This window comes from Amphibalanus amphitrite, unplaced genomic scaffold (genome assembly GCF_019059575.1).
Source record: "Amphibalanus amphitrite isolate SeventyFive unplaced genomic scaffold, NRLGWU_Aamphi_draft 001244F_arrow, whole genome shotgun sequence".
NCBI lineage: Eukaryota > Metazoa > Arthropoda > Thecostraca > Balanomorpha > Balanidae > Amphibalanus > Amphibalanus amphitrite.
In genome coordinates this window covers 2,329-74,417 of record NW_024882737.1, presented here as the reverse complement: position 1 = coordinate 74,417, position 72,089 = coordinate 2,329, and the positions used below count along the sequence as shown (strand labels likewise).

Sequence of the window (72,089 nt, the reverse complement as noted above, 5' to 3'; positions counted from 1 at the left end):
CACTGACTGTGGATGTGAATGTGACCTGACTGTGGATGTGAATGTGACTGATTGTGAAAATCCATGAATGTGACCACTAGAGACAAGATTTAATAGGAATATGCATTTTGTGTACGTTATCAAATGCATCAAAATATAAAAGCTATGTGACTAGTTATTTCCACTTTTAAACGGCTTATCCTATAGCAAACGGCCCAGCTGGTTTCATATCGTTTGCAAACGGCCGGGGTGAAATAGCCTGCAGCATATATGCCACTCCTACACAACAGGAGCCACACGAAGTCAACGAATATCCTGGACTGAGTTGTCAACAGAGACGCCCAGACTCCCTCAAAAGTTATCAAAGCAAAACACAGTGGAAAGTTTTAAGTGTGTCAGCTGTTTTTGAAACGCTGGTAGCGAGGCTGTTGTGAAGATCCTCACCAGTTTGTCACATTTATGTAGGCAAAGGCGAGGGCAACAGTCGCGCACTGGAACTGCGCACTGGAAACGGAGTCCCTGGCCCACCCGTCAGTAAGCGTTACTCTGTATTTATCGTTATTTGGCCGGTATTTATGGTGTAGCACATTACGATTCATAGTAAATTCATTGTCAGTATGGAACTGGAGTGAATCAACAGATAACATTTATCCTTACACTACCTAATTGTAGGAGCTACGCAGTACGCTACTGAAAAGCTCAGGTAATCTGGAAACCCGAACGTACTCAATCCATATATTGTAATCAGAAACCATATACCTACTTATATGCCGAGATGATCAATAAAAATTAATTTAGTTACGCTACTGTCAAGTGATCAACACATTCTCGGTATCGTAGATGACATTACTGTCTATAGCTGGAGTTCACGCATAGCTATGCAGCGTACAATTGCTTTATTTCATTGGAAAATAGGAGTTGTAAGGCACTGCCGAAGTGGCCGCTCCATTAACTTTTGCAGCCCTATTTTAAGCTACGAGCTCGCATGACGTGAACTGAATTGACGATTGTTTTCAAGTCAGCGAAAACGATTTTATAGTGAGTTTGTTCTGGGTCATTTATCAAACCTCGATGACTCCGTAGAAACTGCACGACGGAAAATGATCAATGGCATTTCTACAAAAGAACCATCTGAACCTTCTTCTTGCACGGGATGGCCTTTTAAGATTGAGGTGACAATGGGTATCGGGGTACCTCAGTCAGTCAGCCATAATGTTTTATTGAGACTATAAGGGCCAAATGATGCCGCCATACGAGTATCCAGTAATTGACTTCGGAAACACGTTTTCAACCATGAGGCTCTATTGCAACAGATGCATAACGTGAAAATCACCAATAAATATTCCTGCAAAACTTAGCAGCACTTAGCAGGCACTTGTATCGCTAATAAAATACCTACTGAATTATTTTTCAAGTGTTGATTTTCTAGTAAAAGTGTCACCTTTCACGAACAACCACTATGTAAAAGCCTTTCTCTCTGCTGCACTCTGAAGGCATGTCTTACGTCACGCTGAGATGTGTGACACGATAAAAGAGTCACTATAGACTTCTAATCGATGTTTAAACCTGTACACGTTACCCCGCGCCGGGCCGGTGTTCGGCGCCAACCGCGCTGGGCCGAGGGCTGCTTGAACATCCCCCCCCCCCCACGTCTAGCTCGGCTCCTCGACCACGTAGCGACACGCGGCAAGCAACGTTCCAACGAGCGTCAAAAGTAATGAAGATAGTGTTTCAGTCATTTTTTAGGTTAGATCAAAGGTCATGCACTAGAGGTCATCAAGGTCAAATTTTGCCTATTTCAACACTTCTTGACAAATAGGTGTAGGTACTAGGTATAACTCGGGGACCAGTAGAGCTACATCGCCGCAGGAAAGCGCTTTCTAGATGGCTTTTTTAAAGGTCTTTCTGAAATCACCCTCAGATTTGACCTGCAGACCAGCCTACCGACTGTATAGAACCAACGGCTTAGCCTCCAGAGAGTAAAAACTCTTTAAGGGCCGTTTTTACGAAAGAAGTTTTCAGTATTAACTTTTGACTCAAGAGAGGTACAAAATTAATTTCATTTGTATTTCTTTTCCAGCTACATTTCTATCGGTAGCAATCACACCATTTCACTATGCATTAACGACCTATTGAAGCCCTCAATCCCCGAATCAGTTTCGTGTCAATTTAATAGGCATCCGCGCTTCGAAACAGTCACAAGGTCAGACAAAACTAGTCGCATTGATCCGTTGAAAACAACTGAGACCACTCACAATAACGCTGCTATTTTCCAAGCGTAAGGACATTATAGTCCATTTTTTTTTCAATTTTTTTTTCATTTTTTTTTCAAAAGGCTCACGGCCCGAAAATCGATTTTAGAATTGTCACGTGCAAAGTGATGGTTTTTACAGAAATCAACGAACACCGGCTTGGCACATTTCGAAATCACTGGCCGGCTCGGTCGGCTGGTCTCTGACTTGCGATAGTTTGGAAAAAAAAGTATAGACATTGATTCGACTAATAATGAGGAACTGTGAATCGAAAATGCTTCCACACGGGGTCTAGCCATAGGCACTAAACAAATGATTAAACTGATGACGTGGATGACCTGTTTGCAGACCTACAAAAGTAACACACGGATTGACATTTTGTTTTAGATTTATTTCTGTTGAGTACAAAAAGAAACATGAGCCAGCATATCTGCCGATCTATTACAATGCTGATCGATCGATTTCTGCACTGGGAAGAAGTCGGGTATGCGCAAACTAAATCTGGAAAGACTTATAAAAAGACGACTGAAGTTTGTAGGTAGCATGCGAGAACACAATGTAAGACAACAATACGAAACGTCACCAGCTTCAGCAAATAATGACATGTTTTCCATGAGCTTGCCGCTCAGAATTCCGGCCCCCGACAGATTGTGTCTTGAATGTTTAAAGGGACCCTCCCACCTTCAAAAAAGTTAATAAATTGGCATGAAAGTGATGTCGCTCGGTTCAGAAAGAGCGAAAACGAATATCTACCAAATTTCCTCGAAAAATATTCACCGGTTTTCAAGATATTAGACTTTTACTTTTGTTTACTTTTTGGGATCTCCGCTGTTCCCAGGGACTTTATTTGAAAGTGCGGCATTTGTTGCGCGCAAAGCAGCATATACCACCGCGTGCTACCAATCGTTTAAGTCAAACATTTAAAAATCGTTAGATATCTGCGCTGACGTCACACATTCAGAGGGGTATTCCTATGCATTAGCCCCTCTGAATCAAAATGCTGCAATTTTGAAATTCAATATTTCCGATTTAAGGCATTTCTCGATGTTGTGAGTGCCGAAACCGGTAATTGTGAGCCAGGGACCCCATTTTGGCTATCTCAACTCAAATCTAATGTTAAGGTGGGAGGGTCCCTTTAAATAGTTGCCGCTTGCTATTTCTCAAGTGATGGGCTGGCTGTGGAATCAAGGTTAATACAGGAGTGACGTTAAATTTGCATGCAAAATCAACAGAATGGCTCAAATCTATGAATTTACTCACATTCTGCAACGTGACACGATTTAAAAGCTAAATTGAACAACTTGCTCCTTTGCACTGTGCTTATCTTTCAAAAATGGCCGAGAAATTCATCTCAGCTTGCGTTATTTTCTAGCGTCTCGCACGTGCCAACTCCAAAATAATACTTCGGGCCATGAGCCTTTTGAAAAAAAATGGACTATAGTTGTGTCATTTAATGAGAATATTCCGAAATATTGCCTTGTTTGCCGGTGCAACCAGACCAATTCCGACAGCAATTCAAGTGAATTGTTTTGAGGTGCAAATTTACTGATATCCTCCAGAGATATATGCGAGAGCAAGCTTATCTTCATTTCATTAGAAAATTGCACCAACTTCCTTTTTGACTCGAGAGATAAGCGATGAAAGCTAATAGAGCAGCAGTTTGAGCAAAATAATAAATAGAAGGAGGCTTGAAATGATCTCACGCATGTCAAAATGTTTTTTATTTTAGGTAAAGTAAATATATAAAACAGTAAAACAAGCTTTCGGCATTACGCCATCATCAACTTGATGATGGCGTAATGCCGAAAACTTGTTTTACTGTTTTATATATTTATTTTGCCTAAAATAAAAACACTTTGACATGCGTGAGATCATTTCAAGCCTCCTTATATTAATCATAATCATGTGATCCATCCTCGCCCACATAAAAAGAATAAATAACCATTTATGCGGTAGCCACGTCCATGTCTACACTCTGCCTAGATATATATTGCTGAGCTAAGTACATGACGGCATCTGCAGCTACTTAAAAAGATGAAGCAATCATTACACTGAAGTGACATAACTGATTGATGTATTGAAGGTAGTTTTTATAAGCGATTTTTCAAGATGCCCTATGACTGCTCGAAGAAAAACTAATATTATTCATTGGAATAAAAAAAACATTGAAAATAAACATACATGCGTGTTGCCTTATGTGTGCTGAATGAATACATGCAAGTACACTTACAAAGTGTACTTACATGTATTACTTACAAAGTGTCCATCATTTTACAAACATAAGTGACCCCGGTTTATCAGCAGGGATAGATGGTTATCGGATCAAGTTTCCACTGCTTGAGAAGGCACCTAAAAATATATGATCAATTTGGGGATAAGTTACATTTGAAAGGCAAACATGTAATAACTCCTAAAAATGACCTAAATGGACAGAGTATATAAACCAGTATAACGCCTTTTGGGGCGACTAACGAAGCGAGCGAGAGGGTGGGCCTTGCACGTGCGGAATTTCGACGGGGTAGGTACCTCCAACTGACTCGTGCACGGCACCTTACTAACCGGTCTCTAGCGATGTGCCAAATTTGAGCACAATCGGCCCAGCCGTTTTCGAGATCTGGAAGCGGCACCCTGCACGTGCGCACGTGCAAAATGGGTCCCAACTGACTTGTGCACGGCACCCTATTAACTGGTCCCTAGCCGTGTACCAAATTTGAGCGCCATCGGTCTGCAGCCGTTCTCGAGATCTGGAAACGACCTCTGCACGTGCGCAGTGCAGCAGCACCCCAACTCTGGCACATGGATATTGGATGTGCAGTGCCTAGTGGGTGCCTACTCTATAAGCCTCTCGAAAGTGTTACAAGCTGGGTCGGGCCAGGCCGCTCATACTGAGATTTTTTCGTTATATTGGTTAGACTCGTTTCGCGCTTCGTACTCCCTCGCAATCAGAGAAGTGAGAACACAAAGCCTAGTCTTACACTGCTCAACTGCTGCAGTCTTCTTCTATTGTATATCTTCTTTCTTCAGTCTTCAGTCTTCTTTAATTAATCTTTTATTGCATGTCTTCTTTCTTCATTCTTTTAGAGTCTTTCTTCCCCAGCGCTTTTCTTTTTCTAAATGTTTTGTAAGAATCGCTGACGTTAACAAGGGCGCACCTCTGCTAATGGCTATTTTCTCCGCGGCAGCCGTGCAGTGGCTACAACGGCAGAGGAAAGTTGTCGAGCATACTGAAATTCATACTAGGGCTTATGTCTAATAAACACAAATGCTGTGTCAGATTGTGTCTATTGTCACCAAAAATGCCTAATGCACAATAATTTCTGCATATTATATAGTCAGATTGATTCGTTTTGGAGTGAAATCAGATCCAAAATGATCATGTACCTATATAATTGAATATTGATCCTATCGTATTTAGCTTCATGTAAACTAGTTACTTCAGAGTGGTGATGAAGTATTCACTTTATTGAGCGCTTATTGAGCAATAATTGCTATATATCCGAGATGACGCACCTCACGTTTGTTGGTGCTTCCCGCGCTTAGGCAGGGTGCAGCGACGTAGAAAGGCGTAGTTCCAGAGCATTGTCGTCCTGACGGCTGCCTGGGAAATGAAGCGCTAAAACACCGCTCCATTTACAGTTGAGTTATTTTTAGCGAGCTGCAGTCCTGGCCAAACTACTCTGAGGCCTCCGCGGCAATGAGCTCTGGCACGCACCGTCGCGTCGCCTCGGCTTCCGCTGCGCCGCCACAGCCGCCTGCGGTGAGCCGGTTATGCTGTGCCGCAGTACACGTGCGTCGGCGGCTCAGTCTACCTCCGCAGGACGAGCAAAAATAGACACGCTGCCAGTGCAATGGCGCAGTATCCATAAGTAAATAAACAATGCATTGGCCTGAGCTAAGCACACAAGGCACTTAGCTGATGACCAAAGGTCCCTGGGAGCTTTCAACCATGCTTATTTTTGCATGAATTTTGTTCCACATGTCCACCCCTGACTGTCAGAAGTATCCATCTACATACGTATTCTTAGCGCAGTTCGTGCAGCTAGCAGAAGTCGAGCAACAAATCATGAACACATGATCAGGATCACATGTTACCTGTCATCTTTTCTCGGCAGTTAGCGGGGATAGTGCCCAGTTCGACTTCAAACATCTGAGACTCAGTGAGTTCAAGGCCCTTCGTCACTTACCAATCGATGCCCAAGTGTCCAAAGTGGTCTAGAAATTGCTTCTCTCGACGACTCACTCAACTCTTACGTTTCTATCTAACCGTCACCCTCCCTGAGTTTTCAGGAAAAAAAAACTGGACATCGTGTAATTGATGGTACGCTCAATACCGCTGGTTGGATAATCTATATTGATAACATAACTGGACATCACGCAATTGATGTTAAGCTCAATACCTGCTGGTTGGTGATAATATCAGCTGTGGCAGGGGTCAGATATCAAAGTGAACGGTGCCCAGCTGATAGATGTGACGGCTTTGTCCTTACTGTCGCTGGTCGCTGTATATAGTATATCGAGCGATGGTGATGAATTTCAGTAGACCCTGAAATTATACATTTAAACTCTGGGATATGACCGTGAGCCATACCGTGAGCGGTGACAGAGTGTGAGTTGCGCAACGGATTGATGTGTATGTTTTTGTAGATCTTTTGACGCTGGTGAAATAGAAATACGTTTCTTACATATGTTGGCATACCATTGTGACTGCGATAGCCATTGCAGCAGAAGCAACAGTGCACATGCGTGTGAACAAGATAATCTATTGACGTTGATTGGTTGTTCAATTGAATATTGCTAACATAAGCTATTAATCATCAATAATGTGCAAGTAATAATTACAACGTGTGAGGAATGCCATTATGTTTATATGTGATCATAATTGTTTGGACACGGGACAAGATTGCTTCCGGCATAATCATTGCCTGCCTTAAACATTCCACCACAGAACACCATTTTCATTTGCCTTCGTCGCCTGTCACCGCTGTCTTAGCGTCTGGCCATTGTCATCGCCGCCGTCGCATCAATGCCATCAATTACGATGTTTTTGCCTGTCAGGCGCAGCATTTTCAGGAGCAACGCCCCTTCATTTTTTGCCCAGCAGCTCAGCGTTTTGTCGAAACCGGGGAGGGCTAGACTGAAAGGAAATTCATCAGCTTAATCTCTATTGATTCATAGCGTGAGAGCTAAATAGAAAGCTTTTGCCGGCTTAGTTTCTCACCACCCTTCAATTGCTACAGTAAAATCAAGATGGAAGACTCATCGGACCGCAAAATATCACACACGCCAAATGTTAATTCTCGTTGAAAGGCACATGGCTTACCAATGCTGCGCTATTCGGGACTGTGATCGAGAATGTATGCCTATCAGATGTTTCCATACAATGGCGTAGCAAAGCAACTATCAACCAGGGCCCGTATTCACGTCGGAATTTTTCGTAAAATTTATCTTACGATCGCTCTTTGTCGTACGATAATTTGGTATTCACGTTGGCATCGCAGACAGTTAAGATTTATCTTACGATCAAAATTTTGGTCGCAGACATTTGTCGTACGATCGATCGTAAGTGCGATTCACGTCGGGACATCTTAAGTCGAATCTTAAGATGATCGTAAGACCTTAATGATGAAGGTATTGGGAAGATACGACTACTCACTGAGCTGTCGTAAGACGTCACCTAAGCCTATGAATTGTATATTTAGGTATTGAAATTGTTATTTATGTTTTTTTTTTCTTGCGAGCGAGCGCGAAAGAGTTTTCAATGTAACGGGATAATATCAGCATGAGCGGTACAGCTCGGACCGGCCCGCCCTATAACGCTTTTGAGAAGCTTTTATCTCGGCCACCACTGGGTCGATTGAACCGCGATCTTTTTTGTTGGGTAGCCCCATTCCTCCTACCTCGTAATTGACTACTCTTGATGCACCTGGCCCTGGGTGATCGCCGGGTCATGTGGCTCTTGCGAACTCAAGGGTGTCGTGTCAGAACCCAAAGTAGTTCTTGCTGAATTTACGTTTTTGAGAGGATTATGTCTGAGTAGGCACAGGATCGATTCACTAGGAAATATGCTTGTAGGGTATATTCATCCATTCTGCCGAGGACAGGATTTTTCTCGATGCATGTGGGTGACCATGGCTGCACGTGCCACGTGCATAATAAAGAGATGTCATGTTTGTAGCAATTACACTAACTCTGTAATTATCGTGCCCATTGCGCTGAAACTTGGCATGTGGGTAGGCACTCACCGGGCAATGCATTTCCATGTGTCATGTTTGGGGTACTACTGCACGTGCGCACATGCAGTGGTCGCTCCTAGATCTCGAGAACGGCTGGACCAATTGCGCTAAAAATTGGCACACCGGTAGGGACCGCTTAGTAGCGTGCCGGGCAAAAGTCGTTTGGGACCCGTTTGCACGTGCGCACGTGCAGGAGGCCGCTTCCATACACAGAGAACGGCGAGGCCGATTGCGCCCAAATTTGGTACACCTTAAGGAACCGCTGAGGAGAGTGCCGAGCAAATGTCATTTGTGACCCTGGTTGCACGTGCGCGCGCGCAGCAGGCCGCTTCCAGATCTCGAGGACGGCTAGGCCGATTGCGCTTAAATTTGGTACGCCTTTAGGAATCGCTCAGGAGGTTGTCGAGCAAAAGTCAATTGTGACCCTGTTTGCACATGCGCACGCGCAGGAGGCCGCTTCCGGATCTCGAGAACGGCTGGGCTGATTGCACTCAAATTTGGTACACCTTTAGGAATCGCTTAGGAGGGTGCCGAGCAGAAGTCAATGGTGACCCTGTTTGCACGTGCGCACGCGCAGGAGGCCGCTTCCGGATCTCGAGAACGGCTAGGCCGATTGCGCTTAAATTTGGTACACCTTTAGGAATCGCTTAGGAGGGTGCCGAACAAAAGTCAATTGTGACCCAATTGGCACGTGGGCACGCGCAAAATTGCACACGCGCCCAAATTTGGTGCACCGTTGGGGACCGATAGGGTGGTTCGTGCTTAAAAGGACCCTCCCACCTTTAAAAAAGTTAATGAATTGGCATAGAAGTAGTGTTGCATTGTACATAGAGTGAGAAAAAAGGAATATCTACCGAATTTCATCGAAAAATATTAACCGGTTTTTGATATATTAACCTGCACTGGCGGTCGCAGCCGCTAGCAAAAGGGGGGGGCCAAAGTCACACTCGCGGGACATAACATTTATCCGTCACCGGGAGGGGGGGGGGGGGGTGATCGGCTAATTTTTTACGTCCACGAGGTGCCGCGCAGTTGGCATTACTTATGCTTCATCCATCTGATTCTTGCGTGAAATTTTTAAGCTCAATTTAAGGCAAAATCACCAGTTCCATTTCCCGTCCCACGGTGCTTCCACCGGTCGGCCCACTGCACCATGACGACGGATCGGTGTAGCATAGGTATACTGGAAGGTCAGGCACGCGGATTCATGACCTTACCACTATAAAACAATTCGGAAAAGTACAGATACCTCTTGCTTTGAACAAGCATGTGAAACACAGAGAGCATTTTCAGACTATGACATTTACTCATATAGGTAACATACCTAGTTGTGTGGCGGCGGGAGAGAGTAGGTACACCGACCGACCTCTGGAGACCCCCCACAGGTTCCGAGCTTTCAAAATTGGCATCTGAGGGCCGCGCGTGACTCCTGCGGGGCTTCGCAGCGGCTCTATTGGGGCTCACTCAACCTGCCTAGTCTTACTGCTAAAAAGACTGGCCCTGAGCCCTAAGGACTTCATCAGTCTCTGCCAGCCCCAGGACCCACACCGGCTCATGGGGTCCCGACGTCGAAATATGAGGGAATCAGCGCGGGACCATCAGGACGTAAAGCAATCTCGATCAGGACCAACGTAAGGCTGTGCCGGAGACTGCGTGAGCCCTCTGATCTTCAGAAACCCACCCATATATGTTTTCACGTAGAGGTCAGTTTAGGGCCCTCAGAGACCAGTACAGGGCCTGCAAACTACAAAGGCCAGTAGTTTGAGACAATCAGTGACCGAGTTGGGCTCTCAGAGGCTAATGTGGGTTATTACAGGCCAACATGGGCCCTCAGAGGTCAGCGTGGGGCACTAAAAGACCGGCATGAGCCGTCGTTGGACCCCAGAGGCCAGCAGAGGGCCCTCAAAGACCAAGATGGGCCCTCCTCAAATGCCAATGCAGGCCCTTAGAGGCCGGCATCGGGTCTTCAGCAGCCAGTGCGGGGCCCTCATTGGCATCTTAAGGTTCGTCTTGGGACACCACAGACAGAAATAAGGCCACCAGAGACCGGTGTGAGACCCTCAGACGCCGGTTGGGACCCCTGAGGCCTGTTAGGGGCCCTCATAGGCCAGATGTGGGGTCTCAGAGGTTGATGTAGGCTCTTAGCGGTCAACGTGGGCACTTGACCGCCACTGAAGTTCCCTCAGAGGTCAGTGTAGGACGCTCAAAGACCGGTGTGGGAGCTATATTAATAGCTGGGCGTGGGTTTTTTTGAGCTTCGTGACGATCGGATAATTGCCAGGGCCCCATACACCTATATGGGGGCCCATTGGTTGTTTGAGGGGGGGGGGGGCAAATGATATGATGGCCCCCTTTATTGACCTTGGGGGGGGGCATGGCCCTGATGCCCCCCCCCCCGCGACCGCCACTGTGTACACATTACACACATGCCTCTGAGATTACATACTAGCTCATGCAAACTCTATGCAGGCCCCGGAGTTCCCACGCTAATCCTTAACCCTCGCCCGTATTGGTGTTTTTCCAGCCGCGAACGTATAAGGGGGGGGTCCGTTGGACCCCCCCCCCTTGCCGTTTCGCCCCTGATCGAGCTAGAGCTTCGCGGAAAAAACGAGCGTGTTGCCCGTGACGAGAGGAAGCCGATGATACCCAATTTTAAGGTCCTAGGTCATTGGTTGACCTTGCAGGTCAGGTCAATGACCCCAAAGGCGGGAAAATCGGGACCTGTTAGAACGTCGTAAAGTGTAGCTGCCATGGGGTTTTCGGGGTGTTGATCACGAATATCATGTTAGTTTTGATCACAGATGATGTCTTCATGTATTTAGGCCAGGTCGGGTCAGGTCAGGTCAGGTCAACCAGTAAGGGTATTCGTAGTAGGTGGCAACCGCCTCTGACAGCTTCGTAACATGTTACGAAGGCACCAAAACTACTTCGTAAATGTTCATATGGTTGCTAAATTCGAATTCAGCTAAAAAAACTGGCCTAGAAACATGTAAAACTCGAAAAAGTGAACCGAGGTCATCAAAGGTCAATGACCTGACCTGACCTTCAGGTGACCTTGAAATCCACCCTAATGCATGGGGGCAACATCATATCACATGTTTGAACGCTTGAAACCACGAAAAGACTGCAAACGCGCGGCTAATGCGAGCCGACATACGCCGAATCGCGATTCCAGTCAAACATGGTCTCGAAAAGTAGGTCACAGGTCAAAGGTCATTTGGGTCAGGGTCATGAAATTTTCAGGGTAGGTGTGAAATCGATGAACGCGAGGGTACTGAAAGTTTCGTCGCGATCGGCCGCTTTTTACGCGAGTTATTCGCGAAAAACCATGGGGGGGTCCGTTCGACCCCCCCCCCCCCTATACGGGCGAGGGTTAAGAAACCAAGCCGGCATACGGCGTCACCACCGGGCTTCTGAGGTGCACAGCACCAACCCATGAGGTGTTACTTTAGTGTCTTAGAGCCAATCTCCTTTAGCAGGGCCCACCCACCACTGCCGAAGAGGGTCTCATGCCAGCCATTGCTGGGCCTACGAGAGCCTCAAGTAAACCCACGCTGATATTCCATATAAGATCCGGCCATACTCGTAAACCGGTGCCAGCGACGCTGACCACCAAATTGACAGAATGCGAAACTGAGCCCTCATGAGTGAAATTTACGTCCTTTGATGGCGCAAGAAAGAAAATGAAACATACGAAAAAGCTTTTCTAGGACTTTTGTTCGATCTGAAAGGTGGGGCCAAAAGATAGTATGGCCCCACCTTTCAGCACCAAAGGGGGGGCCATGGCCCCCGTGGCCCCCCCTGGGACCGCCAGTGTTAACCTGCGCACCGACGGGTGTCTGCGCCAACTTACAACCGACGGGGGAGGGGGGGGGGCGGATGACCGCCCCCCTGCAATCTCGAGAACGAAGCAAGATAGCGACAAGCGGTAAACGGCATGGGATACGCACGGACAAGGTCTACAATTTTTACTTTGGTAATTTTCATGTCAGGTCAAAGATGACGTCACAGGGGTCAAAAAATTCAATATACTAATTGTATACTAGAGATATACTAATTGTAGCTACCAATGACCTTATAACATCCTGCTACTTTCAAAGGCCTCCGTCATGTACTGTAGCTCTAACATGATGACAAAGTTGCAAAAAAGTGACTTGAGGTTGGGTCATTCGAAGTGACCTGGTGACCTGACCTTAAAAGTTAGGAGGTGGATACTTGTACACCATGTGTAAAATTGATGAGAGAATAGTCATACCAAATTTCGCGGCGCGTAGCGCTGCGGTTTTCCCGCTTTTCACGAAAAACCTAGGTGGGGGGGGGGGGAGCGGCTAACCGCCCCCCCCCCGGCGGTGCGCGGGCTAAACAATTACTATTGTTTATTTTTCGGTGCCTTTGCTGTTCCTATGATGTCATTTGGAAGCAGTAATTTAGTATGTTTTTTTTTTAGCACATCAAAAGGCCTGCTTGATGTACTGAGAATGAACCTTTTCTTCAGAAAGCCTGTTTGATGTGTAATCGGTATCTTTAAAGTGCGGCAGATGTTACGAGCAAACAGCATATACCACCACTGCTTCACAAAGATGTTAGGATAAGAATTTAAAATCGCTTGATCTGTGCTGACGCCTAAACTTCAGAGGGGGCTTTCAAATGCATAAGCCCCTCTGAATTCAAAGTGCTGCAACTTTGAAATTAAATATCTCTGAATTAAAACTTTTCTCGATGTTGTGAGTGCCCAAAACCGGTAAGTGCATTTTGCACCCCATTTTGGCTATCTCAACTGAAAACTAATGTTAAAGGTAGTGTGCCACCTTTGAAAGATTTCCCATTTTATTTTTCCTAGGATAAGAAGCTTCTGTTTTTACCTAATATCGCAAAAAAAAATCAAAAATGGGCCTGGAATAGTGCCTTTTTCGCCTAAAAGTTTTTCGGTTTTTAGATATGTATAACAACTGTAGTGGGCTCACCTGCAAACAGGCGTCGGGCAACAATCGCGAATGCGGCGCACTTGTGACAATAAGCAAAGGTCATTATAGTGTTACGACCATACGACGTACGGGAATGAGTTATCAGCTGTCTAATCGTAGACAACACAATGTCGAGCCTTAAACTGTAAGCCCGTATTGGTATTGTTTCTTTTATTTGGCTGTCGAACATTATTTATGGTTTGAAATATGATTTTATGTAAAATAATTGATATGAAAAAGCCGTCTTATAAGTTATGACCCCATTTCACCACACGCAAGTGGCAGAAATGACAATGATCAGCTGACGCATTTTTCTTGGCCGAAGTCAGAGCGCGCGGCCCGACGCACCACGCGTATTTGGAAATTCCGACCTCGACGAGCATCAGAAGCCACCTAACAGGCGTGTTCGAAACCGCAGGAGATGATGATGAACGGGTTTATCGAAACTTGATTGGATGAGCATATCGGTAATAGCGATTTCAGTGTGTGCATTTATTGTTCATAGTGGTGTGAAATGTGGTTGGGGTACGACCGACAACCCGTCGGGGCGAATTTCGCACTGGGGTACTCAAAATTTGAAGAATTTAAGACGTTTGTTACAGTTTACGTCTGTTACTGTCCGGAGGAAGGAGCCCGCTGGGATACTGCGCGGGATTTGTATGGGAAATGTATTTAGGTCAATGGATGGCTGTGAATGAGGGTTGAAGTGGGGGATGGGGGTGAGATTGCTGTGATGATAATACGGTGATTCACTACATAAATGGCTGAATGAACTTTAAGTTGATTTACTCCGCGAATTACGTCGAAATACGATTCAATGTAAAGTAACGCGACCGTTCTTGCTACATATTTGGTGACCGTGACAGGACACTGGGCAAACCGAAATGGATAAATACGTAGAATTAGCGACAAGACAAGGCTTATCCGGACTGGAAGCTCTAGAATTCGCATCGAAGCAATATGAGAAGGATCAGGAGCGGGAAGAAAGAAAGCTAACAAGGGAAAGGGAGCGTGAAGAAAAGGAACTAGAGCGTGAGGAAAGAGAGAAGGAAAGACAGTTTGAAATAGAAAAGCTGCGACTTTTGGATGGTTCGATGGCCAGCAATGGTACAAGAACGAGTAAGAAGCTTCCAAAGCTCCCTCCATTTGAAGAAAATGGTGACATGGACATATACCTGACAAGATTTGAAAGAATCGCCCAGTCTAACAACTGGAACAGAGAGGATTGGGCGGTATCATTGAGCGCTCTGCTCACTGGAAAGGCTCTGGAAGTCTATCATCGTTTGAGTGCAGACGAGGCTGATGACTATGAGATCCTCAAGGAAGCACTGCTAAAGCGGTATGGTCTTACTGCTGACGGTTTTCGCAGACGTCTGCGGGAATCGCCTCCGGAAGAAGACGAGACACCGGAGCAGTACATAACACGTTTGTCGACATACTTGGATAAATGGATGTCCCTGAGTGAGTTTCCGACATCTTTCGATGGTCTCAAACAGTTGACCCTAATTGAACAGTTTCTATCGAGCTGCCCAAAGGAACTCGAGCTGTTCTTGAAACGAAACGGCCATAAAACACTAGAAGAAATATCCAGCGCTGCCGAACAATATCTAACGGCCAGTGGACAAACCCTGCACGGACTGCGCGCAACGGAAAAGGAGGCTATCCAGAAGCGCAGCTGGAAAACTTCGACACAGCCAACGACGACCATGCTGCCTTCGGCAGCGGCCCTTCAGGTATCGGCAAGAGCGCAAAAATGCGCGTTCTGCACGCTCGGGCATGAGACGGCACAATGCAGAAAGGCAGAAGCACTCTCGGTGGACGAGCGGCGCCGTCGGCTTCTCGCTGTCGGAGCTTGCTTCATCTGCTTAGGTCCTCATCACATTGCACGAACATGTAACAACGTGAAATGCTGCGAAAGGTGCGGAAAGCGACATCACCGCCTGCTGTGCACCGAAGAGGAAGCTGCACCCATCGTGACTGCTCAGTCCCAGGTTGAAGAGAAGGAACAAGTTCTTTTCCAAACAGCTAGAGCGGTGGCAGTCGGACCCGCTGGCAAAAGGAACGTAAGAATTATCCTTGATACTGGTTCAAACCAGTCATTTATATCAACATCTCTCTCTCGGGATTTGAAATGTCAGCGGCTTGGAACCCAGCGCAGAACGATCTCAACATTCGGTGGTGATCGCATAACCCACAAAACGATGAACTCTGTTTCCATCAAACTGATGAACTGCAGTGACCCGACCAAGTCTGTGACTCTGACAGCAGCGGAAACTGAGCAAATATGTGGCCCCGTCAACGTCAAGTCAGTGGACTTGAACGACTATCCACATCTGAAGCACCTGACCCTAGCTGACTGTCCGTCTAGGTGGCAATCAGGAGATATCGACATACTGATCGGTATGGATCACTATCAAGATGTCGTGAATGGGCAGGTGAAGACCGGAGAGCGTGGCCCGATGGCGTGGGAAACCATATTTGGATGGGTTCTAGGAGGACGTGCTGCTGCCGATGGAACAGCTGCGAATGGGCAGGTCTTGTTTCTTCACACTGGAACTCTCCGAGAGGACATCGAGCAGTTGTGGGCGCTGGAAACCATCGGCATAGAACCACCGACATTCCCATCGAAAGTGAGTGAGACGCAAGCCGACAAAAACAAGGCCGTCGAACATTTCGAACGAACATGCACACGGGACGCAGATGGACGATACCAAGTTCGCTGGCCCGCTAAAACGGATTTCGATGAGCTCCCTACAAACAAAGACGTCGCACACCGACGACTGGAACGATGTGAGACATCTCTCGACCGCTCTGGCAAGCGGCAGGAGTATGATCAAGCCATTCGACAGTACATAGAGATGGGTTTTGCTGAACCCGCCCCGGTGGTTCCCGACGGACCGGTGCACTATCTCTCGCACCATGCTGTATACAAAGGTGACAAGATCCGCATCGTTTTCGATGCATCAGCAGGAAGTCCTAGGTCTTTAAACGACATGCTTTTGCCGGGACCCAACATGATAGCAGACCTCACCGGCATCCTCATTCGCTTCAGACTGAACATGGTGGCGGTGTCAGCAGATATTGAGAAGGCGTTCCTTCAGCTGGCACTCCATCATCAAGATCGTGATCTCACCAGATTTCTCTGGCGAACGCCGGACGGGGAAGTGACCACCTATAGGATGACGCGGGTGGTGTTCGGTGTAGCATCATCTCCATTCCTCCTACAGGCTGTCATAAGACGACATCTTGAAGGACAGCCCGATGAACTGAGGGACACGGCTGATCGACTAAAACGTGACGTCTACTGCGATGACCTGCTGACCAGCATGGCAACCGAATCAGAAGCAAAGGTCTTCGCCCAAGAAGCAAAGGAAGTATTTTCGACGGCAAAGATGAACCTAACAAAATGGAGGTCAAACCGAAGCATCGATGTGGCAGGAAGCTCGGACACGGCAAAACGAGCAAGTGAGCCAGGTATCCTTCTAACGACCAGTGACGGAGAGCCGACAAAAGTGTTGGGAGTGAGATGGGTACCGCACGAGGATCAGCTCATCTTTCAGAGCAAAGATCTATATGATTTGGGGATGCAGCTACGGCCTACAAAACGGAACGTGTTGAGATTATCAGCTCGTGTCTACGACCCTCTGGGTCTTATTTCAGCGTTCACCATGCGTTGCAAGATGCTGCTGAAGGAGCTGTGGACCCTCGGTACAGCCTGGGATGAAGATCTGCCGCTCTCGTCAAGGCGGAGTTGGCTCGAGTGGCTGAATGGTCTTCGGTCTCTCGAGGCACTTCGCATTCCCAGACCGTACGTTTCGAACAACGTGGAAAAGTTCACCATCCACACGTTCTGCGACGCTAGCAAGACTGCTTATGCTGCAGCAGTATATCTCCGGACATGCGGTAAGACCAGCCCTGAAACGCGCTTGATCATGAGCAAAAGTCGGCTTTCGCCAAGTAAGCCCATGGCTATCCCACGCCTGGAGCTCATGGCCGCCGTTCTTGGATCGAGACTAACGGCTTACGTGATTGAATCACTGCCCTCCAAACCTCAGGACGTCCTTCTATGGACTGATTCTGCTGTGGCGCTGGCCTGGATCCGAAGTGATCCTGGCCGCTGGGGGGCGTTTGTCAGCAACCGGGTAACTGAGGTCCAGCAAATGTTTCCACCAGCAAAGTGGAGGCATTGCCCAGGCGAGTGTAACCCAGCCGATCTGCCGTCCAGAGGAGCATCCGCAGACAAGCTTGGCGAGCCTTTCTGGCAAGAGGGACCCAGCTGGCTCCGAGAAGAAAGGGAAGAATGGCCTCCTCAGCGTGCCTACGAACCCAGCGAGTGCAGAGCGGAGGAGCGGAAAAGTGGGCCCGTGATCACCATGTGTTCCTCCGCGAGCCAGGAACCAGGTGTCGGATCACTTATGTCTGCAGAGAACTACAGTTCGCGTAAACGGCTGCACCGGGTGACAGCTTGGATGCTGCGATTCCTGGCCAATACCCGGAAGACGGAGCCGTCGACAACGGGCGATCTGACTGCAGAAGAGCTCAACCGAGCAGAAGAACTGTGGATACTGGAAACACAGAAAACAGCATACGGACCAGAACGGGAAGTATTGATAGCAGATCAGGCCGTACCTCGGACATCACACATCTACGAGCTAAACCCATATCTGGAGAACGGAATCCTCCGGGCGAGGGGACGACTACAAGAATCGAAGTTGAACGAAGACGAAAAACATCCGATCCTGCTGCCGAATGATGATCACTACGTTCGGCTGCTGATCCAAGAGCGACACGTGGAACTATGTCATGCGGGAGTGCAGCAAACGATGTACTCCATCCGTGACAGGTTTTGGATACCAAAAGGCCGACAAACGATTCGCAAGGTTATACGAGCATGCCCAAGGTGCCGTATTTTCCATGCAGAGCCGTTCACGCAAGAAACAGCTCCCCTTCCAAGAGAGAGAGCGTCTAGCGGAACCCCCTTCTCACAGCTCGGAGTGGACCTCGGAGGACCTATCTTCGCCAAAGACGGCGGCAACATCGTCAAGACATACTTTGTCATTTTTACGTGTGCGGTAGTGAGAGCCGTTCACATAGAGCTGGTTAAAGGCCTCTCTACAAGGGACTTCTTACAAGCTTTCGATCGATTCGCCGCACGAAGAGGAATGCCGAAAACGGTGACAAGTGACAACGCAACAAACTTCAAGGGCGCAGCAGCACACCTCGCTCATTCCGGAGTAACCTGGAAATTCAACGCACCCCGAGCTCCATGGTGGGGAGGTTTTTATGAGCGACTCGTGCGCACAACGAAAGAGGCTCTGCGCAGAACGCTTCATAAGAGTATGCTCTCATTTGAAGATCTGCAAACTCTGCTGTGCCGCATAGAAGGTGCAATAAATGCAAGACCGCTATCGGCGTTGAGTGAGGACATTGATGACCTTCGGTCACTGTCTCCAAGGGACTTTCTACAAGTCCCTGCACTGGACGAGCCCGATGTCCCGGGTTTGATTGAGCCTGAGAGCCAGAGCCGAGTGCTCAGGAAGCGCTGGATACATTGTCGTGAGGTTCTCGCTCATTTATGGAAAAGGTGGCACACAGAATATTTGCGAGAGCTGCGGATTCCTCCCCGAGAAGAAAGAAGCAATCCAGCTATCGGAGATCTGGTAATCATCAGAGAAAATCCGTATCAGTCCCGATCACTCTGGCCAATGGGAAGGATAGTTGAGCTTCATCCAGGCAGAGATGGACTGACACGAGTCGCGACCCTGCGAAGGGCAGACGGCACTACATCAACGCGGCCTGTACAGAGGCTGCATCGTTTGGAGTGCGGCTAGGCCTCAGGATTGAGGAGACTCCTACAAGGATGCCGGTCAGCACATGCCACTGTGTTCTATCGGAACGGATTGAGTGAAATTGTCATTTCACCGGGGGGAGAATGTTACAGTTTACGTCTGTTACTGTCCGGAGGAAGGAGCCCGCTGGGATACTGCGCGGGATTTGTATGGGAAATGTATTTAGGTCAATGGATGGCTGTGAATGAGGGTTGAAGTGGGGGATGGGGGTGAGATTGCTGTGATGATAATACGGTGATTCACTACATAAATGGCTGAATGAACTTTAAGTTGATTTACTCCGCGAATTACGTCGAAATACGATTCAATGTAAAGTAACGCGACCGTTCTTGCTACAACGTTTCCATGAGTTTTGAAGGTATGGATAAGTTCTAAAAATCCGGTTCTCCTTATCTGGGCCATTAACTCCATACGGTCCAAGAAAGCTGGCACACTACCTTTAACCCTCGCCCGTATTAGTGTTTTGCCAGCCGCGAACGTATAAGAGGGGTCCGTTGGACCACCCCCTTTGCCGTTTCGCCCCTGATCGAGTTAGAGCTTTGCGGGAAATACGAGCGTGTTACCCGTGAAGAGAGGAAGCCGATAATACCCAATTTTAAGGTCCTAGGTCATCGGTTGACCTTCCAGGTCAGGTCAATGACCCAAAAGTCGGGAAAATCGGGACCCATGTTAGAACGTCGTAAAGTGTGGCTGCTATGAGGGTCTTCAGGGGGCTGATCACGAATATCATGTTAGTTTTCATCACAGACGATGTCTTCATGCACTTAGGCCAGGTCGGGCCAGGTCAGGTCAGGTCAATCAGTAGGGGTCCTGCCGGGTATTCGTAACGTGTCAACCGCTTCGGACAGTTTCGTAACATGTTCCGAAGGCACCAAAACTACTTCGTTAATGTTCAAATGGTTGCTAAATTCGAATTCTGCTCTACCTAGAAACATACAAAACTCTAAAAAGTGAACCGAGGTCATCAAAGGTCAATGACCTGGCCCGACCTTCAGGTGACCTTGACACCCACCCTTACGCATGAGACCCACATCATATCACATGTTTTAACGCTTGAAACCACGAAAAGACTGCAAAACGCGCGGCTAATGCGGGCCGACATACGCTGAATCGCGTTTTGGGTGAAACATGGTCTGGAAAAATAAGTCACAGGTCAAAAGTCATTTGGGTCAGGGTCATGAAATTTCAAGGGTAGGTGTAAAATTTATTAACTCAAGGGTACTGAATGTTTCGTCGCGATCGGCCGCTTTTTACGCGTTTTCGAAAAAAAAAAATAGGGCTTGCATCAACTTAGAGGTTGCATCAACAAATCTGTGCCGGCGAGGGTCAATCGATCTAGCCTGTCTATCGAAAGTCATTGCTAAAAAAAAACTGTTGGGGAACTTTCACGACCTGAGACGACCTCAGGGACATGAGGATGGGTCAGGGCGCAATTTTTCGATTCAGGGTGTCGAGTATAGCTGTTTCCCGATATTTGACGTTCGTCCAAAACATGCGCCTTTTAATTTTCTCCTCCTGGCTTGAAATAGAGAGGGCGCAAAAATGACCTGACCTTAGGTCACATGTATGGAATTTCCGAGATAAATATCTTATAGATACTGTTATTCTCTCACAGACCTATTTGAAAAAATATGTCAAGAACTATGTCAATATTTCTTTTTCCTCTTCAAAAGAAAAGAGCCGGAGTCGCCCCTTTTTTTTGACGGCTCCGGCTCCGAGCTATGTTGTTTCACGGCTCCGGCTCCGGCTCCGGGCAAAATATGCCGGCTCCGGCGGCTCCGGCTCCAGCTCCGGCTCCGGCTCTGCACCCCTGGTTTCAAGGCGATCGTGCAGTCTGTGTCGCTATGACGATTGAAAAGCACTCTAACTTTTGAGGTGAGGCCACTTGACGTGACTTGGTGACCTGACCTTAAGTGACCTTAGTCTAAAATTTTCACAACACGTGCAGAAAAAAGTTTTTGAGATACTTGCGAAAAACCACAGAGTGGTGTCTAAACATCCCCCGGCCCGTCGTGGATTAAGTAGCACGGAAAGGAAGCCCACCTTAAAATGCATGTTTTATCGATTTAGTCTTCATATGATCATTTGTAATATAATAATATAGTTTCCATAATAATAGTAAAATAATTTCCATAATAACTTTGAAGCATACTAAATCTGTGGTACTTTTATAATGTTAGGAATACCTAGCTCACTAATAACCGTTTGAATATATTTCGTTTGCTGTATCATTTGACGGAGGATCCATTTTCTATGTCGTCCCGGAATATGCTGCTAAAAATCAAATCTTCGGAACTGCTACGACATCTTAAGTTGGGTCGTAGGATGAATCCTAGGACTTTTGACATGAATATCAAATTATCTTAAGATTGTCGACGTGAATTAGAAGTATCCTAAATATCCCGACTGATCGTACGATAAAAAGTTAAGATGGTCAACATGAATACCAAATCGATCGTACGATGAAAACTGATCGTAAGATGTCGACGTGAATACGGGCCCAGATCAATAACTTGCTATTTTGAACCACACAAACAAATCTATTTGCTGTAAGTTGAAGCTATAAAACTTAATGCTTTTTCTATTTCTATCAAAAGTAATCTTGATAGTGTTGCGCTGTTTTCTTCTTATACTTTACCTTTTCTTCTTATTCTTTACCAGGGCGATTGGAAGGGCCACATCAAACAACGAAGAGGCAAAGCAGCATTCAGACCATAAAACATGAAAAACAGATACAAATTAGCACACACCACTACTTACTTGGGCTAATGAGAGTCTGTCGAAAAGCGGTCCAACTCTGCAGCGTAGTTGCACAATTGAGAGGAACCACAATGAAAGCTCACCTCTAACTGCCTCTAACTGCTATTTTCTCACGGTACTTGCACTGTCCCTGCTAGAGCCTTTGCACTCGTAAGAACTGGAGACAGAATTCACGGAAGTTCGTGGGTTTCACTGGCTGTCAACTCCCTGGCCTATAAAGGGCTCGACTTCATGGCTTCACTTTTTTCATAGATTGGACGCTAACTGCTCATGGTTGTAACCATGCTCACTTTTCTCAGCCGAATAAGTGGCTGCATTAGTGCTCATGCATCATCATTGAAAATATATTTAGGGAATTGTAACTGCTTGTTAGGTAGTTAGTTGTAGTTTAGTAATACTTTATTAAGACATTGAGACATTATAAAGACTACATAAAGACTCATTCTTGCGCTCCCTCTTTTGACACCCCATCTCCCCTCTCCCGAAGTTTTTTTTACTGCTTTCAATACCTTCAACTTTGTCATCGACTCGTGTAGACCTTGCATTTACCCACAGCTCCCAGTGGGCCGTTATTGCCGCAAACTCGGCGTGTTTGTCGCCTCCGGTCCGATTCATGTGGGCCTCGCGTGCCGGTCGACCGCCGCTCACTCACGCGTCACGGGCCGACCGTAATTCGCCACCTCGCCGCCACCAACAATGCCGCACGGACAAATTTAATCGACCGCCCGGGGTGGCTGCAGGGGTGTGTGCAGAAAGGGGGACGCCAGGTAGGGGTGGGGGTGAGGTTAAATAAATTTTCGAATGGTGACCTTTCGAGTCCTTGGAGATCAGGGAAGTCTGAGCGGTGTCCAATCACCTCGGTTTGATTTAGATGGCCGTGCAGTAAATAAGTCGAGGCATAGATGAGAGATGATGATATTTCATCTATGATCCATGCTCAAGCTAAGTCGCTGGCCCACCCGGCTATCTCTGGGTACGGCCCCGATTGCAGTCTGAACACTGTTGCAGCTTCATAACTTCAAAGCTTCAGTGAAAGTCAGTCCAGTCAAAGCCCATCCGTATTGTAGGTTGACGCCCACAGGAGCACCGCGCCCTTATACCTACGGTTCTTACTTCTTGCCTTTTGCTACATAAAAATACGCATACTGTCTTCCCCAGAGAATGTTAACACATTGGCTCGTGCACACTGCACAGGCAATGCTGTATCATATTCCGTTTTTTCACCCAATCTTTCTGAAAATTTGCTGTTTTTCGTAACCTTCATAAGACGAATGTTTATAATTTCCTGAGGAATTTACATAAAAGGAATTTACTGTTAATTGGTTCTTGCAAATTGCATGCACGGAGCTGTTGAACCAACGTAAGGACCCAATAGCAGTGCTCGCTTCAATACGTGAAGCAGTACTTCATTAACTCAACAATGATCTTAATAATTTCTATTTGGATTATTTCTGCTGTAAAATATGCACCTCTATTGTTCGGGTTATTGAGATCAGAGGCTGTGACGGCTGCGCGGTTTTGATTAGAAATAGAGTAATCAAATATAATTGGTATTGGGCATGTTCAATCCACATTCCTCATCCTGCTGGCGTACTCAAGAACAATGTGGTCCAGAGCAAAATGCTTCTGAAAATCTGCCTTTGAAATTTGATCGCTATTCAGGTCCTTTCAGGTCAGTTATCGAAAATATTTCTTATACTATTTGGTAATATTCTGCTCAACGCTAGGTCGACAACATATCTGGAAATATCAGCATATTTTGTGATCCTATATTCCCTTTACTTTTTTCAACTTCTGCCCATAAATCACGCCAAGTTCATTTGACGTTAATTCCTGGATCATTGACACTCCTACCTGAGCAACGTGTGTAATTTGAGTCTCAAATTATGCGCCAAGTTTAATGACGGTACCTAAGTTGGTTTCGTGGTTAGTTGAGGAAGTACGAGTAACAATTGTGCTTGGAAGTGGAACGTCCCATGTTTGAAGGCTCTGATATTCTCTGTTTCATCGCTTCCTTATTTTTGAAGAATGAATCATGTGCTGCGTGTCATTTTTTTTTAGGTCTGCCAATGGCTATGAATAGTTATATAAGCTCTTGGTCTTTACGAATGAAGAGGAGTCAAAGATCGCGCCTTTTCTCTAGAAGGGCTCCGGTAAATTGCATTCGAGCATCCTTTCCCAACAAGCCGTCCCGAGCTTTCATTAACCCGCGCCCGGCTGGGGGTCCTGGATTTCCACGCCCTGCTGGGGGGGGGGGTGTTTGAACACCCCCCTTGTAACTCGGCTCCTGGGCCACGTAGCGATACGCGGAAGGCGGCGTTCGAAAGAGCGTCAAAAATAATGACGAAATCACTTTGGTCAACTTTTTGGTCAGGTCAAAGGTCAGGTCACCAGAGGTCATTGAAGGCAAAATTTCGCCGATTTCCAGGTCGAATGTCGAAAATTTCCAAGAAGCCAACGCATAACTCGAGAACCAATAGAGCTACAGCGCCGCGGAAAAGCGCATTCGATAGCCCTATTAAAGCCCTTTCTGAGTAATTCCCTCAGATTTGACCTAACGTCAACGGTTTTGCCTGCAGGATGCAAAAACTGCAAAAATAGCCGATTTTTTTGGAAACAGTTTTTCTGCAATAACTTTTGACTCAAGCATTGTACGAGCTTACTTTTACCGGCATCGTGTTCCTCTCGTCAAGACGCATCGAATGAACTATAACTTGACCTTGAAAGGTCAACTTGAAAATTTGACCTCAGGTCAAGGTCATGACCTGACCGGAAAGGGTCATGTTGCATATCAGTCGATCCGTATCGTCGAGCTGAACACATCTAAGGCGTTTTCATCGCTCTAGCATGCCTCTATCAAAAGTTATTTGCGAAAAACTGTTAGATACCATTCGTGACCTAAGATGACCTCAGGGCATAAACAAGGGTCACGGACACCATTTTCATGTTCAGTGTGTCTAAACCACTTGTAATTCGATGTTTGGGAGTGTTTATAATGTCTTTTGTCTAAAAGAGGCGCATTTCAATTTTCTCCCATTGACTGATAATGGGGAGGTCGCAAAATTGACCTGACCTTAGGTCATCGATATCAAAATTCTGAGATATACATTTTGTACATGCTATTGCCCTTAGCAATCGCTGAAAGTTTCAAAGCGATCGGTCACTCGGTGTAGCTATGGCAGACATTGAAACTTTTTATGAGGTGAGGTCACTTCAAGTGACCTGTTGACCTGACCTTGAATGACCTTGGTATGAAATTTTCACAACATGTGTAGAATTGATGTATGATAAGGTGTACCAAAAACGCGAAAAACCACAAGGGGGGTGTTCAAACACCCCCCCCCCCAGCAGGGCGCGGGTTAAAGAAGGTATCTTGCGTAACGGTGCAACCTGCAAGCCTCGTTCTTCTACCGCAGTCTTGGAGATGTAATATATTTCCTAGATGTGAGATCGTGACCAAAAATGTGTTAACAGATGGCTGCCGCGGCATTCATTAAAACATTTAATCCTCGTCAAGGAAATTAAGTGCAGGAGTCAGACAGGCCGCTGTTGCCACGCTAAAGCAAATGGTCGAGATGCATTCCTACATACGGAAGCATGTGCAAGTGCATTAGGTACTTCCAGCGTAGGCCAACCACACTGAACCACAGGGGAATTACGTCATTTCTTTCCCATTATCTCTTTTACGTTCCGTTCAAACACAACTGCGTCCACGCCGCAGCCAGCTCCTGCCAGGCAATTCTGCAGTGTCTGCGCTGTCCAAAATAATGATCGGGCAAGCGGAGCCAGAGCACGTAACTGGCCGAGCGGAGGCGAAGGAACGTCTCGTGACCTGGTGACATTGACACACAGATACCGGCACCGTGACCGGGCGGCCAGCGTGCCCGGAAAGAGAGATAAGACGACAGGCTTTCTGCAGCACGGTCGAGAAAATCGCGAGAGCGCGGAGCGAGGGTAGTGGGATACGATTGAGCCCAGGTGCTCGGCGTGGTTGTTGGAACTGTCAGAATCGTCAATGAGGTTTTGAATTGGTGATTATATGTGCGCTTTGTATATCAGGGTATGCTTTTAAGCATACAAAACGATAAGAGGAAAGAGAAGGAGAGGAGGAACTCCTAACAATGTGTGTCTCTTAGAAAACATCCTGTAAGTGACATGCTCAAATGTTTCTTATGCTTCGACAAACATGCCTATAGACGTGACCAAAAATAAATTATATGAGGCCTATGCAGCAGCAGTCTTGTTAGTCTTGTCAGCATTGCTTTCGTAGTATTGAGAGCATCAAGGAATGGTCTCGATTGCTGTGATTCAATTCCATTTCCAGCATGCGATACAGAGCCACAGCCGATGCTGTGGCTCTGCTTACAATGTCAATAGCGCATAAGCAGAGCAGTTTGATGGTTCTCGTGAGTAGGTAATTAGACAAAAGACGAGCGAAGGCTTTTCCCGTGATACTGACCCAATGTTTCCGTGCGATACAGGGGATGTGAGTGCGATGATGCATGGGGAGCCCAATAGACATACACATTACACGCATCTCTACAATGATGTGTTCACAGATTGTGTGCATCGGCGCCATTCGAATACAACGATCGATCCCAGCCTGTTCTCTGATAAACCTCAGAGAGACCGGCTTCGAGGTGCTCCTAGTCATTGCCGCTAATGATACGTCTTTGATAAAATATTAAATATATCATCAGGATTTGGATGAAAATATAAGGATGGCAAAGTACTGCATTTTGCATGAATTTAAAGCAGCTGCTCTGGAAAGACACACAGCTATGCAAAATCGCTTTTCTGAAGCTGAAGACCCAATCGCGCGGCTAATATACATATTTAGGGTCATTGTGTTTCTTCATATTTGTTCTTTCTTTTAGCTTACCAGTACTCTTTGTCTTATTGACGGAAGTACACGATTGAAGAGATAAATCCCTTGCTAAGAGCCCTTGCTAATGAAAGATATATTCTACTTTGTAATCAGGTATTACCGTCGAATAGATGACATAGGCATTCCACTCATTTGTGAGCCACACTTCAAAGCAAACTTAGAAGCGATATGTATTTCGCTTTTCTTCCGCACGCTTTGCTTGTACTGTCTGTTTGAATGCGCAGAGCTGTTGTCGACTTAAACGATATGCAGTTATATTTAATGACTTAATTATCCTGCGACCCAACACTTATGGGACAAGTTCTAATAACGAGCACTTGTGCGCCTGCAGCTTCTCTGGAAATGTTAGAGAAGAAAGTTAGTTACAACTACCGGTAAAACGATCAACAAAAACGATATCCCATAGCCATGCAGTTTGTAAGTATGGTTCGTAGTTGGTGTAAATAAGCCTTCCCTTCGCAGATAATGTTGGCAAGCGCTTTTTTGAGGCTCATTGTAAATAAAATGATGATAAGAAACCGTAGCCTCATAATAAGGTTCAATATATTGCCGAATATAATTATAACAAAGTGAGACGACAGTTTCGGGCGTAGCCCATTATCAAGTCTGACATATTTTTTGAAATTTCAAAATGTCTAGCACACTCGCAAACACAAACATTCATTGAAGCGCATCTTCCTTTTTCTGTTATAATTATATTCGGCAATATATTGAACCTTATTATGAGGCTACGGTTTCTTATCATCATTTTATTCCCTTCGCAGAATATGAATTTAATTTACAAGATATGAGTTCTTGTCTCTCCGATAGCCACAGACCCTAAGCTTAACCACTTTTTATCAGCTGTCCCTCTCTCAAACCCCTCTCCTCAGTAAACTACATAACTGCTTGGAAGAGAGTCGTTATATTAAAAGCCTGACTCTCTGGAATACTTTGCTAGTGGTCGTCAACTAAATGGTCATAAAATGGTGACCAAAGAGGTGGGCCATGCCTCTAGATATCGAGATCGGTATGCACTAGGTCTATGGGTGACATCAAATAGTTCTAACTGAGAAAAACAACTTCGAAATGTGCTTGCCGCTTTGCTGCTATACAAGCTCTGTTTATGACATTCTCACGTGTCTTTTGACATTGGCTCGAAGTTAGATATGACTGAAAAACTCAACAGAGAGTCAATATTTTTTTCCAGTGATTTTCTCTCATCCTCCCTGCGTTTTATTCATCGCGGCGGCGTTTAATATCACTGACGTCGCCATCTGCACTGCCGGGCGCCGGCCGTTGAATTCCTCCAAAGTCTGACAGAAGCGTCGTGCCGCCAGCGGACTGCCTGCTCTCGACGCGTGCCTGCAGATATCTTTACATCTCAAGAATGAAATCATTTTCCACGCAGCTAGCCAGAGCTCTCCGTTTCTCTCGGTAGATAAATGCGGACGCGGCCGGGGAACTGGAGTGCGCGCAACCGAGCTGAAGTGGAGGCCAGTCGGAAGTTGGCACTCGGTACCGGCCTGCTCCCGTGGCCCATCGCTCGCCTCATTGGCCAGTCGAACGAGCCAGCCTCAACGGGGCAATGCGACGCTTACGACCACCGTGGGGTGTGCTCCGTGCAGTGGAGGGGCTCCCGTGCCGTCAGGAGCCTGAGAAATCGCCAGCACTGCAACTTTTCCGCACAGTCGGAGGTGCTCCGTGATGCTATCGTGCAGAACACGGGGTCACGACAGCAGGCCGGATGGCAGGCATTGGGCGTTCGTTGCAATGCTGTGAGCTGTGATTGAAGCATGATAGAAAGGTTTATATGCTCGTACTTCTTCATTCGTATTCTGCAAATTATTTTGAGAGAGAGAGAGAGAGAGAGAGAGAGAGAGAGAGAGAGAGAGAGAGAGAGAGAGAGAGAGAGAGAGAGAGAGAGAGAAAGAGATAAAGAGATAAAGAGAGAGAGAGAGGAGAGAGAATGAGAGAGAGAGAGAGAGAGAGAGAGAGAGAGAGAGAGAGAGAGAGAGAGAGAGAGAGAGAGAGAGAGAGAGAGAGAGAGAGAGAGAGAGAGAGAGAGAGAGAGAGAGAGAGAGAGAGAGAGAGAGAGAGAGAGAGAGAGAGAGAGAGAGAGAGAGAGAGAGAGAGAGAGAGAGAGAGAGAGAGAGAGAGAGAGAATCACAGACCGGAAAAGAATAGGATAAATATAAATTTTAGTGACCGCTCAGAACATTACACCACTGTAATTATACTTGTTATAATTAAACTATCTCAGGCTGTGAGCGAAAACAGGCATGTGTATGCATAAATAGTTATGTCGTCCCATCCACCCAGAGCTCTGCGCGTGTGCACTCAGATGCAGTCTACATCTCAGTCTTCACTAGTCAAAAGTGGTCATGTGTTGCCGGAATTAGCGAGACAATGCACTATGCAGGTGACCGTGGCGGACGGGCACCCACCGACCGGAGCTAACGATCTACGTCGGCCCCAATCCCGCGATGCCGAATTCAGGCCTGCTTAGCTGTTATCGCCGTAAGCTGCAACACGTGGAGACGTTCATTTGGTACGACAGATCCATTTATCATCGACTCGCACCGAGACCAGCTCAGAAGGGGTCACCAAGTCTAATACAGATCAATTTCGCAATTGCTCTGGTTTAACCTTTATCTCTAAGCATCTCCTGGGTATAAGTACATGGATTTTTTGTCAAGAATACATCCATGTTTTTATATACTTGTTCCTCCTGTTCTTTCTATGACGTCACAAAATACTGGAGGTATTAACTCGGTGTTGTGCTAAAGAGTTGTGATGTGAAATGCACTGGTGGATCCAGAAAGACGGTCTTGGACGCTTCGGGGATATCTCCCTCCAGAAAGTTTCTCCAAATTCCATAAAAGCTGTTTAGCTTTTTATACTTGTTCTGTCGCCAGGAAGAGGTCGGATCTGTCGGCTGGTCGTGTGTTTGGACATCGATTTGGTCTTATTTAAATACCTATGACATGCTGTTGCTCTCAGGTCAGCAGGGCTTCGTTCGTTTGTGATATCCAGCATTTATTAGTCCACAGAATTTCCTTTCGGTCGACCTCATCCACGGAGAGCAAAACCTCGGTCTCAAACCGTGAGCAAAACCGGAATTTGTCAAAGAAGATTTGATACCAACACTAAAGTACACCATCCTGTCCTTCACTCACCATTGTACAACAAGACAGAACAGTCAAGTGAACGCTAACATGAGCACACATAACATGGTAGCCTGCCTTCAGCAGGCGTTATCCTTCAACTCACATCAACATTCAAATATGAACATGAACCTGGATATAAGATATTTAATCTGACATCTGACGCTCCAACAATCACATACGAGAGTCTACAACGTCCAGTGGTGACACCATCATGCGGGCATTATAGGTCCATATGTAGCCACTGGGTAAACAAACACATCTGTTATCCTTTGTGCAGTTCTGTCTGCTGTCGAACTGCCAGCCATCGAAATCACACAACTCTCCCTTCAAATTAGGCCGGTGATTTATTTTGACATGCTCTATCCTTGTAAGGCATTAGTAATTTAGTGGCGTCGAACAAAGCACCGTCGGACTTTTTGGCGACAGAGACAGATGCAGCCATTCACGAGCCCATCTCGGTGTCTGGCTCAGGGTCGCAGGCCCATCCGCAACTCGGTTACACAGTTCTCCTCAGGGGATCGAGCGACCGCGTCTGGAACCGTCCTTCTCAGACTCACGACTCGTCCCCCGCAGACTCGCGGCACGATAGACTCACGAGTCACGACTCGTCCCCCGCAGACTCGCGGCACGATTGACTCACGACTCGTCCCCCGCAGACTCGCGGCACGATTGACTCACGACTCGTCCCCCGTGGACTCGCGGCACGGTGCCCACGACTCGTCCTGCGCCGACACACATTCTCCATCACGGAAGTCTTCACCAAGATAGACACGTGAGATCGGCGGCGAAATTCACTCATTTCGCTATTCAGCATTTGTCGAACGTGAGCGACGTTCGATCGAGAGTCCGCTCCACGTCCGCCTGAAACAAAGAAAATGGGCAATGCTGTCAGCAACTTGAACAATCCCATAATCCGGTAAGTGTGTGTCGTAGGCTGAGTATGGCTGTTGGCTATGTACCAAAGTATCAAGCACAAAATCTAAAAATAAAACAACAGCAGGGTATGGTCTTCACGGCGTCACCGGCAGCGTGTGTATTTGGCATACAGTGAGCAAACTGTTTGCCTGTATGTCGTCATCGCAGGCAAACGTCAACCATTGATTGTCTGGTTTCATGTCACACCGATCCCCGTAGTCCTTCAGTCATTCGGCACCGAGAGAGATCTTTGTTCCGCTACATGAGCTAGCGAAAGGAGGAGTTGGCTTCATTTACGTGCCGTAATAAACAAGGTGTCCGTTTCGTAACTCGGTGGCGGCAAGTTCGCAGCTGGAGAACAGCATGTACTTTGACCCGCGTTCCTATAGATGGCAACTGCCGAGAGAGGGCCAAGCTAGACCCATTGCGCCGTATCTTACTGCGGTACCAACGGCGTCTGAAATAATTACCGGTGAACTGGTTATGGGCAGTGTCGAGTGGTCGGTCCGTAACGTCATTCGCCAAGTACCCACTGAGCCATTCGGACAAAACTTCTTAAAAAATATTTACATCTATCGCATTTATGTCATGCTTTTGCATTAATTCTAGGGAAATTGTTTTGTTAAGTTATAGTATGCTTCAATCCATGGTATTTTTAGTTCTATGATTGCAATCGCACACTTGCAGATTGGGACAAATGAGCCCACTGCTCCCGCAGCAGCTGAAATCGACAAAATTTGCGTTTTTTTTTTTTAACAAAATGAAACCCAAACAACTTTTAATAGGAAAAATGTTTTAAACTGCACAGCAGTGCGTAAAACTTCGATCTCCGATGAGTTTTTTTTTTTTTGAATTCGGAGAAACTTTTTGGGGGTGTGCGACGTGAGTTCTTCCTCCCTTTAACGGCCAAGAACGCCTTTCTGAATCCGCCAATGCAATCGTTTGCTATTTTCACAAGTATGCAAACATCTTAAGACCAAACAACTGCCAGCGTGAACAATAGCGAGTGCAAGTAGCTCGTTTCAGCGGCAGTGTTTTTTACATGTTTGCTCACGCAATCCTGTTTATTACATCGTGAAAGTAAGTCATTACTCCTTACGCTGAGGCTGATAGAAAAAAACGAGCTTGGGCTTTTAGCTAAATGAATTGTAGTTGACCTCCGGTACTTTTGACCGCGCCCTTCGGCCTCGATTTCTGTCCCGGCAGGGTGAGTTTGTTTGAGTGGACTAGGGGTCAGGCGTTGACTTAGCCCAACTTTTTACTGTTGAAGTTGAGAACTGAGATGACCTGCCGACTTCTTCTAAGTCTCTGGCAGAAGCTAGAGTTAGCGCGCAAATTGGAAAACACCGCAATGGGTTTCACAAGATGACCTTATCAGGCGAAAAAGCGATGAGAACAGAAATGGACTTTTGATAGGGTGCTAAGGAAGTTCTCGCATGATTAATTGCTTAAGGAATTCCATCGTAAGAACAAGACATGTCAGGAAATAATTCAATGGCAAAGACATGAGTTAAGGCCTTCAAACACTCCGTAGATTGAAATAAAATCATTGACATTTTGAAGCGGCAAAACGCTTTGCATTCGAGCTATTCTGACACAGTACACTGAGAAAACAGTGTCCCGATTTTCGGGCTCAGAGACCAGTTTTCGGGCTAATGTACCATATTCAAAACAGACAGCACATTTCGAGAATACTTTCTGAGCTAGCGCCACATGGGCTCATACGATCCCTTAAATCGGTATCATTGATCGCAGAAACAGAGCTCAGTCAGTACCCATTATCGGTGTCAAGCTCTAAAACTAGTCTCACTATGATACCAGTTTTCAGCCTGATCCCCATTTTCGAGCTCACCTGATTCCAGTTTGAGGGCTCAAATTGTGTGGTGAAGCCAATATTAGGGCTCACGTCATCGCTTTTCGGGGCTTTGGTAAAAGCTGGATTGCGTCAGCTGGCTGGCCAGCTGGCGACGCACGAAAGGTATTTAATTTTAGATATACCTAAGCGCGGTAGTAGGATGGACATAAATATTTCAAATGGCTTTAAATGAAAAATTGATTGGTAAATATTCATTCTTTTATATCTAGCATTGATATGTAAGAAGCTCTGCTAGCGCCACCATACGGCGCCAGCTGGCAAAAAATCCAGTTAATACCAGAGCCCGCTTTTCGTCCGATGCAGCCCCTCCTCCCCCCTCCCCCGTGTCCAGCAGCTGCGAATAAGACGAAGCCGCGGACAAACTTTTTTTTTTTGCTCGGCCAGCCTAGCGCCAGTCTCGAGCGGTGGGACAGTTAACCGGCAATTTTGGCCGGGATGCAAAAGTTACGTTAAACCGGTTTATGTTAACCCGGGAGCAAATAACAACGTGGGAGCCTATCTTAGGTGTGGCAAAGCTAACGGATTACTTACTTGTTGCCGAGGTGCCCAAAGAAGGTACTGGAACCGAAAACACAACATTGGTTCATGTATTTATTAACATTCATACACACAGTCATACTTGTGCAAGGTGTCAGTGTTCGGTTGTGGGGTGTAATAGCCAGGGAAAAAGTTCTATGAACTGAAAAACCCGGCGCCTATTACTTCGCAACATGGTTGTGTATTCAACATGAACTGCAAGGAGTGCAGACGACATTGCCTGTGCTAACTTAACGTCTCACGGGCAGCGCCGCGCTCTGACACCTTGGTCCCAGAAGCGGCGGCGTTTCTGACCGCAAATCGCCGGAGAGCCGGTCGACGCCGTTGAGGGGACTGAGCAGGCCGCTGCCAGCTCCACCTTCACGTCCGCGCGGCGCAGCTCGGTGTGCGGCGGCGGCTCATCGCGCGGGCCGCACCCGTCCGTCCGCTGCACGAGCCGCTTTTCGATCCGACAGCGCAACACCGGCACGCCATTGTGCTGGCTGAGCGGCGGCAGCGGCACGTAGGCAACAAAACAGTAGAAATCGATGGGCCTGGATCGGCGTTGCCAGCAACGCCGGCAGCGGCGCGGCGGGAGGCGCCAGTGCCGCCGTCGGGGACGTGTGCCCTTCGCTGCGCTCATTCGAGTTGGCCGGCCGGCCGCGCGGCGTAGTCCTTTTGACACGGTGCGAGAAGAGCCGGATGAAGGTGGACTTTTTATTGGCGTTGCTGGTGCTCACGCCGCCGGCGTCCAGTTTGGGCGGCAAGTCCGAGTACCAGGAGTCGGACAAGTCCCGCGCGAACGCCGCCAGCCGGTCGTCGTCACTGCTGGCGGCGGCCCGCCGACGGCGCTGCCTCAGAATCGGACGAGTCGGTGGTACTGAGCACCTCGCGGGACGGGTAGCTGGGAGTGGGCCGGCCGCGGCCCCTGCCAGGCCGCGCCACCTTCACCGGCGCAGCCGCCTTCAAACTGCCCTTGCTGGGCGGCGGGTTGGTCGGCGGAGGCGGCAGCGGTGCCTCGACGTCAGTCCGAGTCGCTGTCACTGGGCGGCCGCCGCGGAGACGGCTTCTGTTTGACCCGCAGCCGGCCTGGGCCGGCTCGGCGCCCTCGGCCGGCGGCGCGCGCCGTTTCGAGCGTTTCACCTTTTCACTGTTACTCTCGCCTGGTCCTCAGCGTCGAGCGGCTCGGCGCTGTTCGGTTTCATGTGGCCCATGCTGCTGGGAAACTCGGGTGGGGACAGCTTTCTGACTGGAGTGCCGTCGAAGATGGAGGAGACGGGGGTGCTCGCAGAGTCCTTGCCCAATGCCCATGATAGAGCCGAGGCTCCACTGGACGCCCAGCTTAATCGGGCTATCGCCGCCCTCCTTCTATGGTGGATTCTTCGGCCCCCTACAGCCACTAGGGCCATCATATACTCCCAGATGGCGGCACCTAGGGGATGAGGGGGGGGGGTGTGGGCCACTTGTCCACCTCGTGGCGTCGCCAGCGACGCCTGCGAGTCGGAGCAAATGATTATGGGGTCTTCCTCGAAGGACGGGTGCTTCAGGAGATGTTGCTTTGCCGTTTTGGGCGCCACCATCTCAGATCGGTAAATGGAGCAAATCCTCCCCGCCGCCTCCCGCAGTACCAATGTTGTACTGTCTGGGTGCTCGGTGAGGACCCCAGCGCCGCCTTCCTATTACTCCCCCGGTCGCAGACCCGTCGACCCAGGCCCACGTCGCACGCTGGGGGAGCGCTCCCAGTCACGCCTCCGCAGCACTCCTCCTCGCTGTCGCGGACGCCCCGATCGGCAGCAGGTCCAGGTGGACCGTGACGCCGTCTGTTGGCGTCTACGGGGGCAGTCTCGTGGATAAGCGCGCCTCGGCGGGCAGCGCCACTCCAGTGGTCCCACACCGCTCCCCCGCGCTCTCTCCAGCCGGTCACTGACTTCAGTCACGGTTGGGGGGGGGGGGCTTCCGCCACGACGCGGCGGGTCCTCCGACGGGAGGGAGAGCGCCTTCGCCAGTAGGCGCGATGCCAGCGCATCCCTCCTCATCTCTCCATCGGCACGACGCCCGCCTCGGCCCTCACGGCGAGTCTTGGAGCATGGAAATCGGGCAGCCAGTGATGACTCATGCCACCATCAGCATCTCCGCCTCCAGGACGCCAAGATGTGTGGCCGCAGCCGCAGGCAGCCACGCCGACCCCGCTGCCCGCATGCCCAAGTAGTCTCGAATCGCTGACACCTCTCCTGAAACAAGAGTGGTGTCGTAAACTTAAACCCCTTGCTGGAGCCCGCCAGCCGCGACAACACCGCCACACCAATTTTTGTGACCCCGGAACTTCCGTCCCGAGCCTTATTTCACGGCACGATGCTACAGTGCGCTACACGTATTGTAGTATTCAGCTTCCATGGAAACATCAACTAATTTGGACGCTCAAACATGGGAGTCAGGAGTGGTTAAGGCCCAGAGCGTTCTGTCTGGTTTATAAAACCTTGGCCAGCAGATGTAAACGTGCTTTTTGTATAAGTGGCTTAATTTTGACGCAAAAGGGCACTAACCTTCGGCGCAAATAATGCAGAAATTTCAGCGCAAATTGCAAAATAGCTTGCGCCGAACTTCGGCGCATGACGGCTTCACGGGCGTCCGGCGTACCATATGGATGTTTTCCAGTTTGGGCTGCAGGTTTTAGCTCTAGGTTTTAGACTGTAGGTTTTGGGCTGGGCTGGGCTGGGCTGGGCTGGGCTGGGCTGGGCTGGGCTGGGTTGGGTTGGGCTGGGCTGGGCTGGTTGGGGTGGTTGGGTTGGGTTGGATTAGGTTAAGTAAGTTTAGGTTAGTTTAGTTTAGGATAGATATGAATACCTATTTTTTGTAAGTTGAATTATTTTTTTCATTTTGTAGCATCATATGCCTTCCATCTTTGAACTGCCATATTCAAGCACCAGAATAAGTATGGACTTGAACCTTTTCCAGTCTGGATGCCTGTATGGAAGTTGTGCAAAATCATGCAGTTGAAGGTATTGTAACCACAAATAAGAGCTCATGACTCAAGTCTCAACTTATCCATAATTGGTTATCTTGATGTATACTTGTAGACCCTTCCTCTTACTTGGCACACAGGCATGGTGTCACAGTGTTCTAAAATTGGATTTCAATTGGGTGTCCCAATAAAAAAAATCTGAAGACAAAATGAGATAGATTTAGTCTTTCCGCAAAACTGCATAATGCCATTTTTACCTCAAATTTTGTCAGAACCTTCACAGGATCTGAAATGAAATGATGTAGAGTAGATGCATCAACTGTCAAGTCATGCGTAACCTGGCAGCTGGCTGTTGAATCAAACTTTTGACATATTTTTTTAGCAAAGATGAAATAAAGCCACTTGTCATATTTTTAGGATGAAAACATTTTCCCCGTCATGTGTGGTTATTCACCTAAAATTCTGAAACATGGAACACTGTCATACCAGCATTCCATCATGTCAACCAGCATTTCGCAGCATGTTAGCAGAAGCAGCAGCATGTTATAAGTATATGAAAGATCCAAATAGGTTGTAGGTTGGTAGGTATTGGTACTACACTGAAAAAAACTTACACCTAGAGAGTTATTTTTGGAGTTTTTCCACTCCAGTTTGGCGAATAATCACGCACCAATGGCATATAATGATTAGGTTTTGTAGCGTATTCTTACTCTCTGCATTGCATTAAGGGCGTTTTTGAAAGTTATTCTTAAACCTGGTACTATAATCATCTCTTTTGTGTTTTAGCAAGTGGTAATTTTATCTTCTAATTTTATCACGTGTCCTTTTTATTCTTTCGGGTTATAAATTTATATCAGTCTCAAAGAGGCATGGGGTAATTTTAGCTTATTTCACAGTGATAAACAAGGTCATTGGAATATATTTGTGCTGAACTCCCATTAGATGGTAATAAAATTGACAGCTAGAGTACTTTTATCAAAACTGCATAAAAATAAACCGCTGTGGAGTAATTAGGGTAATTTTTATACTCCATTACGGCTGATAAATTGACGCGACAGAATAGAACTATTCTCATGTAGGTGTAAAAATACTTCCTTCGTGATAAAACTATCATGTCCGGACAATAATTTTATAACCATGGAGTAATATTATGTGGTAGCATTACTAACATTATTCTTCGGGAGTATTCGGGAGCGTATTTCAAGCAATACTGTATCACTTTCTTGATAATCCTATTCCGTTGTGACATAACTAATCTAAAAGTGATTAATCTATTCGTCCAGCACAGTATTATTCCAAGAATAATATTTTCGGAACGTCTCTTCAGTTCGCGACCTTCGCGACCGCCATTGTGCTCAAGTCGTCAGAACCAAGGCCTTCTGTCAGAGAACCGAGCAAGCGTCCCAGTCCTCGAAGGTAAGCTGAAATTACTGTATACTTTGTGTTTTGTTAGTATGACTTTACAGTAATCCGTAGTATGACCATACAATCCAAGAAATGCGTTGACGTAGGTTTGCGGACGAAGATTTCCGCGATGATGAAATTCTGGAAGACAAATTGTCAAAACAAATTGACAAATTGTTGTTACAAACAAACAAAACAAATTGTTAAAACGGTCATATCCGGACATCTACTTTTTGTTGTTTGTATCCTCCCAATATCACGATAGAAGAAAACACGTTTAATGAACGTATTTATATCTTGTTCAGTGTTCACTGCCTGATAAAGCTGTCCATGAAATTTAAAAAAAAACGGTACTTTTCTTTCTCAAAGGTGACTCTGCGGAAGAACAGCTTCCGACAGAAACTTCGGAACAGATTCAAGAACTGTCGAAAGCCACTGAGCATTGAGCAACGCCGTCATCGACACGGAAAGACGAGCCAGGGGCATCGTTGTTAAAAAGCGTGCGGCAGCTGAAGAGGGGATGCCGGGGATGTTTCCCAAAACGAAGAAGTCGAAGCTAGACATCTGCACCGAAACCGCCAAGTTCAGTGCCAAGCTAAAGCACGCCGATGTCACTCACAAGACATCTGTTCTCAAAGATTCCTTCGAGGTTCGGCGGATATGCCTCACGAGCAACCGAAACCGGAAGACTGGCGAGGAGATGAAGGAGATATTCCCGGATATGTACAGCGAAGCTGCCGTAAGTGTTGCTTTATTCGGTATTTAAAAGTCTTGTCTAATGTTACCTATGTGTGATTGAACTCGAGATTCCTTTACTAACAGGGTAGTTCAGTAGGAAAATTTGACCGCCACGGTGACGTCACAGTGGCTATGCGTAAGCGTGGTGTAGTTAAAGGGACTATCCCTTTTTAAGCCACCTTTTTAAGCCACCTTTTTTTACACAAAACGGTTTTCACTAGACCTAACCCACCTATGACCTACCCTAAAGTCTGTTTCCCGAAATTCGGCCTAGTTTTCAAGGTATCCGCAATTGGACTTCAGATTAAAGCCATCACAAATGTGTGGAATATGGGAATGTAACATTACCATGTTAAAATCCCATCTCCCACACTTTTTGTGATGGCATCAATGTGAAGTTCGAATGCGGATATCTCGAAAACTAGGACGAATTTCGGGAAACGGACTTCAGGGTAGGTCATAGGTGGGCCAGGTCTACTGAAAACCGTTTTAAACCGAAAAACGTAAAAGGGGGCACTTTAACGACGGGCGGGACAACATGTTGTACCTCACCTTTGGACAGCCAATCGTCGTTGGTTTTGCTATTAGTCAAAAAGTGTTGTTTAACTCTAGTGATATTGAAAAGTCATGGTTGTCTCCATTCATGGTTGTCTTCATTGTCTCCAAATATACCACAGTTACATGCAGTTTGATACCTACTTGCACTCCATACTTAACCATGACAGCGGAACATCGGGTACTAATTTCTTATTTCACTGAAATATTTTAACGACGTATAATTATTTTGTAATCATGCACCACGTTTAGTTGTAAGAGTGTATCGTACTACGCAAACGTACTACGCATCGTACTACGATTTTGAGAGTGAAAAGAAATCAGGAAGAAGCGAAGAATCGTCTCCAGATATACTGTAGATGGCATAGCCAGCTACTGTACGAGCGCGGTTCCTTGTTTCTCTCCTAGGTTTCCTTTACGTTTATTTGTACGATATGCATTGATGCCAACTGACTGCAATATTATTTTTCACGGCAGACGACGAGCTGCTAGCTCTACTTGCCTATGGTTGTGGAACAACCATTGGCACCTTGGCGGATCCGAGAAACGGGGTTCGTCAGGCAGGTGAGGAACTATCGGTGGACGGTGTGGTGGTCTGCCAACTGCCGGCCACCAGGTTGGAGACCGTGGCCCTAATGACGGCCGCCCACGCTGTCTTCTACATAAAGTTCACGGGGCCCTGCAGGGCCCTGTTCGAGATTCTTTACCGGAGTGTGGGATTCGATGTAAACCTATCTGGCTTATCACAGAAGGTGTGGGAGGTTACCCAGGTAGTGTAGAACCAGCATCGGAGATGCCCACTTCGAATGACTGGCGACCTGTGGCTCACCTGTGGTTCAAGTGACTCGTGACTTGTGGCTCACCTGTGGCTCAAGTGACTCGCAACGTGTGGCTCACACTACTGGAGCCTTTGTATTATGACTAATTCAGCTGCGGCGGTCTCAGTACGCCAATGAGTCTCAGTATGTACGTCTTTCATAGCCCAGATCACGCTCGTTTTATATGCCATCCGTGGCGGGTTCTGTGCGCAGATGTTATTCGTTAGCCTCAGTGTTAACCATACACGCTCGTTTTATCTGCCATCCGTGGCGGTGGTTCTGTGCGCAGATGTTATTCGTTAGCCTCAGTGTTCACCATATGAGTTGTGACCTTGAACGTCCTTCCAGTGATTTCGCATTGCGGCCGGCAGAGACGAAGTTTTGCCTCCCAGTTGAGACGCCGCTTCTCAACTAGGAAGCAAAATTACGTCCCTGTCGGCCGCAATGCGCCATCACTGGAAGTGCGTCCAAATTAAGATGTACCTGCTGATGCTCAGGTACCATTCGTTAATCAATTGTTGGTGTTTCAATACATTGTTTAAATGCATTCCTTATTTTACACTTGGTCATAATATTATCACATCACCCCGCATTATCAGGGGTGGTACTTTTACACCGGGGCTTGATTTTACCGGGGAGTTACTCCGGGGTAAAATTATCGAAAAAAGGAGTGCTTTTTGGCATGGCAATATTATTCCCCGAATGGGAGTAATTTTAGTATTAAGTTAATAAAATTATCATCTGGTGTAATTTTATCCAAAGATAGCATACTTTTATCCTCCGTCATAAAATTACTCCCTAGCGCGAATAATATAAGCGTTCGGATACTAAATATATTCTATATGCTAGTTTTACTCCCCAAAACTCCCCATTTTAGGCGCTTATGCCAGGTCATAAAATTATTCGATTGCAGGAGTGCTTTTTGGCATTCTAAAATTAGAAAATGGGGAGTAAGTTTTTTTTCAGTGTAAGTTTAACTTAATAGGTTAGTAGGCAAGGTTAGGATTAATTTTAGTTGAGCATCAAGATAACCATTACGAACAAGTAACAAAATCCTTACCTACCCTTGAAAGCATTGCTTCAATCACATCATCACGAAGAACCAGACAAAATTTTTGCACATTCTTACACTATTTGACATCCTGAATCCAGATATGATGCTTTCATGTGGCGCAAATACAAGAAAAACGAATAATCAAACCCGTGCGTATTCGTATCAACGGCGCCACAATTGTAGATCAGACCTTTTCTGAACAAATGCCACCACAATTTTAATTGATAAGGGATTAAAATGGCATGAGCATCAACATCTTGATTTTTTCTAAAAGATAGCGATAACTGATAACTAATAACTTACCATTCATTTTGAAATCACGGCGGTAGGTACACCAACACATGGCACTGAAAACAGCAAAAGACGGAATGGCGGAATGTCGTATGGAGCCCTAAAACGCAGCTCGAATTGAGCCCGAAAAGGAAGACGAACTGATGCCGCTTTCGGGGCTAATGTACTTTGAGCCCGAAAAGGGCGCCTAACTGATCCCGATTTTAAAATCATACAGATTTGAGCCCTGTTTTAGCACTCATATGAGCCCTTATTCAAAAATGTTCTCAAAGTGTTTTCTGAGTGTAGGCCATAGCCCATACTGAATGCTTAGCGCCCCCGTCGGCAACACTCGTATTTCACCGTGGCTCCCAAATATCTGAATATTGCTGTTTTTCACAAACACGGCTGTTTCTTTGACACTCTCGATGCGTGCCTCTGTCACATACAGATCTCCTCATTCCAGTGCAGCGCTCCGTACCCGGAATCGCACCCTTCTGGCACGGATCAGCGACCGATCCCGGCGCGGCCTGCGCCACTGAGTCAGCGTCGCTTCTCCGCCGCGGCCAGCAAACGACCGAGCCAGATCGGCGCCTGCCGATATTGCCGATCGCAGCTATGGATCGGCCATGGCCGGCTGGCCCTAATGAGACGGCCACAGACAGCCGGTTAAAATATAGGCGGCTTACCGACCGCCGCCCATGCCATTGCCGACGGAGGATAGTGATGCACAAAGGTAGCGCAGCCCTTTGTGCATCTGAATTAGATGTTAATGTGTGCTCTGTACTCACGCGAGAACCAAACCCCTGTTTTGAACCATAAGTGTTTCGTGCCTCCTAAAACAGCTCCACACGGCGTCACAATTGACCCTTGCGTCATGATTGGCTGTCTGGCACGGAGTGACGTTCAGGCAGGTCCGGTGGGGCGAGTCGGACCCGACGCTCAAAGTGAGGGTGGTGTGGGTGGGGCTCTTTGATTGGTCGGGGGCGGTGCGGACAGTCCGATTCATCGACTTCCGATAGGTCAGTCGAACGGCTGGCTTCCGAAGCCCATTCGGCGGGGAAGGCACTTTGGCTGAGAAGGCGCTGAAAGATTGAAGCATCGTTCATGGTCAAGCATTTCTCAGAAATTCGAGATTTCGTTGCTAACTTCGGGTGCGATGAGGCTTATTCGTAACAAAATTGGAAATGTCAAATGACTCTAAATTGCATGACAATGAAATAGCATGATAATGGTTATGAATCCTGGGTGTCAACCAGATACTAAACTCAAGCCAAGCAACCATTTTTATCCCCTATTTTCACCTCTTCTCGGCATCTACGTAAAGTTCAACTGTGCTGTGGTTGTGGAGTTTCTTGTCTCCTTTCTGTGCGCGGTCGATGGCGGCACAGTCGGATGTCTCGCGTCGGTAATTGTATGTCCTGGTTTCTGCCACCGAGCCAGGGTATTAATGGAGACTTACGACTTCCTCCGCAAATCCAACACAGCCCGTCGTAAACGGCCGGAAAATAAGCCCACGGCAGTGACGAATGGTCCAGTTACCACAGCTAATTTGAAGTAGATGAAGTGCGCACAATTTTTATTTGAGGAATTTATCTTGTGTGGTATTTCTCCGAGGTTGTTTTCGTGGCGGAGAACTATCATGTTCGATGAAGTCGGACAGGGAAAGCTGAAAGGTTGAACTTCGACCTACCTAGCAAAATAACGAGCAGTTAGGAACGTCATGTTACTTACTATACGGAACGATAAGCACTTAAAACTTTTGGATAAAAAGCGTATGTTTTAGTTACTTAAATTACTGTAGAAGCTGCTGGTTCCCTAAATTGATTTCTTTGTTTGATGCTGAGTTACGTAAGAACATTCATCGATCGCATTGGTTTGTATTGTGCCATCCAAATGCAGCATATGCAATTGCATTTTTGTCTTGCTTGTGAAAGGCTGGCATGATGTTTAAAATAACTTTAACCTCAAAAGTTAAGAAGTATGTAGCCGAAAGCAAAACAAAACTTACATAGTTAAGTCCATAACAAATATTCCCCTCCCCTGACATTTGTTTTCCCTTTGCTTGTTTCGACATTTGTTTTCCATTTGTTTTGTTTGACCCAAGCTTCTAGAGCAAGCCATTCTCGTATTTGTCACCCAGTCAACTTCCACTCCACAACCACTAGTCACTACTCAAGTAGCATCCCATCACCTTCCCCCCTCTGCCACCTACACAACCACCCCCTAGCCATCGCGTCGCCCCCGTCGCCACCACCGCGCCCGTCGCCGCCGATTCACCACCGCAGCGCTCCGCTCCATCGCCGCTCCTCGTGGCGAAGTTAGAGAGAGGAAGAGAGTCGGAGAGAGCACGGCGCCGCGGTGCCTGGCACGGCGGCCGTAGCCATCAACTCACGAGAGCCACTCAGACCGCCAGCTCGACCACGGCACGCTGCTGCCGCCACACCCGAGCTCGGACCGGCGGCACCGCGGGCGAAACACGACGACAGACGGAGAGTCGCGAGCGAAGGCAGCGGCGGCGGTCGACGACGGTCGGTCGGCGTCAATGGAGCGCAAAAATCGCCGGCTGCCGAGAGCACTGCGAGATCGCAGCTGCGATTGATGTCACCGGCAACTGGGGTGTTGCCTGAAGCGGCGCCGGCTTCTCAAAGGAGGAAACAATACAGGATGAGGGATGCTGTCGTGCATCGCAAGGCTGCCGCGGAAGCTAATTGTGTTGTTATGTAAATAGGTTTCTTGTGAAATGGTCTGTAAGTTAGATGAGAGAATCAAATACGGAAATTTCGGAGATTCGGACTGCTTAGCGATACAGAATAACCGATATAGAGACACAAAATAATACAGGGGATATTTGTTAACCATTCATACAATCATTTGAACCAAAGACGACTTTATCTGAAGCAAGGTCACGAATGCCAGCCGATTCAGCTGAAAAATGGCGTCTGGCCGGCGGAGCAGTCAATTCAGCGCGGTGTTAAATGGATCACGGCGCCCGTGACACCCCTCAGAGTGTAACCGTGTACTCGAGCGTGCCGGTCACGTTCAGTCAGTGCGATAACGGCAGCCGCGATGGGCCGGGTGATCCGGTGACGAGCTGAGGTTGGAGCTACACACCAAGCCTTCGAGAGGTCGACCCGATGTAGGCAAAATCCGTCTTCCTACGAGTGAGGTATGCGGTATGTAGGTTTTTCTGTCTAATATAAGCACCAATCACGCCGAGCGCAAATAATCCGGCTTATCCTTCTACCAATGGTTAAATATGCGGTCTTGTCGAGCCCTCTTTGCTAGTGATCCATCTTCAGCCCTCCGTAGTCTCCAATTTCCCAGTCCTACCCTGTGCCAGTGTCCATTGCTCGCCCTGCCCGGCTGGGTGACGGGTTTGCAGTGGCACGGCCAGCACGACCGGAACCCGGGCGCTTAATTAGGCCACGCTAAACGGTCCTCACGCCACATTAATTATCTGTCACCGGGGCTCGTTCGTGGCCAGACCGAAGAGAACGGGGATAATTGGCCGTTGGCAAAGACATCCCCGAGCATATTGCAGACGATGAGCCCGCGAGCTTGCGAGCCAGACAGGGGTTCTAGTTTTAATAATTAAACGCTGTGCTTATCGAAAATGAGATGGTGGTTAGGAAAACGACAGGAGCTACAAGGACCGACTGCATTAGTTTATGGTATGTAGGTTTTAAAGCCAGTAACGGTTGTGAAATGGACCGACGCTCAGTCAACAGTCAACCTGGTTGGGGAGCAAGAAATTTGCGCAGTCATAAAAAGAAGGATTACTTGAAGCGTGAGAGAAAGAGAGAGGGGGAGAGCGAGATCAGCATAGAGCTAGAGAGAGAGAAAGGGAGAGAGAGAGAGTGAGTGAGTGAGTGAATGAGTGAGTGAGTGAGTGAGTGAGTGAGTGAGTGAGTGAGTGAGAGAGAGTGAGGAGTGAGGAGTAAGAGTGAGTGAGTGAGTGAGTGAGTGAGTGAGTGAGTGAGTGAGTGCGTGAGTGAGTGAGAGTGAGAGTGAGAGTGAGAGTGAGAGTGAGAGTGAGAGAGAGTGAGGGAGAGAGAGAGGGAGAGAGAGAGAGAGAGAGAGAGAGAGAGAGAGAGTGAGAGAGAGTGAGAGAGAGAGAGAGGGGGGGGTACTCGGAGCACATCAGCTTTCATGAGCGCTGTGGAGCAGCACCTTGACAGAGCTCCGCCTCTGGAGTTTCAGTCATGAGATGAGCAGGCCCAAATGGGCTGCCATGTGAAGAGTCTTTCATCACGTCCTCCGGCAGTGAGGCCCTCAGTGGCCGGGCTCTGACAGAGCCGGTGGCGCAGATACCGTCCAATGACCCTTCCCGAGCAGAGCCCTCAGCTAGACGGCCCGTCCAAACGACTGGACACTGGACAGCGCTCGCGGGACTGCATGTCGATACTGCGGCGGCACACCAACCATGAGGTGGCACCCACGCGTCCCCATCCAGCTGCATAAAGTTTGCACATCATATTTGTTGTCTGCATTGTCAAGAATATTGCCAGGACAGCTGCATCACGACAGAATTATGTGTCAGTATTCTGGTACTGAATGTGCTGCTACAGACGTGGGCCTTTATACAGCCCAGTAAATTCAGTCTACATTGAAGGCTCAGGGGGTATTATCGGTCATATACTGCGACACAGAATGAGAACTGAGCCAGTCGGACAAATCTGCAGAGCTGTTTGATCGATTTTAGAGGTCTAAGGTTACAGTAACATTTCCTAAACGGTTGGGTGGTCCGGTTCGTTTATTCCAATAACAAATAATAAAAGTCAACGTTAATAGAAAAAAATGTGATAAAACGTAAGCTATATCTCTACTTTAAACTTGGAATTAGAATAGAGATTGAAGCGGAAAATACCTCTTCAACGTTTATTTCAAAGCATTCTCACCATAAATATACCGCTTAGTATCACCCACCACAGCACTATATTATACCTAGCTCATTTATTTTTCCAAGCATGCAACGGGACGCTAGGCACTGGTAACTTGTGACGAACTGTCATTGATTGCAGCATACAACGTACTTTCTGGTGTCGGAATCCAAAGTGTGTCTCTTCAATTGCGTGGAAGTAGCAGCAAACACATTTCACAAATCCTAGATTTCAGTACAGTTCAGCCCCCAAGCCTGTTTTCTGGGTACCTATTTATCAAGTTGACCAATCGGATTTGGGCTTGACTCATGCAGATACCTCAGCTCGAAGCTCAGACGGCGCAAATTCTTAAACCATTTCTCGTTCCAGACAACTGATCAACGTGCTTTTTAAAAGGCTTTTGTTCCAGAACATCTTAGCTGCACAAAGAACTTTTGATAGTTTGCTATCACTTACATCCCCTCACTGTGATGTGAGTGACTGTACTCAGTTATTTTTCTTGAACTGTTAAGACTACTTCACCGACGGAAAAGTCTGTCAAAGTAATAAAGTGGTGTTTTGGCTTCAAAGCATGCAAGTTATTTGTCCGTGGGCCTAGTTTACATCAATGGTTGCATTATTTTTGTGAGTTGTTTGAACGTCGTCAACTGCCGTCAGTTAGAAAACGCTTTGTTTAATGTCATAACAATACAGGTATTCATACACTAAAAAAATCCAAACTTAAAAAGGAGGTGTTTTGGAAGTGTTTTGAAGGGAAGTCTGGAAAACTGCGCTATCACGTTAGATTTAAATACATCTATTATAATTCTTGATCAAAGTTGCACAGTCACACCGACTACCATAGGTAAGCATCTCACCTGAACGCCATCGAGTTCCGTCTTCAGGAAAGTCACCATTCCGGTGCGGGAGGACTCCATAGCAGTCATCAGATGGCCTCCGCTGCCGCTGACTCAGTCGCAGGAGGCGCCGGTCAGTTGACCACTGCAGAAGTCGCCGAGTCTCCCACAACCAAAGGTCGCTCAGGTGCGTGCAGACACGCGAGTCGGCGGATATTTCCGTCGTAGTCGTAAATGTTTTTGCCCTGTTACGACGGCTAACGACATCCGTTGTTTAGTGTCACAGTGTCCCCCAAACAGATAGAACGCTCACCGCACAGCGAATACATCCAGTGAATCTGCGGCGCCGTCGGCCATTCGCCAATGTTTGCTAATGTGACGCCGTGGTGACGATCGCACCGCGTCACGTCTTTCCGCCATCGCCACCGTCACATCTCCGTTACGCCATCACGATCGTCAAAACGCGCTCGCTCGACATCGATGAAGTCTCGCCAAACCGCGGACAACACATGTCCTTCGTCCCAGTCATGCCTATAGGTCACTCTGGTCCTCCCTAGCGTCCACTTTCTTAGAGATTGCCTTCTCAGGATCGGCCTGGATGGTAACACCACCCCAGCAACAGGCTACCTCCATCGCCGACACAAAACACCAACTATCCATCAGTTTCTTGCAGCACCAGGCGGGCACTCGCAGAGTCCAATCGCTCCTGTTCTCTTTTCGAAAACATTTCCTTACGGTAGCGGACGCTGTCGGATGTGGCGCTGTGCGGTATCTCTGGTAGTGGCGTCATTTGCGGAGGCGGTTGCGGTGGCGATGGTCGCGATGGGGTAGACGGTCGGCTACGCCAGCCAGCTCCAGGCTATCAGCTGCAGGAGGGTGACGAGCAGGGCACCCAGTCGACCCGGCTGGCTGGGGCAGCTGCTCGTCTGCATGGCGGCGGGCTTCTCACCTGCGGGTCAGGGGGTTCAGGTCAGACAGCGGGTCTTTTTTATCGTGTATTCATTCAATCAGACGAGTCCCACACAGGGAACACACAGCTGACACATCAGCGAACAGTTCCCTGTCCTCACGACGCACAATGGAGGATAGAGGCGGGCAAAAAAAACTGTCCCGGTGACACTTGAACGCTTGAACGCAGTCCCAGTTTTCATGACACGTGGAGTAAACACGAAAAACAAGAACAGAAAAGCAAAATCTTTTTGCCGTTCAGACAGCGGGTCAGACGAGGTGGACAGGTCAAACGGTGGGTCACGGAAGGGACAGGTCAGAGGGGCTGCCACCTGCGGCCAGGGGCGCGTAAAGGTCGTGAATAAGATACTGGACCCATGCTCGGTGCAGGATAGCGTGGGCTTTGATGAGATTTAGAATGGCACGTGCATCATCTTTAAAATATCATAAGAAAATGAGCTGAGCAATAAAAGTGAGCAAGCATTGAGCAAGCATTGAGTTCCAACTTCCAAGAGCCTAAATATTACCAAGGACACAAATGGCAGCTGCCCATGCATGCATACACGTATAGCGACGTAGGTATACGTATTCCAGCGTTCTCATGACACAGATAATGCACGAGGAGCCGGCCGTATGTCATCTTGGCGAGACACTGTGACGCAATATTACTGAGTGCCAGGCGTCTGGCCACTCAGACAAAACGCACTCGTAACCTTGGTTATGTAAGGCATGACCGTATAAATTATGCAACTGTCCCAGCAAAAAACTGGCACTGTGTTACACACCACATTTACATTGCATTGCCCCGCGTATGAGGCGAAAAGGCTCTCTCCATCAGTAATGCACTCACATAAGAGGTCCCACTGACCACAGACCCACGCCGCTGATCACTATTTATTCGGCAGTGAAAAAAAAACTGATGATTTTGGCTTCTTTTTCTGTGGTGTATGAGCAATGTCATATTCAAAAGTCGGGGATATTAATTCACAGGAAGAATAGTTTCAATAAAAACGCATCATAATAAGAATAATTATATTTTCAGATAGGTGTGCTCAAATATTGTGCAGTGTATAGACGTCTATACGTGCAGGGTACACAGACACGTCTATATTTTTTGTACCGGAAGCTTAGAACCTTGCTTTTCAAGCTCAGATGACATGGATGTGAGGCACCATTCCTCCTCAGGATTCATAAATCCTTCTGCGTAGCATCCTGCAGAGTAGGGCTTAGCCATGCATCGCCACACTAACTCTTACAACGTCAGAAAGGGATCAGCAGGTTGTGGCGACGCCAGCTCGATGATAATTATGCGTCTGGTGTTTGACATGCCCCTGAGTGTATGGTCACTTATACCACTCAAACGTCTAGCACATCAGCACGAGGTTCGTTATGACAGCACACGTCATCGCCGGTTCTGGACACCATCCAACAGTGCAGCTGCATTTAATGTGGTAAATCGCTCGCTGGTGTTCTATTGAAAATGTGATTTCTTTATAAAATATAATGTTGGTCGAAGCCCAAAACCCAATGCACTTATCTACTCCGCTAGTAGGGGTACACTTTTATAACAAAACAAAACAAAATATATAAAGCAACAGGCATTGGTGCCCTATCTTTAGCAAATTGTGCAAAAACAGTGTTTGGTTTAGTGTTATTTCGATCTACAATGACGCTGGACAGTGGACAGTATGTACATACACACGTCGGTGCGATGTCGCACCAAATGATGTTTGCTCACACAGGAATAGGTACAAGTTTGCGCACAATGCGGTGTGGCTGAAAATACTTCTTCGCATACAAGTCATTGAGACAGTGATCGAAAATGTAATTAACATCGACGGAGAACTGTCAACTTCATATAGCGTGGGTAATTTTCCAGCCAAAGTGTTTTGAATAGTAGCAAAGGGAAGCAGTAAAAATGAGTCTCACAACAAGTTTTATTGCCGATAAGTTTTAGCCTCAACACAACTTCGAGCGGAACTCGATGGCGAAGTAAAGTGAAATAACATCCAGTTGGCCACAACTCCAACGGGCTGCTTCATCGCCGAGCCGGCACGCCCGCTGGGACGGGAATTAGATCCGGCCAAACTAGGCGGCGATACGATGGTCCAAAATAGCACGCACTGCGGTAGGGACCAAAGTCACTACCACATGAACACAGCTTCGGGCACCGATAGCACGCCAACAACACGACATTTGTGATCTCGGCCAGAGCCAGTGCTGGGGTTGTTACAGTGTTCCCGAGATGGCCTACAATATCACATGGATTACACTGGGGTCGAAACGGCGCCGCTCAGGCGAGTGATAATGGTTATACTCTAGCCTGGCTCATAAGTCGGCCTGATGAACAGCGGTGCGGCTCCTTGGCACCAGCCGCCGGGGCAGTGGGGTCACAGTCCGGCAGGACGCTGTTCGTGGGACCATCTGCGGACCAATGGTCAGTGAATGGTTCCATCTGCGGACCAACGGTCAGTGAATGGTCCCGCCACGGCTGATGCCGCAGCAGAGGGTCGACAGAGCACGGAGGCGGGGCAGAGGCCGACGAATTGGCGCAGAGAGCCGAGAAGAGTAGAGGGAACAACGGAACAGGGCGCCGGAATGCATGTTTAGCCTGCCCACGGCCATCGGTCATCGGGCACAATCGCTCGTCAATCTTGGCTGCCTGTTTTTGTCGAGCATGAGCGTCAGAGTGCGGCGACAAAGCGGCGCTATTGACCACACTCGGACCTCACGATGCGATACAATTAGCCTCCGGGCACGCTCACGTCAGAGGTCCCGCATAAAGGAGACGGAAAGTGATGACCGCTCCCTTATAGACGCTGCACAGAAGTGTAGTTTTGCTTTTATTGTTTGACGATAAGTTATACATATAATGGCTGAATTTGTAACATGCCTGTGAACCGACCTAATCCTAGACGGAGGCCAATTCATATCAGATTATCCTGCAATATCATGACTTTGTTATTCCCACATACCACATGCTGAATATTGGCTTTATCGCATGCTTCTGAGATATTGATAGATTAGCCGGGATAATTCGGCTAACGAAATGCCATTATTGAATTTCATCCCTGTGGTCGCCGCCTCCAAAAATTCTATCTCAGCATCAGAAGACGACTTAAAAATGCCTTATTTCACTCCGCGCTGTTTTCTGGGATGTTTTTCTTTACATCCTATTCCTGTTATCTTGCTATTTCCCTAATGGCCTTCTTTCCTTCAACTGTTTTTATTGAAGCCGTTCAAGTTGACCATTATCGCAGGATCGAAGGAAGCCTTACTCCCTCACTTTGACCTGCCAATGTTACAATTATATGCGAGTATTCAATATTAGGCATTTATCTATAAGTCAGAAGATCTAGCTAGAATCCCGATTTATTCTGCTAGAATTTGAGACATGAGTTATAGAGGCTAAATTCAGGACGTATATGGTATTGTGCCCAAAATTAGATGATTGGGAGAACCCTGTCATCAGATCATTGTTCTAATATTAGAAACCAAATGCTTACATTCGAAGATCACATTGCTTTGTAGTTTGTACTATCATTTTTGTGCCTTTCGCAGATAGGTACTGAACTGCAATTAAGACAAAGCCAATCCTAATTTACATCTCGAAATCTCTCAAGCCGTCTTTCGAATACATCTGCCTTCAAACCTAAGCGAATTATGCAAACTAGCATGTGCTGGCACTCCACTGGCCTTCGTAATTCCACATTCGGCTAATTCTCTTTCCTACTCTGGCCGCTTCTCTTTGTGGAAAAGCAGTCGTTACTTTGGAAAGCTCTGGCGTCTCGCTTTATATTCTGCTATTTCGTTGTCATGAGAAGTCAGTGAATGCTCATTACCAGGGTGGTGTTTTAGGGTCATTTTGAGTCTGTTTATCAGGGCTGGATGGACTAGGAGACGTCACTGCACTCTACGAGCGCTATCTGGTGAAGGCACGACGACGGCGACGGCAACGACGACGGCGACGGCGGCGGGCGGCGCCGTCCTGACAGCGGCGGGCGGCGCCGTCCTGACAGCGGCGTGACAAATGCGTCCGCCGATCAACTCGACCCCCGATCAATGCCTGGCTTTGTGTCCGTCGGCACAGATCTGATTGCTCTTCCCTGCCGCCGCGCCGATGCCGTCGTCGCCGTCATTCTCGTCGCTGGCCCCACACCGTCGCCGGTCGTGGCGCCGCGGCCGTAATCGTGGCGCGGACGAGACAAATGACACGCAGTTTGGCGCAGCGGCGACGAGGCGGCTCTGCGGACGGCCGGAATGCGCCACATCAGTCGCCGGACTTGATATGGACACTGCTGGGTATGATGGGACATTCCGCTCAAGCGATGGACGTCCATTGAGACTGAGACAAATGGCAAGAGTTTGGCTCTATTTAACTCTGAGTGCATGCGCCAGATTTTCATTGCTTCTCAGAACTCAGCGATGTCACGCATGGCTTATCAATAAAAAGCAAATATATGACCAGTGGCGGATGGACCGTGAACGGAAATCCAATGTCTCAGGTCACCGTGCGACGGTGGGTGGGCCACTGCGGATGTAAGGTCATCCCCCACTGGTCCGCAGTATCCGGCTGAGGGCTGACAGCGCTGGTGACCGGCCAACGGACATATAAAGAACGAGCGAGGTCCGGCCAAACGACAGCGCGTCTCTCCATAACGTCTGCGGACTGCCACCGTACCCCCCCCCCCTAACTTTAGGGGGCGGTCTCCAGCGAGACGAAACGGCCCCTCCAGCTGCCACCGGCCGCCCAATGGGCCGGCAAAGTGTTGCGCGTCACACGGTCGAAAGCCACTCATGACTGGCTGATGTCGAGCCATTCGGCGCTGAGCGCTGTTCGTTCAGCGCCGCGCGAGAGCGGTGAGCGAAAGTCGCCGGCTTCATGGTCCAACGAGGGTGTAGTTACCCCGTCAGAAACCTGGTTATAGTACGGCTTATTCGAGTCGAGTGCCTTTGAGGCATCATAAGGTGGCGTTCAAAAGATGTTCCATAACTTCTTGGAACGTAGTACGATGCAGATATTACAGCGCAGCTGTAGGAAAATATCCTCTCCGAAAAAGGAGCGAAGGTTACGAGCACGCATAAAAGTAAAACCCGTCATCGTGGTTGAAAAGCGGTGTAATCGGGATCCTGAACTTATAGGCAGGGTTGTATACCAATCAAGTCGATTGAATTGATTGATTTGTTTCAACGCGTATTTTGAGTTGATTGGATTGAGTCGATTGACTTTTCGAGATGACTGGTTGACTGACTCGTTTGACTTTAGCGACTGGTTGACTGATTTGATTCCCGAAAATTAGAATGACTCGTATGATTGAGTCGATTGAATGGAAAGTTCAAATAAGTTTTAGTTGACGAAAAATAATGACACCAATTGATGACATCAAAGATCACAAAACTACACTGAAAACTGCTTGTCATCACAACTGCAATACATATGGGGTAGATGGCCAAATAAAGAACAGGGCCTAAACATGAACAGCCTACTTTGACTTTCAACTGCAATAACTCATAACTGCTCCAATCCTGGTGATAGAACCTGGCGATGCACCTACCTACCTTTCTGCACTCAGCAGGAAACTTTTTTTTTAAATCAGATGATAAAGTGCAAGACCCTATATACTAAAAGTGTGATTAATTAATAATTCACATCTCCACATCTCCTCAGAAACAACCCACTGAACTCTATAAATATCTGAACTGAAACCCCTACAAAAATAACTGAAACAAAAGCGCCGTTTTCGTCTCGCTAATTACGTTTACTTACCTAATTTGCTGCATTGTTTAATTTGCAGCAGAACGTTTGTTGATCCTTTTCTCCTGAGAGCCTAAACATAACATATTTAATATATTTCATTTTCCTTAAAATATTTTACCGAATATTATTAAGTGTTTTATTTCAAAGGAAATAATAATTAAAACGAAATTGGCGTTGTACAACCGATTTATTTTATGATGATCTACCATACTACATGATAATCAATGACGTCATCTTACCAAAAAACCAAAAGACGTAGGTAGAATAAGGATTTATAAAAGCTTAGCATACTTAATGGCAAAACGTTTTCTTTGTTTCGCAGAGTCGCAACGTGCCGTTTTCGCGTTTTAATTTTCCTTGTTCTTCTTCCTTTGTCCTTAACTTATCATGTGGTTCCAGAGTCTCTGTCCTCTCCATTTCCTTTTAAATATATTTTTAATCCTCATCCCTATCCCCCAGTCCTAAGTCCTAACAGTTTCAAATTGTATTGCAATAAAATGTTTTGAATTCTTCACATAGGTACCTAACATTGACATGCCACGTCCAGAGTCGTGGACCGCTAAATACTTCAAATCTCTTCCGTCCCAATCTGACAACAAAAGATTTTTCAGGCTGCCCGTCAGTCTCTGTCTAACCGAAACCGTCACATGCAGGTAAGATACTTAATTCTATTTCCCTAAGGTTAATATGTTATTGATGCATATTATCCATTAAAATAGACATGGTGTAGGGTAAATGGCCAAATCACGAACACTGCCAAAATCCGAGCAGCCAACTTTCAACTGCAATATCTGATATTTAGTGTAAATGGAGTTGGAATATGGCCAAAATTAAATTGACAACTTTTAGGTGAAAGGTGGTGATTTGGGTTAAGGGGCGAGTCAACTACTGGGTTATTTTGCACCCATTAAATGAAACTTCTGCTCCAATTCTACCCATTGAACCTCAATATCATGATCCACCTGTCCATCACTAGGTAGGGGAAGTTGGGGGAACGCCGAACACTTTTTTTCTGACGCCCGTAGCACGCAAGGTAGACAACATAAGCTATTCTTGTTGGCGTCATTTGAGAGGCCAGTCTTTTGTCTTTCAAACATACCAGGCGCATTTGATGAATTCGCATACCGTTAAGCGCACAAACTGAAAATATCAAAGAACTGACTTTTTCGGCGTTGCCCCGGACTGCGGGGAAAGCCGAAAACGGGATAAATGATCTACGAGGAATGCCGACATTGATGTTTTGCCAATTTATCTCAAACTTTATCCAAAATTCATCAAAGCTGACACGCGTTTTAAGAGCTTGAGGACGCTTGGTGCACACTGGAAGTTATAATTGTGTGATATAATAAGAAAATGCCAGGTAAATCATTCCTTATAGGTAACAGGCCGTTGTGCCGGCTGAAAGTGTAATTTGTTTGACTTAAAATACGCGTTGCTATTCTACAGCAGTAAAGTCCACGTAGCGTGCTTTAACGTGCGTAATTGCACGTTTTCGGCATTACCCCAGCCAGCCATACTTTCATTTGCAGGCCCATAACTTTTAAACGTGCTGTATAAATTTCAAATAGGCAGCACACTTATGCAAAGACATGCTGAAGATTACTTGACCGAATTGGCCAGACAAACGGTAGCATAATGAGTAAGAAATGCAGCTTCAAAGGCGCATGTAGTACAAGGGAAACGTACCTTGAAAACGCTTTTGGCGCCCTCACAGCCGAAGTATTCCAAATGACGACTCGTAACAAACATGCGATAATTGTAGTCACTTAAGCTTCAGAGCATCACTGAGACGTGGCATCCATGTCGTACGGTTTTAGAAATATCTCGAATTTCGGCTTTGCCCCAACTCCGGCATTGCCCCAACTTCCCCTATCCTTCCTTATTACATAGAAACTTTGAATGGCATGGCAAGTTATAATTTTAAATGACAATATTTTTTTGTTTTTTCTGTAGGTAGGTAGGTAGGTAGGTATAGGTACACGAGACTGCTATGGAGACTTTTCCAAGTTGGTGGGGCAAAAAACATAATGTATGTCTTGGTTTGAGTCGTTTGATTGAGTTGATTGATTCCTTTCATTGTCGCGTTTGAGTCGATTGAATCAATTCCCGAAAACTGCTCTGACTTGATTGATTTGATTGGTTTCCCAGATTTGTCGTGATTGAATTGATTGCTATTGATTGAGTCGTATACAACCCTGCTTATAGGCTCCATTGAATCAAAGCCACCAATCAACCCGGCCATGGCCGACTAAGTCCTAGGGTAATAGCCTTCATCCATTGAAATCTAAAGCGGCACATAGCGTAGGAGCCTCCATATCCACCACCACAGCCGCAGGAAATGACTTGGGAATTTAAGTAAAATGCAATGCAGTTGCACTATACAGAAATAAAGCAATGCCGATTCAACAACTTGGACACTTAATCAGGATGCTTCTGCAGTCTGGGAACATTCACGATGATGGGTTCGCAGAAACTTGACGCGAAAGTCCATTACGCCCGCATGCATCTAAAATGGGTACCTAACAACTACGCAGTGCGAACTGTGCAGCATGCACCTTACCGTTCGTTACCTACAAGCATCGCAGAAAAGTATTAAGAGTTTCAACATGACAGATCAAGTAGGCTTCCTTTTGTAGTAGCCCGCTGTGCTAGAACCATGACCGGCATTGAAACGCGTGCAGCCCGCGGCGCGCGTACTGACCTTGTATCAGGTGCAGCCCGTACTGACCTTGCGGCACGTGCAGCCCGTACTGACTTTGCGGCACGTGCAGCCCGTACTGACCTTGCAGCACGTGCAGCCATTGGGTTCGAATGGATCACGCGCAGCCCATAATGATCTCACAGCAAGTGCACGCCCGTATTGACCTTACAGCACTTGCAGGCTGCAGCCGTACGTACTGACCTACCGTACCTAACCAGCCGTACTTGTAGCAAGTGCAGCCCGTATTGACCTTGTACTTTGTAGCACGTGCAACCCGTACTGACCTTGCAGCACGTGTACGCGCAGCGACTGCTGTGAAGCTCCGGATGGCTGGCAGCTGTAGCGACCCGAGTCGGACGGCCTCGCCCGCTGGATGAGCAGGTAGCTGGCGGTGACGGCCCCTTTGATGGTGACTACAGAGACGCCGCCGCGGCTGGAGTCGTAACTGATCACCTGCGGTCAGAGGGAGCGAGGTCAGGGGTCACGGTCAGACGAGATAGAAGGTGGACGTCAGCCAGGTCAAAGGTCGAGACAGGCAGTGTAGGTCTGTCGGGTCAGGGACCAAAGGTCAAAGGTCGAAATAGACGGTGGAGTTCCGTCAGGTCAAAGGTCAGAAGTCAGTTAACCTTCGCCCTGGCAGGGGGGGTCGATGCGACCCCCCTAAGGTTTTTCGAAGATAGCGTAAAAACGGCGGCGCGCAGCGCCGCCAAATTTTGCATAGCCTATGGGGCAACCTTTTTACATATGACCTTAAAATTTCAGGTCCGGGTGACCTTGGGTCAGGTCTCCAGGTCAGAAAAACCGGTACAAGGTCATGGTCAAATTTAAATTTTCTTTTTGCACCTGTCCAACTCACAGTTTTGGACTGATTTCCTTCAAACTTTCAGGATGTGCTAAGTTCACAGAGTTGTATAACATATAGTTCGTTTTTTCAGGTCACTGACCTGAGGTCAGTTAGAAGTCATTACGACGTAATGTTAAGCCTATGGGAAAATACAAAATTCGGAAAATATTGGAGATATCCGCTTCGTTCTATCACTTTTGTGCTTTGAAACCACAGTACTTAACAGCAGGTCACTTGGCGCTTTTTTGTTTGGTGTACTTATCCATGGGTCAGGTCAAATGAGGTCAACTGAGGTCAAATGACGTTTTTGCCAATAACTTGGCACATAATGACGCTAGAGCTTAAAAATGGTGTCATTGTGTTCCTGGTGATCAGCCGAATCGAATGATATGCAATATGATGCAATCTGTTTAAATTGAACTTAATTAATCAATTAAAGTTTACTAAAAAATGAAGAAAAACTTTAAGTACACTTAAGCAAGTTAAGGAGTATATCATTCGACGCGCCTTGACGTGCTGAGTTCACTGGTGCTTTTCTTTTTGCTCTATCTTAATTAGATTAAAAGTTATAAGCGAAAAACTTTTGACCTGTTTTTAGCGACATTTTTACATTTATACCCCTCCAAAACCCCCCTAAATATTGGCCTAGAGCAACCAAATTTGCAGAGAGTCGAGAACTCTAAGGGGCCCACCTACCTACCAAATTTGGTGTTTCTAGGTGCCATAGGAGCCAATCGCGAGGGGGGTGGCATCGACCCCCCTCTGCCAGGCCGTGTGTTATGAAAAATGGCCTGCCAGGGCGAGGGTTTAGAGTAGACAGACAGACAGACAGACTTAAGAGTTAAGTCTGTCAGATAAGTGAAAAGGATTTATTCTCACTAGGAACATAATTCCTTACGTGATTGCAAGCGTGATGTGAATTAGAGGTGGCAAAACGTGGACCCGAGGACCCGGTCCAAAGAACCAGTCTGGACCCATATGGGTCCAGACCGGTTCCTAGAAATTTTATGACGGGTCCAACCGGATCCTACCATAAACATACACCTGGCACACTACACATTATTTGCAAAATATGAAGTGAATGAAGTGAATTTTTCTTTGCACACAGTAGCTCATGAGTATTCCCAGAGGGAAATAGGCTGTTTTACATGATGCAACTAATGACACCTACAAGTAGTTTGTATCAATTGACTTTTGGGGGAACGGGTCCAAATGGTTCCGATTCCAACTAAGACCGGGTCCGACTGGTTCCAGAAATGTCCAGCCGGGTCTGGTTCGAGTCTGGTTCCCAAAATTTTCATCTTTTGCCACCTCTAATGTGAATCGAAGCAGAGGCTGCCGTTTACAATACACTCAGTCAAAAGTCCAGACTAAAACACTCAACTAGAGATATCATATGTGCCAGAGGCTACTTTGTTGCTAATGAATAATCTAAAACCCTTATATTTACTTAAGTTAGTTTTATGAACATAATGTACGCGCACATGCATTTCTCTCTCCATTACATTCATGCATATTCACTTGGACTAGTAATTTGCATCAGCTTTCAGCCCTGCACTTTATTTGGAATAAATATTATCTTCACGCATTGCATCAGCAGTTAGGAATGAAGCATGTGCGACTCAGCAATGAATAATCGCTGAATCTCCGAATAATGAGGCTAGCTGTTGCATTTGCTTTACTTTGGTCAGAGGGAAGGAGTGAGGTCATCCGAGGCAGAGGATAGGGGAAGAGGTCACCAGAGATAAAGGATAGAGTCGAGAGGTCTCGAGGCAGAGGGCAGGGGTCAGCCAGGCCAAAGCTGAAGACAGACACCACTGTATCACATCAGGGGTCAGGACAAAGGTCAATCGGCCAGAGCGGGAGGTTGCGTGCCGCTGGCCGACCGGCTGCGGCCGCACAGGTAGCGTGCAATTACCCGAGTTACCCGTGCCACCCGTGACCTCTGTCAGCACAAAGGTCACGCCGTCCGGGCCACGCCACCATTAGCTCGTCCCGTGTCGATTAGGTGTCATAATCGGAGTATTGCGAGCAGTCGTTTCCGCGTCAGAAAGGACAGGAAGGGAAGGTGACGGATATCTGCTCAGAGAGAGGCTTACGTAAGAAGCGAAGAACCGACTTGGAAGGCTTCGACATCGAATGCTCTTTGCACGTGTCATGTGGGCGAATCCAAGGCTATATAAGCGCGAATCAACTAGCGAGTCGGAACGTTTAGAGCATATTCACCATATAATATACCTGCACTAAGCGAAAGTTTAATAAGATGGTTTCATATGCTGCTGTTCGTTGTCATCTGGCACAGCTGCTGGCCTGTGAGAGGGGTCGTTGGCCCAGCCATGAGCCGGTGGGATGGCGGAACAGCTGCGCCAAAATGTCCTGGAGACAGAGGGAATCTCCAAACCGTTCCGTCACTCCGACTATTTCTCGTCGAAACTGCACCCGGCTACACAAAGTTTAAACATTCAGTTTATGGCGCTGTATAACTTTCCATATCTGCTCGCAACCCAGTACAGTTCGTAGTCCGTGTATTTCATTACAAACTATATTTGAAGCTTCATTTATGATTAATTGTTTTAGAAACATATTTAATATAGCATCAGGTTTCATGTCTTTTGTGCGCCTACATACCACGCATTCAGCAAAAAGATCTTATCAGTCATACATCAAAACGTTCCCATGTGATCAAAAGTTCCGTGCATACTGCATTATTATATCGAAAATTTAATATACATACATGTCTTTCTGGGACTGAAAAGGTTGAATAAACCCCGCCGAAATATTCTAACAGCAATGCACGTTTCTGATTCAAAACATAAATAGTACTTTTGTTTTGTATAGGTGCACACCTCGGCAACTTTGGTAAAACGATCAAAAGTTTTCACTAGCACTTCAAAGTGTCAAAAAAGGGTACAAAGATTGTGAGCATTAGAACATGAAGAACGGGATAAGCATAAAAACGATGTGAATGCACAGCTGAGCAGCTAGTGATATCTAGGCAGGGTAGAGCCGTGTCTCGGACGGCACGCGCTGAATGATTCATGGCCACATCCATGCACGTCCGACACGGATGTCGCTGAGATGGAGGAACGACTCGGTCCGGAAACACACTGCCGATGGGCGGTGGCATTATGGAGAGTGGCGCGGGTCTGGGGATCGGGTGGCAGGCAGACAGCGAGCGATACCGGTCCTGCTGATTGAAAGGGTTAGAAAGGGTGCCCGGGAGGGTGAGGGTGTGAATGGCGAGGGTTTTTTGTTAAGTCCAGAAATCTGCTATAAAAATCTAAATATAATCACAAGTCATAAATTAGTCATTGATAATGGCGAGCTTTGCCTTTAAAATACTTCCCTGAGTAATACTCTTAGGCTGAGTAATACTCTTAATACTCTTAGACGCATTGTTTGAGTGCAAATATGATACATCACATGTAGTATGATACTTGTATTGTAATGCATTTGCATTATGATCCCACAATCCTCCTGAGAAGTATGTAGGTGCAAATATTGAAAAATCAGTCATATTTTATGTAGCACTTCCACCTTTTCCTCTAGGTCAGAAATAAAGCATCGCGAACTGGTCCTTTTTTACCCCAAAATCTCTACATATGATATTGCAAGAAAATCAAGAACAAAATTCCAAGTTCTTTGTAGAACACTTGTCAAGCAGGGTGCATAATGAACATATATCATTCACAAATTAATCCACAGGACTCGGAACTCGACGGAACAGGACTCGGTGAGTACCGAGCAATGAAATGCATTTGTGCGCCAACGTTCCCTCGGCCGCATTCCGTCGCTGACATGTCATGGGCAGCATTCATTCCGGCCTGCCGGACCCATTAAGTGCTCCTTACGCCACGACGATTCCGACAGAAATCCAGCACGAACGGCCAGGTCCGACAAACGCAGCCGTTCCTTGAAAGCTGCCGCGTGACAGGTGCACTTTGCGGTGCTCGGAAGTCGCCCGCTACCGGAGCGCGTCGGCCCGTGTTAGGGTGCTGTGTGTTGTGGCAGGTATGTCGGGTCAGGTCGCCACAGGGTGTTTCGACGGGTAGTGGTGCATTGTTAGTGTGGTTCCGGGTTACTTATAAGTACTCGTAGGAAGTACTTATACGTAGGATTTCGGATTACTTATGGGTATAGGTCGTGACGGGGAATGTCCTCAATTATTATTTATTTCCATATGTCCATATTTATGTCCATTATTTATGTCATTATGACCATATAATTATTATTATCATTATTTATGTCCACAATTATTAATTATGCCCTCAAGAGAAGTCAGGTCAAGAGAGGTAAGGACATTTTAGGCCATTTAAGGCCATTTAAGGTCATGGCAGGTCAAGTTAGGTCAGATCAGTTTCTTAGTCCCCTCCCCCCGCCCCCGGCGAAGCTACGTGCCGCCAATCTCCCCCCCACACCAGCTTTCAGCCACTCCTGGTGGACGGCCGGTGGCGGGGAATTGCCAACACACTCGCGCATACCAACGCGGGAGGGTATAATTGGACGGTACAGAGGAGCCGGGTGGCGACAGTGTGTGACTGGTGGGACAGAGCAAACAGACGTGCTGGTCCTGGTATGTCGCCAGAATGCGTCAATGACAGCAGATTGATCCATGCGTGGGAGTCAGGGTGGAAGCGGAAATAGTATAATGTCAATAGGTGGGTTGATTCGATCGTCGAACAAATTTATTTAGAAGGCAGTTGCTTTGGCAGAAAAAGACGAAATATAAAAATATGATTAGTAGTAAAGAGACACCAACAAACTGTCTCTCATGCAACGTGTTTCATTTGTGGTTCAACTGCTCCATTGAGGCTGGATATAATTTGTTTGATATATAACAGCATAGGGGTTTCAGTAACAAATGACATTCATTACATTCTTATTTTTACATATCGTATAACAATCTCGTGGAGATTCATATTCATGAAAATATAGTTTAAAACAGACAAATGCTGCGTCGTCAGAAGGAGTAATGTCATGGAGAGCGTTTTGGTCAGACTCGCGGCTGTCAACGGCGACATATCTCATTTCTCTGCGAGATGACCAGAACAGCCCTCAGCACTATTCAGACGGCGCAAACGACACGTATTTGTCAACGGAAACGTACTCAGCAGTTTGCAGAGCGAGCCACTATTCCATGTGGTTGGAGAAGTTTTTAAAATTCATTTAGATTGGACACAGACTTCTCTATATATAGGGAAGGCTGTGGATTGGGGTATGCATACGATATGCGTTGCGTTGCGAAACTGCGGCGTTCACTATTGTCGCCAGCATATTTGGAAATTAGCAACATGAGAAATGCATGTTGCATACAGTTGCAGTAGGCCTATTAACCTTACATTAAAGGCTAATGCATTCGAATATTAAGCAAGACATTCCCTTGTAATTGTCTTAGCTGCATTAACGTCTCTCCGTACCATTGCGTGGAATTGTCTATAAACAAGATCATCGTTTGATGAAGCACTCATTCTCCGCTCAGTTGCTGGGCCCAGAGGCCATCAATTTCACCGCTTTCATTTGTGTTTGAGCCATAAAAGATTGTGTGCGAGTTGCATGATGAATGGCTCACCAAATTGTAATCCGATGTACTACAAATGACTGTAAAGAGCGGGTGAACGAAAATCCAGCCATGATGTTCTGACGTGCTAAAAGCCATTACCAGTTTGACGCGTGAACCAGCCTAGCTAGAACCCCTGAAAATTGGATCAATATACGACATTCTTCAGAGCATTTGCAAGAATTGTATTTACTAGTCCTTTAATCAAAAAGAACAGATACCGACCGACCTTTGTAATCCTTGTCGATTATGTAGCGTGTAAACTTGCTTACATAAATCTGGGACTATAGGTATTGATCTGAAAAGTCCACAGCGTCCAGGCGTACAGATATGAGCAGGAGACTGACTTATGCACATTGCACATTCAGTGGCGCGGGAACTTCTTCCAGACTGGGGGGGGGGGGGGGGAACTGAACCATAATAGAGATCAACTTAGGGTACCCCCAAATTTAGTTTTCTCACCGGTTTTAGGCCACTTATTTTTCAGACCTTGGCCTTTTCAACGAAATAAAAGCGAAAATATTTGCAAAAAGTGAGGTATTCCGTCTCAGCTGAGTGAAGAAACTACCGGAATTAAAAAACAACCTGGAATTAATCTGGTTTTAATCTGGTTCAACCTGGTTTTAATCTGCCAAATGAGTTGCCGAGACAGTGAAAGAGGTGGATTTTTCACTTACATGCTTTCTTCCGTTATATTGTGACCCACGACCCCGAATTTGGGGAGGACAAGCTGCCCAACGGTTCCTGGCCTCATGAAAAATTGTGGGGCACCGCCCCCACGGCCGCAGAGTTGTGGGGGCAAGCTTCCCCCACTGCCCCCTCCCCCGGTTCCCGCGCCTATGTATGAATCTATGAAACTATGTTGGTAGATTTCCGATTTCGATTCCTTCAGCTGGGGGGGGGGGGGGGGAAGCTCAAATACATTACGAGCCCCCCAGCCGAAAAGCTGGAGGGGCTCAGCCCCCGCTAGCCCCCCCCCCCCGGTTCCCGCACCACTGTAGCACACTGCACTGATCTTACTGCAGCAAATGTTGTTTGAAGTAGGGTCATTATCTGTTGCATTGAAGTTCGTTTGGACTTCAACTTGCATTCTTTTGTTTCGCCTTCTTTTTGTTTATATTATTTTTGTTATAAGGAGCATGCCACTTTAAATATGTTTAAGTGATCCCTATACCAAAAAAGCTTACCTTGATCAACATTCAACACTGAATGCTGTTTAGTGTTTACGTAGCTATCGGAAAGCTACAAAATAACTGCATGAACTTCTGAGTTTGCATCGATGTCAAAAGATGTCCATTAAATTCCTCCAGTCAGTATGCGTATGCGAAATTTGCATGCTTAGTTGTGATAACTATCTTAGTGCATATTTTGCATTTGATTTATTGAGTGTATTTAAATTCACATGCTATATGCCTATGTATATGTAGACCTGAATGGGCGACATGGTGACCATCTTATAACGTTCACACATTTTTATGTTCCCCAATCGTCAATAAATTTAAAGCCCCCACACCACTATCAGTAGTCGCAGTGTTTACCAGTCCACGCGCAGTGTGCGTGCGCAGGGGACGGCGACCTGGCATGTTTTGGTAGAGTGAAAGTACTGCCAATTCATGAAAACTACCCCTATGACCTTGAGAAGTCGGGATTTCCAGACCCGAGTCATCAACCGGCCACCACCCTCCCTCGCTGGCCAGGGGCTGCTTTCACCCCAGGTGGGTCTCAGGAATGTGTTCCGACCCGTCTTTATTGAGTTGTGTGCGTGTAGGGTAGGGGAGGGGCGCCGGGCTCGCGCTGGCCCCGCGCAGGGACTGTTACAGAGTCGGGTCTCAGGCCGGCTGTGTACGATTGCAGCCACGCAGGACGGTGCGGTGCTGTCGCCAACATATCATCGCTCAGCTCAGCACTAAAATATTCATAATTCCCGACCGACATTAGGACCGCCGTGCGTGGGTGGAGGCCGATGAATGCGGCCACTGCGGCCAAAGGTGGCGATCTATGGCACCAATACCAGATTGGCAACATGCACCTCCCAGCGGGCCACACCTGGCCGCGGTCAGGCGACATTTACCGTGGACGGAAATGGGGTAGATCGTATATAAAGTTTGACAATAGAGAGGAGCAATGTTTTTTTTTTACCAAAAATGCCTTTGCTTCACAAGAAGACAAAGTCGATATGAAGGCGTTAAGTGTTGCTGTAAATATAATCATTTCATAGCCAGGAAAGCATCAACCTTTAGTGTAAACAGCGACTAATTTAAGTGGGCGATGGGCGGCTCCTTTTTCATGAATTTAATAGACGTTTTTCCATTATTAATATTAATTTTGCGGGAACTTTACATGAACTATCTATATCTTTACTAAGCAAAATTTTCTTCCTATAAATGATCAGACATTTGCCTTCTATAAGACAGTTTGGCAATAAGGTTAGTCCCATTGTCATTTTGGTGAAACACTCAGCCCGTTTTTCGCTTATGCAGAATAGAGCGCAGACAGCGCTCATCGCATTCTGAAGATACACCCCGGAGACCTCAAGTTCATGCAACAGCTAGATAGCTTCCTGTCTCAGAAATAAGGCATTCTTGGGACTGGACTGGCATATTTCACCCTAAGTACCCATGTGATCACTAAACCATTGATTCACCGGTACCATTTTCGGCTGAGTAACAAATGCCGGGACCTCCCATCGTCGATTTTCCTGTCGAAGTTATTCATGGTTCATATCACAAAGGACCCCTTTTAGCTTTTACGCGGCAATGTTTTTGGAATCACTCCATTTTATAAATGCTCTTTTCTTTCCGATGCCAGGCATGACTCATGTTCTTGACATTTATAATGAAAGTAAAAGCATCTTGCCACCAGTGCTGATCTTCTAGTAACCAATAACCCACAGCATATTGAAAGTTTCATCACCTGGGACAGCATTAGTGACCACTTAGTTTTTTTTAGTTACAATAAAAAACGTTCAAGTAGAGCAAAAGTGAAACAAAACATCAAGTTTTCACTTTTCAGTCACGCCGATATAAAAATGAATGCCTATTTTCGATTGTTCAAACATGTAGGCATACGTTTTCCGAAATAATTTCAATTAGTTGAGTGTCGTCCTTTGTGTTCTTTCAGCAAACGTTACTGCTCCGCAGGTCAAAAGTGCGCGTCTGACCTGGTCGTTGTGTTTCCAGAAGATGAACGGAGGCGGCTCCGGCGACCGGCGCACCACGCAGGTCAGGTTAATGGTGCTCTCAGTGTCAATGAAGAGCTCCGGTCCGCCCAGGATCTCCGTCACTGGCTCTGCAGGGGGGGGGGGGCAGACGGGTCAGAGGAGACGGCCGGCTTTGACGAGGGTAGACGACCGCAGGCGCGGTTTGATGAGTTAAGTGAAGGTCAGACATGAGGGCAGGAGACAGACAGAGAGACAGAAAGACTGACAGGCAGACAGGCACACCGACAGGCTGACAGACCGGCAAAGGGAATGATACATGAGCTCCGAAATACCTACATATGTCAGCGCGAGATCCTGGCGAGGCGCTCAGAATATCAAACAATAAGATCAGCCATAGGCGTATAGCGAGGCATACAAATTACACATAGGCCTTTGGAACAGCCTCGCGTGCCCGAGCTGCTTTGAGATAGAAAAAGTGGTTTATGAATGCGTAGTTACGCATGGTTCATGTCTCATGATGAGCATTCATCAAGTAAATTAGATCTGACACTCACATAACACCCTGAGGTTGGGAAAGCTATGGACTCCCACTCTGTTTAAACAATTACTTATTTTATCACGCAACAATTGTGAATAGATTCACCCAATCACCTGGCATGCTGTGCCGAACGCTTTGGTCATATTTCGTTCAATCGGCATATGCTGTACTACTGTCATCTGTGGCTGAAACCAAAACTTGCCAGACGCTTCAAAGATGGCTGCTAGCTCTATTGCTGTCATGTGGTCGTTGTCCATTGTCCAACCGACCATACAGTAAGACGAATGATGCAAACTATGTATAAGCCTTTCCTTGTCGTCAGAAGCGTCAATATGGAAGCAGATCGTTCAAAGAACCTAGAGCTAAATGAAGCATATCTGTCATGGTAAGATACCACAGATGCAGCTTTTCCTGAAAGCCGCTTCACTAATAGCAATATTGGGCGAAAGCTATGCAGTGCTCGGACTCTGGCTGTCTGCACAGTTCGAGCCACATTACTGGTATGCTACTAACTGGTATCAGATATGTAAGCAAAAAATCCGAACTAGGGAAATTTATTTCGGGCACTGACTGCAAATTCGTTTCTAACGCTCATATATTCTGCTAATGTGTCTGTAATGGGCAAATTGTTTCTTTATTTAACTATTCATTAGTTTCATGTAACAGAAAGGGCGCGCTTTCATAATAATACCAATTCACTCGCCAATCCATTTATTGCCGCGTAGCATTTCCAGTAATTTTCTTCGCCTGCACCAGCGAGCTTGATGAATTACCACAACACTTGCATACCTTCTGTCACGCTCAATGTAACTAATCCGAACACACGAGCGCCGGAACGTAATATATGGCCGATTCAGTGTCATATTGTAGCGTAGCGACCATTTCGACGCCTTCCTGACATTCAACTACCATGTCCGGTCGCGTGACACATCGAGCCTGCGGGCGGCCCACGAGTGCCGACAATCGGAGTGGGCCGTGCGATACGCACCGGACTGCACCAACTCCTAACAAAAACAGGTCGCTGGCCAGCCCACCCCAGGGAACGCCTGTCTGTCACAAGGGACGGCCAATAAAACCGGCCTGCAATATGCCAAACGTGTTTGCCGACCGTCCTTCGCAAACACCGGCCGGCATCTGGCCGGCGTCTCGGCGTCGTGCGGTCGTCATGGCAACGTCAGCCCGAGCACGAGTGGACAGACAAATGAATTCGGAAATCATTTCGCCATTTAAAATCGTTTGGTGCGAGTGGGACGCGGACCGGTTCCCAGCGCCGTCCGGCATCACGTCTTCCATTTGTTCCATGCGTCGCCGGCGCACGCGGCACCGCCAGCCGACAAATGACGTCTTATCACGGTTCGGCCAGCTTTCTGGCGAATTGCTTGTTCGGCTGGCCGACATGCAGCTAGGTAAACGTCGCGACGAGGTAATACCATCAGGCAAATAGTGTGTCACGCTTGAAAACCCCGGCATTACAGCCAGTCACGGGAATTGGTCCCGCTCAAAAGTGAACTGACAAGTGTGCGAGTTTCCATAAATGCAGTGACTGCGCCACTTTTCTGGTGATTGTGAAACAAAGATGAGCTGAAGGTAAATGTAACCATAGCGAGACTATTCTAGACTATACGACTACAGGCTGAAGCCTTTCCAAATCTTAAAGTTCAGACGTGTTTTGGTTCGATATTCGAGAAAAAGATGCCAAAAAAAAATAATCCTTAAATCAATAGAACTGGAGAGTGGAGAGCTTAAGTGCTTCATCCTGTGATAGATGGGTAGGTACTCGTGTGTAATTTACATTTATTCTTCCACAGCATCCTCTGACAAAAGCGCCCTGTGACTGAAACATTAAGAGGGAAAGAGAAAAGAGAGAAAGAAACAGGGAGAGAGATAAAGCGGAGGAGACAGAGACAGAGGATGGCAAGAGAGAAGGAGAGAGAGAGAGAGGGAAAGAGAAAGAGAGAGAGAGAGGGTGGAAGAGAGAGAGAGAAAGAGAGAGAGAGAGAGAGAGAAGAGAGAGAGAGAGAGAGAGAGAGAGGAGAGAGAGAGAGAGAGAGAGAGAGAGAGAGAGAGAGAGAGAGAGAGAGAGAGAGAGAGAGAGAGAGAGAGAGAGAGAGAGAGAGAGAGAGAGAGAGATAGAGAGAGAGATGACAATTTCTCGAGATTAAAAAACGATTTTGAAAGGATGTCATCAATCCTTGTGCTACTGTTAGCAATAAAGATAAGGCAAGATTTCTATCTCAATCGATGACCGACCACTGTGGGCCAAGCCTGCATACACATCAAATATCACTTCAGCAGTCAAGCATGCACTAAATTTGGAAAAATCGCATTGTTTGGGTATGACCATATAATCAAACGTTACAAAAATTACCTCTCAAGGTTGATACCTGAAACTTTAAGTTTGCTAGTAATAATGTACCTTTATTGGATGATATGATTTAATGAAGCAAGCGCAAAATTGATTAGGCGTGAGCATCAAGTATCCCAAATAAGAGCTTAGCTAACCGGTAACCAGTTACCAAATTTGTCCAGAGTCCATATGATATTCAATTTACCTACACCCGTTCCACAGAGACTCCAGAAATCTGTCAAAGCTAGTCATTTCTACACAACACTGGGACAAACGTCCACAAGTGTTGTTTTTTCCTCTATTCCTCCATTAGTGCAGTAACTGGACGGGTTCCGGCCCCGAGGGCGCGCCGGCGCGCTCCTGGCGCGCCCTGCTGCCCGACTGGCGCCATTTCCGATCAGACACTTCCGCCGGAAGTGGCGCCGCCGCCGGCGGATTCCGAAATTAGCCAATCACGCAGCGGCGCAGCAGGCGACCGGCCCTGCGTGGCTAGAGGGGGCAGCTCGATGCATTAGCACACAAAGACCGAAAATCAGTTAGTTGGTGATATAGCTTGGGATGAAGAAATGCACAAAGTACATAGTTATCGAAAGAAAGTGGGTCAGAGTGGTTGGAGATTGATAAGTGTTTTTGTTGACCCGTGCATACTACACGTTTATGCCTTAATTTTCTTGTGTAATGAAACCATTTCCTGAAACAGTTAAGGGACACCAGATTTTTAGTCGGTGCCTAAACGTAACGACTCGTAGCGTTAACATTTTGCATCGATTCTTTATGCATATAAGTCAAGCTCAAAACGGTCCTGTTTCTCACTAGATGCAAATAATCACAAAATCACTGCGATCAAATCCAGTAGAAATTGATCACTTCGCATTCACCATATTCACCGAAGAAAAGTGATCAGTTATAAAGGACTAAATTAAAGAATTTAGCCAAATTAACACACAATAGCCGTTTTCACGACGGCCATCTGGTACACATTTGGTGCACATCTGGTAGAGATTAGGTGCAGATTTGGTCAAATCAGGTTCAGTTTGTCTCTTAGCAGAGCTATCAGCTAGGGTTGCACTAATTGCTTACATGCCTGCTTTGTCACATTATCAGAGCGCATCTTCGATTAAAACACTGAAAGGAATTCATAAAATGAAGATATTTGCTGTAAAAGAAATTATGTGCAGATTTGGTCAAATCAGGTGCATTCGCCGGATAGCCCGTCGTGAAAACGGCTAATATATTATATAACAAAAAAGTGTTGTGAAGTCAGAGCTTATGTTTACATAACGCTGGTGCATAGGATGTGGTCTAATGCGTGCTGCACATGGCTTACCATAGCTTGTCATCTGCTGTGCCATCGGCAGCAGTTGAATAAATTGATTCTGGTAAGGGTATTTAGAACTTAGCAAACGACATAATATCTGTCCATAGGCGGCGGAACGGGGAGGGCACTGGGGCACCGTACCCCCCTTTGATTTTTGCATTTTAACATTAGCCCTATGAGCGTTGCATGGAAAGAATGGGACGAAAAGTCGGCAGTGCCCCCCCCCCCCCTTAACCCTCGCCGGCACAGGGGGGGGGGGGGGTTGATGCAACCCCCCCTAAGGTTTTCGCGAATAACTCACGTAAAAAGCGGCCGATCGCGACGAAACTTTCAGTACCCTCGCATTGATCAATTTTACACCTACCCTGAAAATTTCATGACCCTGATCCCAATGACCTTTGACCTGTGACCTCTTTTCTGTGACCATGTTTGGCCGAAATCGCGGTTCGGTGCCTGTCGGCTCGCATTAGCCGCGCATTTGCAAGCTTTTCGTGGTTTCAAACGTTCAAACATGTGATTTGATGTTGCTCCCATGCATTAGGGTGGGTGTCAAGGTCACCTGAAGGTCAGGTCAGGTCATTGACCTTGGTGACCTCGGGTGACTCGGTTCACTTTTTCGAGTTTTACATGTTTCTAGGCTAGTTTTTGGAGCTGAATTCGAATTTAGCAACCATTTGAACATTTACGAAGTAGTTTTGGTGCCTTCGTAACATGTTACGAAGCTGTCCGAGGCGGTTGACACGTATTACGAATACCCGTCACAACCCCTACCGGTTGACCTGACCTGACCTGACCCGACCTGGTCTAAATGCTTAAAGACATCATCTCTGATCAAAACTAACACGACATTCGTGATCAGCACCCCGGAAAACCACATAGCAGCCACACTTTACGACTTTCTAACAGGTCCCGAATTTCCCGGTTTTCGGGTCATTGCCCTGACCTGGAAGGTCACCCGATGACCTAGGACCTTAAAATTGGGTATCATCGGCTTCCTCTTGTGACGGGCAGCACGCTCGTTTTTCCGCGAAGCTCTAGCTCGATCAGGGGCCAAACGCGAGGGGGGGGGTCGTACCAACCCCCCCCCCCTTGTGCCGTCGAAGGACTCAAAATGGCCTGTGCCGGCGAGGGTTAATTGAAGGTGTTCCGCCGCTACTGTATCTGTCACCTATCTCGTATTGCTAATGCTTTTTTGTTATAATAATAACACTTCTTTTTCCAGCTGAACGCTTTCTATGAACCGCTGGTGAAAATAAGAATGATAAATAGTGAGAGAGGATTGCAACGCAAAACAACTAAGGATTAAAGAGGCCGTTTGTAAGTTAGCTTGAAGCGAACAGCGTTGCCATTTTCATAAAATTTCACGTCAACGGCCACGAACGAGCCTTTTTTGCGTGGCTAGTGCGTGTTGATGCAGCACTATACATGGAAGTCTCGGCAGCACTTCATTTTTGAATAGTTCATTCAATAGCAATAGAGCTGCAAAAGAAGAAAAAAGAAGTTGGTTGGTGACTGTTGCAGCGTTGAAAGAGCTGTGCAAACAGTGCGGCTTTTACTCACTTATTTACTGCATTCCCATCACACTAGCCACTAGCCAGTAGGTAGTGGCCAGAGATTTTGACATATGCATAATTTGGTTATATGCTCTCTAAATCTAGCATGATCAGTTATAACTTCGCCAAGATATCTAGCAGTGCAACGTCATTGCAGCCTTACTCTATTGAGCGTGGAATTAGATCTTGGAATTGAAATTAGAATCCTCCGCTTCATGCTATTATGTAATTCCTATGACTTCATCCTTTCGTAAGGCAGCATATTATATACATTATACAATGTGTCGTGTGAGAAAATTTATGTTGTAGAACCCAAAAACACCAAATTCTTATTTTCAGCATGCCGAAGGACAAAATGTACGGTTGAATAATATCCCGTCTGTAGTATGGCGTAAGCTGCTGAATATCCAGCGTCCCGCGGGCATTCAGGGTTAATATCTCATTCTCATTTCATATTCATCCCA

At 46.9% G+C, this 72,089-nt stretch overlaps 2 protein-coding genes across 2 annotated transcripts; one reads left to right on the top strand and one right to left on the bottom strand.

The window, feature by feature from the left end:
• Positions 1–14,032: 14,032 nt before the first annotated feature.
• LOC122371441 lies at positions 14,033–19,609 on the top strand. The gene has a single exon (XM_043347780.1). It carries the CDS (start codon positions 14,313–14,315, stop codon positions 19,257–19,259), a length of 4,947 nt encoding a protein of 1,648 aa, XP_043203715.1. The 5' UTR covers positions 14,033–14,312; the 3' UTR covers positions 19,260–19,609.
• Positions 19,610–29,922: 10,313 nt separating this feature from the next.
• Positions 29,923–65,997, bottom strand: LOC122371438 (the record flags this gene model as incomplete). Its single annotated transcript, XM_043347777.1, has 4 exons — positions 29,923–30,935; positions 46,923–47,850; positions 56,593–56,761; positions 65,870–65,997. Coding segments are annotated over 3 exons (407 nt in total), but the record flags the coding sequence as incomplete, so codon positions are not given.
• Between the last annotated feature and the right edge of the window lie 6,092 nt (positions 65,998–72,089).

What these genes read in the sequence shown, in the direction of transcription:
- LOC122371441 (XM_043347780.1), top strand. Translation starts at nt 14,313, where the DNA reads ATGGATAAATACGTAGAATTAGCGACAAGACAAGGCTTATCCGGACTG.